The sequence below is a fragment of the Struthio camelus genome, chromosome 1 (assembly GCF_040807025.1).
Source record: "Struthio camelus isolate bStrCam1 chromosome 1, bStrCam1.hap1, whole genome shotgun sequence".
NCBI classification, from domain to species: domain Eukaryota; kingdom Metazoa; phylum Chordata; class Aves; order Struthioniformes; family Struthionidae; genus Struthio; species Struthio camelus.
The window spans coordinates 209,012,716-209,080,499 of NC_090942.1; the positions used below are offsets into that span (position 1 = coordinate 209,012,716).

General features: G+C 53.7%; 3 protein-coding genes and 1 pseudogene across 9 annotated transcripts; all 4 read left to right on the top strand.

Annotated features, from left to right (window-relative positions):
• Positions 1-2,246: 2,246 nt before the first annotated feature.
• Positions 2,247-8,451, top strand: LOC138066131 (PHD finger protein 7-like; annotated as a pseudogene).
• A 2,436-nt stretch (positions 8,452-10,887) lies between these two features.
• On the top strand, positions 10,888-15,007 carry LOC138065834 (PHD finger protein 7-like). 3 transcript variants are annotated; one of them, XM_068931242.1, is made up of 9 exons: positions 10,888-11,123; positions 11,593-11,684; positions 12,213-12,314; positions 12,605-12,729; positions 13,294-13,456; positions 13,545-13,651; positions 13,755-13,868; positions 14,287-14,405; positions 14,599-15,007. In XM_068931242.1, exons 1-9 carry the CDS (start codon positions 11,090-11,092, stop codon positions 14,772-14,774), a joined length of 1,032 nt encoding a protein of 343 aa, XP_068787343.1. In that variant the 5' UTR covers positions 10,888-11,089; the 3' UTR covers positions 14,775-15,007. The 3 variants fall into 3 exon arrangements, with proteins under 3 accessions (XP_068787343.1, XP_068787344.1, XP_068787345.1); XM_068931243.1 differs by having other exon boundaries at positions 13,581-13,651; XM_068931244.1 differs by having other exon boundaries at positions 10,916-11,123; positions 13,294-13,408; positions 13,581-13,651; positions 14,599-15,006.
• Positions 15,008-20,505: 5,498 nt separating this feature from the next.
• On the top strand, positions 20,506-24,625 carry LOC138065835 (PHD finger protein 7-like). Of its 3 annotated transcripts, none has more exons than XM_068931245.1 (9): positions 20,506-20,741; positions 21,211-21,302; positions 21,831-21,932; positions 22,223-22,347; positions 22,912-23,074; positions 23,163-23,269; positions 23,373-23,486; positions 23,905-24,023; positions 24,217-24,625. In XM_068931245.1, the coding sequence occupies exons 1-9, from the start codon at positions 20,708-20,710 to the stop codon at positions 24,390-24,392; spliced, it is 1,032 nt and encodes a 343-aa protein (XP_068787346.1). In that variant the 5' UTR covers positions 20,506-20,707; the 3' UTR covers positions 24,393-24,625. The 3 variants fall into 3 exon arrangements, with proteins under 3 accessions (XP_068787346.1, XP_068787347.1, XP_068787348.1); XM_068931246.1 differs by having other exon boundaries at positions 23,199-23,269; XM_068931247.1 differs by having other exon boundaries at positions 20,534-20,741; positions 22,912-23,026; positions 23,199-23,269; positions 24,217-24,624.
• A 4,765-nt stretch (positions 24,626-29,390) lies between these two features.
• On the top strand, positions 29,391-33,510 carry LOC138065836 (PHD finger protein 7-like). Of its 3 annotated transcripts, none has more exons than XM_068931248.1 (9): positions 29,391-29,626; positions 30,096-30,187; positions 30,716-30,817; positions 31,108-31,232; positions 31,797-31,959; positions 32,048-32,154; positions 32,258-32,371; positions 32,790-32,908; positions 33,102-33,510. In XM_068931248.1, exons 1-9 carry the CDS (start codon positions 29,593-29,595, stop codon positions 33,275-33,277), a joined length of 1,032 nt encoding a protein of 343 aa, XP_068787349.1. In that variant the 5' UTR covers positions 29,391-29,592; the 3' UTR covers positions 33,278-33,510. The 3 variants fall into 3 exon arrangements, with proteins under 3 accessions (XP_068787349.1, XP_068787350.1, XP_068787351.1); XM_068931249.1 differs by having other exon boundaries at positions 32,084-32,154; XM_068931250.1 differs by having other exon boundaries at positions 29,419-29,626; positions 31,797-31,911; positions 32,084-32,154; positions 33,102-33,509.
• Positions 33,511-67,784: the final 34,274 nt, after the last annotated feature.

A 67,784-nucleotide genomic window follows, 5' to 3' on the forward strand; every position in this document is an offset into this window, starting at 1 on the left:
TCACCCCAGCGGTGGTGGTGCGTGACAGTGGGGGAGTGTGTCACCCCGGCAGTGGTGGCAGGTCACAGTGGGGGATCTCTGTCACCCCAGCGGTGGTGGCAGGTCACAGTGGGGGAAGTGTGTCACCACAGCGGTGGTGGCAGGTCACAGTGGGTGAAGTGTGTCACCCCAGCGGTGGTGGCGGGTCACAGTGGGGATCTGTGTCACCCCAGCGGTGGTGGCGCGTCACAGTGGGGGAAGTGTGTCACCCCAGTGGTGGTGGCAGGTCACAGTGGGGGAAGTGTGTCACCCCAGCAGTGGTGGCGGGTCACAGTGGGGATCTGTGTCACCCCAGCAGTGGTGGCAGGCCACAGTGGGGGAAGTGTGTCACCCCAGTGGTGGTGGCAGGTCACAGTGGGGAATCTGTGTCACCCCTTTGCATGAAGGACACTATACTGAATGAAGCTGCGGTTCTGTATAATTTTCCATCTGGAAGTAATAGTCAATTTCAGTCTGATCTAACCCTCTGTCAGATAGGTTTAAATAGTAAAAAAAGACTAGGTTCAATTTTTAAGGATCTACACTAAAAAACTAAACTAAAAACAGGTAGAGAAACTCTGGGAATGAGGCAAATGTTAGTCAAGCAAATTCCTCTGCTGAAACAAAAAAAAATAGCAACTAACGAAAAATTAGGACAAGCAGACCAATTAGTATCAGATTTCATGAAAGAAATAAATTATGCCCTGATTTTAGAGGAATTATCAACCTTTCATAAGAACGTTTAAAGTGAAACAGGTAAGTTCTATTTAACTAAAACTGGGTCCTATATTCATTTGATTTTAAATTCAAGAATTTGGAATATCAAAAACATTTTGTCTAGCTGTGAATGGGGTGCAGCAAAAGGGAACCACCCTGTGTCTCACTATTAGTAAAGAGTTGGGTTGCCCCAAGGGAAGAAGTGACGTCCCACCAGGTAGCCAAGGGCTTTGCTTGGGCCTTTTCTCCTCCCCGGCAGCACTGGCCTGTCACAGTGGGGGAAGTGTGTCACCCCAGCGGTGGTGGTGCGTGACAGTGGGGGTCTGTGTCACCCCAGTGGTGGTCCCAGGTCACAGTGGGTGAAGTGTGTCACCCCAGCAGTGGTGGCGCGTCACAGTGGGGAAAGTATGTCACCCCAGCAGTGGTGGCGGGTCACAGTGGGGATCTGTGTCACCCCAGCGGTGGTGGCAGGTCACAGTGGGGGAAGTGTGTCACCCCAGCGGTGGTGGCGGGTCATAGTGGGGGAAGTGTGTCACCCCGGTGGCGGTGGTGGGTCACAGTGGGGGAAGTGTGTCACCCCGGCAGTGGTGGTGCGTGACAGTGGGGGTCTGTGTCACCCCAGTGGTGGTCCCAGGTCACAGTGGGTGAAGTGTGTCACCCCGGTGGCGGTGTTGGGTCACAGTGGGGGAAGTGTGTCACCCCAGCAGTGGTGGCGGGTCACAGTGGGGGAAGTGTGTCACCCCAGCGGTGGTGGCGGGTCACAGTGGGGGATCTCTGTCACCCCAGTGGTGGTGGCGGGTCACAGTGGGGGATCTCTGTCACCCCAGCGGTGGTGGCGTGTCACAGTGGGTGAAGTGTGTCACCCCAGCAGTGGTGGCGGGTCACAGTGGGGATCTGTGTCACCCCAGTGGTGGTGGCGGGTCACAGTGGGTGAAGTGTGTCACCCCAGCAGTGGTGGCGGGTCACAGTGGGGATCTGTGTCACCCCAGTGGTGGTGGCAGGTCACAGTGGGGGATCTGTGTCACCCCGGTGGCGGTGGTGGGTCACAATGAGGCAGGTGAGGCGGGCGGCCCAGGCGGTACTAAAAGGGCCGCGGGGCGCGGGCAGCCCCAGGCGGGAGGCAGCGCCTCCGAGCACGGGACAGGTGAGGGCAGGGGAGGTGCCGCTGCCCCGCGCAGGGCCGGGCCCGGGGCGCTGCTGCAGCCCCGCTGGGCTCAAGGGCCGCGGCCGCGCTGCCCTGGGGCCTGGCCCGCTCCTGGCCCTGCGGCAGAGGCGGAGACCCACCGCCCCGGCCCGGCGGGAGGCGGGAGAGCCCAGGCAGGGGCTAGCGCGGGGCTGCCGCGGGAGCAGCAGCGGGGCCCCTCGCCCCGGGGGCTGGCGCTGGGCTGGAAAGTCACCCTGGTGCCGCTGCCCCGCCAGGGTCGGCGCAGGAGCGTGGGGAGCGGAGAGCCCGGCGCGGCTGGGCCAGGGCTTTTCCGCAGCACTCGCCGTCGACCCGCGTGGAGCGCGCCATGAAGCGCAAGGCCCCCGACTCGAGGGAGGAGGGTGAGAGCGAAGGGAGCGCCGAGGTGCCCGCAGCCCGCGGCCGGGCCAAGGGCTCGGGGGGCGGCTGGCGGGCGGCGGCGGGGAGGCCGGAGCGGCGCAGCGTGCCCGCGGCAGGACCCGTGCTCTCGCGCGTGCGAGGCCTGGGGCGCGGGGAGGGCCGTGCGGGGAGAAGGGCTGTGCCGGGGGGAGGAAAGGCCGGTGCTGCCCAGGGCTGGCCGGGAGCGAGAGGGGCCGGGAGAGGCGAGGGGAAGGCGAGGGCAGGTCGTGCCTGGGAGCCCCTGCGCCCGGGGCGGGAGCCTCCTCTGGGTCAGCGTGGGGCTGCCGGGGAGCCGTGGGGCGGCAGCCAGCACGTGGAGGGCGTCTGGGCAGCGGGGTGAGGGCAGGCCCTTGCGGGGGAAGCCCTCCAGGACCCTTTCGCAGGCCCCCGCGAGGCGCTCAGTGCTTGTGGCGTTTGCTCTCCCCTCCGCAGCGTGCGTGCTGTGTCGCCGGGCCGATTCCGACCCAGATAAGTATGGGGAGAAACGGCGGCAGGACGGTCTCTGCGCCCATGAGAACTGCCTGGTGAGTGTCCCTGGGGCTGCCTCCAGCTTCCCGCGGTGGCCCAGCCCAGCAGCCTGCCATCTCCACGCCCAGCCGGGCAGCTTTGGGGCGTGGGGGTGCGCCTGGCTCTGGGGCTGTGGAAATCCCATCCCAAGAGCTCTGCGAGTGCCGACTCCTCCTCGACGCCTCCGGGAGTCCCTTTGCTGCCCTCTGCTCGGGCTCTCGTCGTCCGCCCCAGCACGGCGTGTGCTCCGCTCAGCAGGGCCCAGCAGGCCAGCGCTGCCTGCAGGAGTGTCCGCCAGCCCCTCGCCCGGGCTCTCTGCGCCGCTGCCTTCCCAGCGCTCAGCACAGCCTGGCTGCCCACCTCTCCCACTCTTTGTGCTACTTGTTGTGGAGCAGCTCAAAGGCCCAGGAGCATTGCAGCTCGCTCAGTGCCAGGGAACTGAGCGTGGTGTGCCCCGGCCCTCTCGCCAGTGCCTCAGCACCGGCTGGCAGCAGTGGGCCGTGCCTGCCTGACCTACTGAGCTCTGGGACTTTTCTGTTTTTCAGTATCTTGCCAGCGGGCTCCCTGTGAGAGGCACCAACGAGCTGGGAGCCAACAAGTTCCTTCCGGCGGATATCAGGCGGGCAGTGAAGCGGGCAACTCGGAAGGTGAAGAGCTCGTCGGGGTGTGGGGAGGTCTGTGCCAGCATGGGTTTGTGCAAGCTCAGCCTGTGCCCTGGGGAGGAAACCTCGGGCTTTTCCGTCAGCTCCGGGCAACGCTCCCGCAAGCGGCAGGAGCTGCAGAGAGGCTCCAGCAGAAGCAGGAATGCCAGTGCCTGAGGTGGCTCTGCAGGACGGGACCCAGCAGTGCCCACGTGCCTGCAGCCTTCCCAGAGGTGTGGGGCAGGCCTTGGGGGCCCTGAGCGTGTCTCTGATGGGGCCTGCTGTGCTCTTTGCAGCGCTGCTACGTCTGTGGTGAGCGGGGAGCCACCATTAGCTGCCGGCAGAAGGGCTGCAAGCGCAGCTTCCACTTCCCCTGCGGCTGCGAAGATGGCTGCGTCTCGCAGTTCTTTGGGCAGCGCAGGTAAGAGCTGACGAGCCTCGTGCTGGGCCGCCTTTGCCTCCTTTGCCCTGCTGGCAGCACTGGCCAAGAGGGCGAAGCAGCTGCTTGCTCTGCTCTGCGGTGACCCTGCAGGAGCCCTGCCAGGGCCAGAGTCAGGGCATGGAGGGCTCCTTTATGCACCCCTTTTGCCTCCTCTGGGTGCAGGAGCAGAGTGGGAGGGTCTGTCCTCAGCCATGCCCTGGCAATCCCTTGTTCTCGGCTCCCGGGGGAGCTGGGGAAGCAGCAGCTGTGGCTGGGGGCTGGAGAGCCAGTGTGTTGGTCAGGCCTTCTGTCTGCAGGCAAGGTCCCTGAGCTTGGCGTGAGTGCGCCAGAGCCCACCTCAGAGGGGTGATGGCGGGGCCTCAGCTAGAATGTGCCGGGACCCTTGGGTGGGAGATGCATGGGCAGGAAGGGGATGGGAAGAGAGACATGCACACATTGCGCAGGCAGCAGCCAGCCTCTACAGCCTGTGGGGTCGTCTTGTCCAGAAAGGCGGGAGGACTCCATGCGTCCTGACCTCGCCCACCCCTTCTGTGTTGCACCCAGGTCCTTCTGCCGGGAACATCGCCCAGAACAAACAGTGCAGGTGCAGCAGGATGGGGAGACCTCCTGCGTCATTTGTCTGGAGCCCGTGGAGGAACAGCTCTCCCACCACACTCTGGTGTGCCCTGCGTGTAGGCACGCGTGGTTCCATCGGGGCTGCATCCAGGTAGGAGGCCCTTCCAGCGCCCCTTGGGCATGGCGGGTGCCCAGCAGTGGGCAGTGCCCCACTCACGTGGCTTGTGCCTCTCTTGCAGCAACAGGCTCTCAGCGCTGGCTTCTTCTGCTTGCAGTGCCCACAGTGTAACGACAGGGAGACCTTCCTGTGGGAAATGTCTGCCATGGGGATCCGAGTGCCCCTCCGGTTGGTTCTCTTCTGCCCTTGCCCCGTGCCCACGAGACAGAAGGAGGGCACGAGCACGAGGGGCAGGGGAGGCTCATGCCCTTGCTTTGCTTCAACCTGTCAGACAACCCACCTGGGAGGCAGAGGGGGCCTTTGCTGAGCTCAATGAGAGGCACAGCCGCTGTGACGCCAGCCGGTGCCTTTCTGCGCGAGGCAGAGAAGAGGCAGCAGAAGAGGGGTAAGTCAGCAAAGCAGCAATTTCCCCACTGCCCATGTGGTGGCAGGTGCCCTAGTGGCAGTCTCGCGGCATCTCTGAGGGTCTTTGGAAGGTGGATGGACGCCCTCCAGGGGTGGAAGAAGAGGCAAAGGGACAGCCCTTTTCCATGGGGAGGCTGTGCTGCCAGGGCAGGAGGGATGGCCCTGCTAGCGCTGGCCAAGCAGTGCGCCAAGGAGTGGAGGGTTCGCCTGGGGCTGTGCCCAGGCTCTTCACCTCCCCAAGAGCTCTGGGAGCAAGGCCTCTCGGCACTGAGGTGGCACCAAGCCGGGGAGCTCTGCCAGGCACCCTCTTGCTCGAGTCTCTTTGTCCTTGGCCGCCTCCCTGGTGTCACCGCCAGCACTGGCTGCCACTTTGGCCACCAATCCGTTTGCTCTCCCAGGCCGTGGGAGCTGCTCCTGTGCTGCTCCTGTGCTGCCAGAGGCACGCACCGACGCTGCTCCGCCTTGAGGCCCACCACAGCCACGTGGGAGTGTGACGACTGTGCGGGTCTGGGCACTGGTAAGCGGAGAAGCTGTGTCCCCCTGGGTGCCCCCGGGCCACAGCCAGGGCCAGGCAGAGCCTTAGCATGGGTGCTCAGGGCGGGCTTGGCAGAGCGGTCTCTACTGCCAGGGGGCCACCGCTCTGGCCTCCCCTGCCCTGGGAGTGTGGGGGCGTGGGGCCGTGCTGCTGACCTTCCTGCCTCTCCTTGCAGCCTCCAGCGCGCAGTCGGGGCCGGCCACCTCCAGCAGCAGCAGCAGCCAAGCGGCATCATCCCCCAGCTCCCAGGCTCCTGCGAGCAGCAGCCGGGCAGGCCGGACTGGGCCAGAGCGAAGGCCAGGCCGCTCGCGGTTAAGGCGCCGCTCACAACATCCCTACAGCCGGCCCTGAAACGTCAGCGCTGCCCCAGCCCACACGGGCTCCTTCTTGGCAGCTCTGCGGGCCAGGCCTTGTGGCAGCCCCAAGGGATGCCACTGCTCCCCAGCCGTGGCACCTGCTGCCTGCGCCCGGCCTGCGTCCACAGTCCAGATGCGCTGCCTCACCCAAGAGGGGCGCTCCCTTGCAGCCACAGGGAACCACCCTGTGTCTCACTGTCAGTAAAGAGAATTGTATTTGAGTACCGTAGCAAGAGCTGTGGCCTTCTTTAAGTGCCGAGTGAGATCCAGGGATGCAAGTCACCTTTGTTGCAGAGTTAGAATTGCTGTAGAGCTGCGGTATACACCCCGCGTGCCCAGGGCCCTGAAGTCCTGAGTAGCCAGGGTGGCCCAGGAACTCGCCCACTGGTCTCTGTACTGAGGAGACTGTGGGTCAATTTGGGACAACGGATCAAGTGGAGACAAGGTCACTGCCTGCAGAGACTGAGAGAGGTGGGACTGTTTAGCTTGGAGAAGGGCAGGCTCCCAGGGGGAGCCCGTCAATGTTGAGAAGTACCTGATGGGCGGGTGTAAAGCAGACGGAGCCAGACTCTTCTCGGGGCACTCCGTGAGTGGATGAGAGGCAGTGGGCACAAACTGGCACGCAGGCAATTCTCTCTGACCCTAAGAAAACCCTTCTTCCTTGCGAGGGTGGTGGAACATTGGAACAGGCTGCCCCAAGAGGTTGTGGAGTCTCCATCCTTGGAGATGCTGGAAAGCTGACCAGCCACGGTCCCCAGCAACCTGCTCCAGCAGACCCTGCTTGAGCAGGGGGCTGGCACCAGAGGATCTCCAGGTGTCCCTTCCAACCCTTCCAACTCTTCTGTGCTTTTGGGAACTCCGAGCCACTGGCACAATGCCTTTGACTGATTGTCACAAGAGCTCTCCAAGTGGCACTTTCTCTCGGGCTTCTCCTGCTTTGCCTGGCTTCCTCCATAGGTGCAAGCTGGGTGCTTGTGTGTGTTGATCAGCACCTTGCGTGGAGGCTGTGGCCATCCCAGAAACTGCGTGTTCGGCCATTCTGTCGGCCGGGGCTCAGCTGCGGGGGCCGGTCTGTCTAGCTCACAGGGTGGGTCTCTTCTTTACATGAGACAGGGTGTGCCCGGGGGCCCCTTGGTGGCCTCCTTGGACAGGTCCGGAGCCCTGAGGCATGTTCCAAGTTCTTCTTTGTCCCGCGCATCCACCACCTCCGTGGGTGTGGTGTAGTCCTCCTGCAGACTTGAGGTTGCTCATTGCAAAGGTTATAGCCTTATGAGTGGTCCCCTGCCAAGTCATCTGGCTTAGCATCCAACCCCTTGGTCCCCCTCAGGGCTCCCTGTAGTTTTTGTTTCCTTCCTTCAGCTGTGACCGCAGTTCTTCTCACTGACCACGTGGCTGCGGCTGATCTGTTTTATTTTAAGGGGTGCAGCCACATTTCCCCCTCGAGCCTAATGGCATAGCAGAGGCCTGCTATGGCAGGAGAGAACCTGAGAGGTGGAGACATAGGATGCAACAGAGGAGTACAGGCATGGGGGGATAAGGCATGGGGCACAGGCCGTCCTTGGAGACGCCACCCCTACCCACAAGTCCCCACTGGGCAGCTAAAGAAGGGGCGACCTGGCGCTGGAAAAGAAAAACATTGTCAGGGTTAACCGAGAGAGCAAAGAACAAGTGTCTGACCTGAGTAAAATGCACCCCATGTGGTAAGTGTTAAAGGTGGAGCTCATGTGGAGCTGCAGGGCAGCGAAGGAAGGGCAAGGTGCAAAAGGATGTTGGCAAGCGTCTCCAAATGGCCCACAGTGGGTGCTAGCATGAGGAAGAAACCATCAGCGTGAACATGAGCCTCCTGCCAAAGGCCCAAGGACTCCAGGGGCTGCCAACTCGCTGCAACGCCCTTCCCTCCACCTCCTCCAGACTGGAAGCCCCGACCTTGGGCGCCAGAGGAGTAGGGGAAGGGTGAGACAGAAAAGAGGCAGAGCCTGAGCACTGTGTGCAGACAGTTTTGAACTGTATTATTATTCTAAGAGGATCATTACTGACGCTTGGGTCTAGGTGGACCAATGCTCGGCCACAGAAGGGCTTCGTACTGCACTGTGGGCAGAGCCCACTTGACCTGGGCCCACTTGTCTTCCGCTTTCCAGATGGGCCAGCCTCAGCTTGAAATTGCCAATGTAACAAGGCAAAGTTCAAGTAACACAGCAGTTGATTCATGAAACCAGAGGAATTCATGTAACCGGACCAAGGAGGACTTTCATGCCTGAACTGCCTAGGCAGGATATTTTCGGAAAACATCCACCCGAAAAGCAAGCAAGCAAGCAAGCAAGCATGTGAGGCGTGCAGGCAAAAAACTGTGTGGTCCTTTGGGCAGGCATAATTACTTTGTTCTCTGTTTCTTCAAGGGTTCGCCCTCAGTTTGGGACAAGATTTGATGGAAAAGCAGATGTTCAGCTGCCTACTTCTCATCAGGACTGTCTTGACTGGCAAGGCATGGGCATTCGGCTTGTCAAGCAGCCCCTAGCTGTGTGTTGGATTTCTCAGGAAGAGGGCCCAAAAGGATTCTCTGTCAAACTTCCGTGTTAGCAGGACAAGGACAAGGTTGCCCCAAAGGAAGAAGTGGCACGTACCTCCTCCTTGGGTAGCCAAGGGCTTTGCTTGGGGCTTTTCTCCTCCCCGGCAGCACTGGCCTGTCACAGTGGGGGAAGTGTGTCACCCCAGCGGTGGTGGTGCGTGACAGTGGGGGTCTGTGTCACCCCAGTGGTGGTGGCGGGTCACAGTGGGTGAACTATGTCACCCCAGCGGTGGTGGCGCGTCACAGTGGGGGAAGTGTGTCACCCCAGCAGTGGTGGCGCGTCACAGTGGGGATCTGTGTCACCCCAGCGGTGGTGGCAGGTCACAGTGGGGGAAGTGTGTCACCCCAGTGATGGTGGCAGGTCACAGTGGGGGATCTGTGTCACCCCGGTGGCGGTGTTGGGTCACAGTGGGGGAAGTGTGTCACCCCAGCGGTGGTGGTGCATGACAGTGGGGGAAGTGTGTCACCCTGGCAGTGGTGGTGGGTCACAGTGGGGGAAGTGTGTCACCCCGGCAGTGGTGGCAGGTCACAGTGGGGGAAGTGTGTCACCCCAGCGGTGGTGGCAGGTCACAGTGGGGGATCTGTGTCACCCCAGCGGTGGTGGTGCGTGACAGTGGGGGAAGTGTGTCACCCCAGCGGTGGTGGCGGGTCACAGTGGGGATCTGTGTCACCCCAGCAGTGGTGGCAGGTCACAGTGGGGGAAGTGTGTCACCCCAGTGGTGGTGGCAGGTCACAGTGGGGGAAGTGTGTCACCCCGGCAGTGGTGGCGGGTCACAGTGGGGATCTGTGTCACCCCGGCAGTGGTGGCAGGTCACAGTGGGGGAAGTGTGTCACCCCAGTGGTGGTGGCAGGTCACAGTGGGGAATCTGTGTCACCCCTTTGCATGAAGGACACTATACTGAATGAAGCTGCGGTTCTGTATAATTTTCCATCTGGAAGTAATAGTCAATTTCAGTCTGATCTAACCCTCTGTCAGATAGGTTTAAATAGTAAAAAAAGACTAGGTTCAATTTTTAAGGATCTACACTAAAAAACTAAACTAAAAACAGGTAGAGAAACTCTGGGAATGAGGCAAATGTTAGTCAAGCAAATTCCTCTGCTGAAACAAAAAAAAATAGCAACTAACGAAAAATAAGGACAAGCAGACCAATTAGTATCAGATTTCATGAAAGAAATAAATTATGCCCTGATTTTAGAGGAATTATCAACCTTTCATAAGAACGTTTAAAGTGAAACAGGTAAGTTCTATTTAACTAAAACTGGGTCCTATATTCATTTGATTTTAAATTCAAGAATTTGGAATATCAAAAACATTTTGTCTAGCTATGAATGGGGTGCAGCAAAAGGGAACCACCCTGTGTCTCACTATTAGTAAAGAGTTGGGTTGCCCCAAGGGAAGAAGTGACGTCCCACCAGGTAGCCAAGGGCTTTGCTTGGGCCTTTTCTCCTCCCCGGCAGCACTGGCCTGTCACAGTGGGGGAAGTGTGTCACCCCTGCGGTGGTGGTGCGTGACAGTGGGGGTCTGTGTCACCCCAGTGGTGGTCCCAGGTCACAGTGGGTGAAGTGTGTCACCCCAGCAGTGGTGGCGCGTCACAGTGGGGAAAGTATGTCACCCCAGCAGTGGTGGCGGGTCACAGTGGGGATCTGTGTCACCCCAGCGGTGGTGGCAGGTCACAGTGGGGGAAGTGTGTCACCCCAGCGGTGGTGGCGGGTCATAGTGGGGGAAGTGTGTCACCCCGGTGGCGGTGGTGGGTCACAGTGGGGGAAGTGTGTCACCCCGGCAGTGGTGGTGCGTGACAGTGGGGGTCTGTGTCACCCCAGTGGTGGTCCCAGGTCACAGTGGGTGAAGTGTGTCACCCCGGTGGCGGTGTTGGGTCACAGTGGGGGAAGTGTGTCACCCCAGCAGTGGTGGCGGGTCACAGTGGGGGAAGTGTGTCACCCCAGCGGTGGTGGCGGGTCACAGTGGGGATCTGTGTCACCCCAGCGGTGGTGGCGTGTCACAGTGGGTGAAGTGTGTCACCCCAGCAGTGGTGGCGGGTCACAGTGGGGATCTGTGTCACCCCAGTGGTGGTGGCAGGTCACAGTGGGGGATCTGTGTCACCCCGGTGGCGGTGGTGGGTCACAATGAGGCAGGTGAGGCGGGCGGCCCAGGCGGTACTAAAAGGGCCGCGGGGCGCGGGCAGCCCCAGGCGGGAGGCAGCGCCTCCGAGCACGGGACAGGTGAGGGCAGGGGAGGTGCCGCTGCCCCGCGCAGGGCCGGGCCCGGGGCGCTGCTGCAGCCCCGCTGGGCTCAAGGGCCGCGGCCGCGCTGCCCTGGGGCCTGGCCCGCTCCTGGCCCTGCGGCAGAGGCGGAGACCCACCGCCCCGGCCCGGCGGGAGGCGGGAGAGCCCAGGCAGGGGCTAGCGCGGGGCTGCCGCGGGAGCAGCAGCGGGGCCCCTCGCCCCGGGGGCTGGCGCTGGGCTGGAAAGTCACCCTGGTGCCGCTGCCCCGCCAGGGTCGGCGCAGGAGCGTGGGGAGCGGAGAGCCCGGCGCGGCTGGGCCAGGGCTTTTCCGCAGCACTCGCCGTCGACCCGCGTGGAGCGCGCCATGAAGCGCAAGGCCCCCGACTCGAGGGAGGAGGGTGAGAGCGAAGGGAGCGCCGAGGTGCCCGCAGCCCGCGGCCGGGCCAAGGGCTCGGGGGGCGGCTGGCGGGTGGCGGCGGGGTGGCCGGAGCGGCGCAGCGTGCCCGCGGCAGGACCCGTGCTCTCGCGCGCGCGAGGCCTGGGGCGCGGGGAGGGCCGTGCGGGGAGGAGGGCTGTGCCGGGGGGAGGAAAGGCCGGTGCTGCCCAGGGCTGGCCGGGAGCGAGAGGGGCCGGGAGAGGCGAGGGGAAGGCGAGGGCAGGTCGTGCCTGGGAGCCCCTGCGCCCGGGGCGGGAGCCTCCTCTGGGTCAGCGTGGGGCTGCCGGGGAGCCGTGGGGTGGCAGCCAGCACGTGGAGGGCGTCTGGGCAGCGGGGTGAGGGCAGGCCCTTGCGGGGGAAGCCCTCCAGGACCCTTTCGCAGGCCCCCGCGAGGCGCTCAGTGCTTGTGGCGTTTGCTCTCCCCTCCGCAGCGTGCGTGCTGTGTCGCCGGGCCGATTCCGACCCAGATAAGTATGGGGAGAAACGGCGGCAGGACGGTCTCTGCGCCCATGAGAACTGCCTGGTGAGTGTCCCTGGGGCTGCCTCCAGCTTCCCGCGGTGGCCCAGCCCAGCAGCCTGCCATCTCCACGCCCAGCCGGGCAGCTTTGGGGCGTGGGGGTGCGCCTGGCTCTGGGGCTGTGGAAATCCCATCCCAAGAGCTCTGCGAGTGCCAACTCCTCCTCGACGCCTCCGGGAGTCCCTTTGCTGCCCTCTGCTCGGGCTCTCGTCGTCCGCCCCAGCACGGCGTGTGCTCCGCTCAGCAGGGCCCAGCAGGCCAGCGCTGCCTGCAGGAGTGTCCGCCAGCCCCTCGCCCGGGCTCTCTGCGCCGCTGCCTTCCCAGCGCTCAGCACAGCCTGGCTGCCCACCTCTCCCACTCTTTGTGCTACTTGTTGTGGAGCAGCTCAAAGGCCCAGGAGCATTGCAGCTCGCTCAGTGCCAGGGAACTGAGCGTGGTGTGCCCCGGCCCTCTCGCCAGTGCCTCAGCACCGGCCGGCAGCAGTGGGCCGTGCCTGCCTGACCTACTGAGCTCTGGGACTTTTCTGTTTTTCAGTATCTTGCCAGCGGGCTCCCTGTGAGAGGCACCAACGAGCTGGGAGCCAACAAGTTCCTTCCGGCGGATATCAGGCGGGCAGTGAAGCGGGCAACTCGGAAGGTGAAGAGCTCGTCGGGGTGTGGGGAGGTCTGTGCCAGCATGGGTTTGTGCAAGCTCAGCCTGTGCCCTGGGGAGGAAACCTCGGGCTTTTCCGTCAGCTCCGGGCAACGCTCCCGCAAGCGGCAGGAGCTGCAGAGAGGCTCCAGCAGAAGCAGGAATGCCAGTGCCTGAGGTGGCTCTGCAGGACGGGACCCAGCAGTGCCCACGTGCCTGCAGCCTTCCCAGAAGTGTGGGGCAGGCCTTGGGGGCCCTGAGCGTGTCTCTGATGGGGCCTGCTGTGCTCTTTGCAGCGCTGCTACGTCTGTGGTGAGCGGGGAGCCACCATTAGCTGCCGGCAGAAGGGCTGCAAGCGCAGCTTCCACTTCCCCTGCGGCTGCGAAGATGGCTGCGTCTCGCAGTTCTTTGGGCAGCGCAGGTAAGAGCTGACGAGCCTCGTGCTGGGCCGCCTTTGCCTCCTTTGCCCTGCTGGCAGCACTGGCCAAGAGGGCGAAGCAGCTGCTTGCTCTGCTCTGCGGTGACCCTGCAGGAGCCCTGCCAGGGCCAGAGTCAGGGCATGGAGGGCTCCTTTATGCACCCCTTTTGCCTCCTCTGGGTGCAGGAGCAGAGTGGGAGGGTCTGTCCTCAGCCATGCCCTGGCAATCCCTTGTTCTCGGCTCCCGGGGGAGCTGGGGAAGCAGCAGCTGTGGCTGGGGGCTGGAGAGCCAGTGTGTTGGTCAGGCCTTCTGTCTGCAGGCAAGGTCCCTGAGCTTGGCGTGAGTGCGCCAGAGCCCACCTCAGAGGGGTGATGGCGGGGCCTCAGCTAGAATGTGCCGGGACCCTTGGGTGGGAGATGCATGGGCAGGAAGGGGATGGGAAGAGAGACATGCACACATTGCGCAGGCAGCAGCCAGCCTCTACAGCCTGTGGGGTCGTCTTGTCCAGAAAGGCGGGAGGACTCCATGCGTCCTGACCTCGCCCACCCCTTCTGTGTTGCACCCAGGTCCTTCTGCCGGGAACATCGCCCAGAACAAACAGTGCAGGTGCAGCAGGATGGGGAGACCTCCTGCGTCATTTGTCTGGAGCCCGTGGAGGAACAGCTCTCCCACCACACTCTGGTGTGCCCTGCGTGTAGGCACGCGTGGTTCCATCGGGGCTGCATCCAGGTAGGAGGCCCTTCCAGCGCCCCTTGGGCATGGCGGGTGCCCAGCAGTGGGCAGTGCCCCACTCACGTGGCTTGTGCCTCTCTTGCAGCAACAGGCTCTCAGCGCTGGCTTCTTCTGCTTGCAGTGCCCACAGTGTAACGACAGGGAGACCTTCCTGTGGGAAATGTCTGCCATGGGGATCCGAGTGCCCCTCCGGTTGGTTCTCTTCTGCCCTTGCCCCGTGCCCACGAGACAGAAGGAGGGCACGAGCACGAGGGGCAGGGGAGGCTCATGCCCTTGCTTTGCTTCAACCTGTCAGACAACCCACCTGGGAGGCAGAGGGGGCCTTTGCTGAGCTCAATGAGAGGCACAGCCGCTGTGACGCCAGCCGGTGCCTTTCTGCGCGAGGCAGAGAAGAGGCAGCAGAAGAGGGGTAAGTCAGCAAAGCAGCAATTTCCCCACTGCCCATGTGGTGGCAGGTGCCCTAGTGGCAGTCTCGCGGCATCTCTGAGGGTCTTTGGAAGGTGGATGGACGCCCTCCAGGGGCGGAAGAAGAGGCAAAGGGACAGCCCTTTTCCATGGGGAGGCTGTGCTGCCAGGGCAGGAGGGATGGCCCTGCTAGCGCTGGCCAAGCAGTGCGCCAAGGAGTGGAGGGTTCGCCTGGGGCTGTGCCCAGGCTCTTCACCTCCCCAAGAGCTCTGGGAGCAAGGCCTCTCGGCACTGAGGTGGCACCAAGCCGGGGAGCTCTGCCAGGCACCCTCTTGCTCGAGTCTCTTTGTCCTTGGCCGCCTCCCTGGTGTCACCGCCAGCACTGGCTGCCACTTTGGCCACCAATCCGTTTGCTCTCCCAGGCCGTGGGAGCTGCTCCTGTGCTGCTCCTGTGCTGCCAGAGGCACGCACCGACGCTGCTCCGCCTTGAGGCCCACCACAGCCACGTGGGAGTGTGACGACTGTGCGGGTCTGGGCACTGGTAAGCGGAGAAGCTGTGTCCCCCTGGGTGCCCCCGGGCCACAGCCAGGGCCAGGCAGAGCCTTAGCATGGGTGCTCAGGGCGGGCTTGGCAGAGCGGTCTCTACTGCCAGGGGGCCACCGCTCTGGCCTCCCCTGCCCTGGGAGTGTGGGGGCGTGGGGCCGTGCTGCTGACCTTCCTGCCTCTCCTTGCAGCCTCCAGCGCGCAGTCGGGGCCGGCCACCTCCAGCAGCAGCAGCAGCCAAGCGGCATCATCCCCCAGCTCCCAGGCTCCTGCGAGCAGCAGCCGGGCAGGCCGGACTGGGCCAGAGCGAAGGCCAGGCCGCTCGCGGTTAAGGCGCCGCTCACAACATCCCTACAGCCGGCCCTGAAACGCCAGCGCTGCCCCAGCCCACACGGGCTCCTTCTTGGCAGCTCTGCGGGCCAGGCCTTGTGGCAGCCCCAAGGGATGCCACTGCTCCCCAGCCGTGGCACCTGCTGCCTGCGCCCGGCCTGCGTCCACAGTCCAGATGCGCTGCCTCACCCAAGAGGGGCGCTCCCTTGCAGCCACAGGGAACCACCCTGTGTCTCACTGTCAGTAAAGAGAATTGTATTTGAGTACCGTAGCAAGAGCTGTGGCCTTCTTTAAGTGCCGAGTGAGATCCAGGGATGCAAGTCACCTTTGTTGCAGAGTTAGAATTGCTGTAGAGCTGCGGTATACACCCCGCGTGCCCAGGGCCCTGAAGTCCTGAGTAGCCAGGGTGGCCCAGGAACTCGCCCACTGGTCTCTGTACTGAGGAGACTGTGGGTCAATTTGGGACAACGGATCAAGTGGAGACAAGGTCACTGCCTGCAGAGACTGAGAGAGGTGGGACTGTTTAGCTTGGAGAAGGGCAGGCTCCCAGGGGGAGCCCGTCAATGTTGAGAAGTACCTGATGGGCGGGTGTAAAGCAGACGGAGCCAGACTCTTCTCGGGGCACTCCGTGAGTGGATGAGAGGCAGTGGGCACAAACTGGCACGCAGGCAATTCTCTCTGACCCTAAGAAAACCCTTCTTCCTTGCGAGGGTGGTGGAACATTGGAACAGGCTGCCCCAAGAGGTTGTGGAGTCTCCATCCTTGGAGATGCTGGAAAGCTGACCAGCCACGGTCCCCAGCAACCTGCTCCAGCAGACCCTGCTTGAGCAGGGGGCTGGCACCAGAGGATCTCCAGGTGTCCCTTCCAACCCTTCCAACTCTTCTGTGCTTTTGGGAACTCCGAGCCACTGGCACAATGCCTTTGACTGATTGTCACAAGAGCTCTCCAAGTGGCACTTTCTCTCGGGCTTCTCCTGCTTTGCCTGGCTTCCTCCATAGGTGCAAGCTGGGTGCTTGTGTGTGTTGATCAGCACCTTGCGTGGAGGCTGTGGCCATCCCAGAAACTGCGTGTTCGGCCATTCTGTCGGCCGGGGCTCAGCTGCGGGGGCCGGTCTGTCTAGCTCACAGGGTGGGTCTCTTCTTTACATGAGACAGGGTGTGCCCGGGGGCCCCTTGGTGGCCTCCTTGGACAGGTCCGGAGCCCTGAGGCATGTTCCAAGTTCTTCTTTGTCCCGCGCATCCACCACCTCCGTGGGTGTGGTGTAGTCCTCCTGCAGACTTGAGGTTGCTCATTGCAAAGGTTATAGCCTTATGAGTGGTCCCCTGCCAAGTCATCTGGCTTAGCATCCAACCCCTTGGTCCCCCTCAGGGCTCCCTGTAGTTTTTGTTTCCTTCCTTCAGCTGTGACCGCAGTTCTTCTCACTGACCACGTGGCTGCGGCTGATCTGTTTTATTTTAAGGGGTGCAGCCACATTTCCCCCTCAAGCCTAATGGCATAGCAGAGGCCTGCTATGGCAGGAGAGAACCTGAGAGGTGGAGACATAGGATGCAACAGAGGAGTACAGGCATGGGGGGATAAGGCATGGGGCACAGGCCGTCCTTGGAGACGCCACCCCTACCCACAAGTCCCCACTGGGCAGCTAAAGAAGGGGCGACCTGGCGCTGGAAAAGAAAAACATTGTCAGGGTTAACCGAGAGAGCAAAGAACAAGTGTCTGACCTGAGTAAAATGCACCCCATGTGGTAAGTGTTAAAGGTGGAGCTCATGTGGAGCTGCAGGGCAGCGAAGGAAGGGCAAGGTGCAAAAGGATGTTGGCAAGCGTCTCCAAATGGCCCACAGTGGGTGCTAGCATGAGGAAGAAACCATCAGCGTGAACATGAGCCTCCTGCCAAAGGCCCAAGGACTCCAGGGGCTGCCAACTCGCTGCAACGCCCTTCCCTCCACCTCCTCCAGACTGGAAGCCCCGACCTTGGGCGCCAGAGGAGTAGGGGAAGGGTGAGACAGAAAAGAGGCAGAGCCTGAGCACTGTGTGCAGACAGTTTTGAACTGTATTATTATTCTAAGAGGATCATTACTGACGCTTGGGTCTAGGTGGACCAATGCTCGGCCACAGAAGGGCTTCGTACTGCACTGTGGGCAGAGCCCACTTGACCTGGGCCCACTTGTCTTCCGCTTTCCAGATGGGCCAGCCTCAGCTTGAAATTGCCAATGTAACAAGGCAAAGTTCAAGTAACACAGCAGTTGATTCATGAAACCAGAGGAATTCATGTAACCGGACCAAGGAGGACTTTCATGCCTGAACTGCCTAGGCAGGATATTTTCGGAAAACATCCACCCGAAAAGCAAGCAAGCAAGCAAGCAAGCATGTGAGGCGTGCAGGCAAAAAACTGTGTGGTCCTTTGGGCAGGCATAATTACTTTGTTCTCTGTTTCTTCAAGGGTTCGCCCTCAGTTTGGGACAAGATTTGATGGAAAAGCAGATGTTCAGCTGCCTACTTCTCATCAGGACTGTCTTGACTGGCAAGGCATGGGCATTCGGCTTGTCAAGCAGCCCCTAGCTGTGTGTTGGATTTCTCAGGAAGAGGGCCCAAAAGGATTCTCTGTCAAACTTCCGTGTTAGCAGGACAAGGACAAGGTTGCCCCAAAGGAAGAAGTGGCACGTACCTCCTCCTTGGGTAGCCAAGAGCTTTGCTTGGGGCTTTTCTCCTCCCCGGCAGCACTGGCCTGTCACAGTGGGGGAAGTGTGTCACCCCAGCGGTGGTGGTGCGTGACAGTGGGGGTCTGTGTCACCCCAGTGGTGGTGGCGGGTCACAGTGGGTGAACTATGTCACCCCAGTGGTGGTGGCGCGTCACAGTGGGGGAAGTGTGTCACCCCAGCAGTGGTGGCGCGTCACAGTGGGGATCTGTGTCACCCCAGCGGTGGTGGCAGGTCACAGTGGGGGAAGTGTGTCACCCCAGTGATGGTGGCAGGTCACAGTGGGGGATCTGTGTCACCCCGGTGGCGGTGGTGGGTCACAGTGGGGGAAGTGTGTCACCCCAGCGGTGGTGGTGCGTGACAGTGGGGGAAGTGTGTCACCCCAGCAGTGGTGGTGGGTCACAGTGGGGGAAGTGTGTCACCCCGGCAGTGGTGGCAGGTCACAGTGGGGGAAGTGTGTCACCCCAGTGGTGGTGGCAGGTCACAGTGGGGGATCTGTGTCACCCCAGCGGTGGTGGTGCGTGACAGTGGGGGAAGTGTGTCACCCCAGCAGTGGTGGCGGGTCACAGTGGGGGAAGTGTGTCACCCCAGTGATGGTGGCAGGTCACAGTGGGGGATCTGTGTCACCCCGGTGGCGGTGGTGGGTCACAGTGGGGGAAGTGTGTCACCCCAGCGGTGGTGGTGCGTGACAGTGGGGGAAGTGTGTCACCCCAGCAGTGGTGGTGGGTCACAGTGGGGGAAGTGTGTCACCCCGGCAGTGGTGGCAGGTCACAGTGGGGGAAGTGTGTCACCCCAGTGGTGGTGGCAGGTCACAGTGGGGGATCTGTGTCACCCCAGCGGTGGTGGTGCGTGACAGTGGGGGAAGTGTGTCACCCCAGCAGTGGTGGCGGGTCACAGTGGGGATCTGTGTCACCCCAGCAGTGGTGGCAGGTCACAGTGGGGGAAGTGTGTCACCCCAGTGGTGGTGGCAGGTCACAGTGGGGGAAGTGTGTCACCCTGGCAGTGGTGGCGGGTCACAGTGGGGATCTGTGTCACCCCGGCAGTGGTGGCAGGTCACAGTGGGGGAAGTGTGTCACCCCAGTGGTGGTGGCAGGTCACAGTGGGGAATCTGTGTCACCCCTTTGCATGAAGGACACTATACTGAATGAAGCTGCGGTTCTGTATAATTTTCCATCTGGAAGTAATAGTCAATTTCAGTCTGATCTAACCCTCTGTCAGATAGGTTTAAATAGTAAAAAAAGACTAGGTTCAATTTTTAAGGATCTACACTAAAAAACTAAACTAAAAACAGGTAGAGAAACTCTGGGAATGAGGCAAATGTTAGTCAAGCAAATTCCTCTGCTGAAACAAAAAAAAATAGCAACTAACGAAAAATTAGGACAAGCAGACCAATTAGTATCAGATTTCATGAAAGAAATAAATTATGCCCTGATTTTAGAGGAATTATCAACCTTTCATAAGAACGTTTAAAGTGAAACAGGTAAGTTCTATTTAACTAAAACTGGGTCCTATATTCATTTGATTTTAAATTCAAGAATTTGGAATATCAAAACCATTTTGTCTAGCTGTGAATGGGGTGCAGCAAAAGGGAACCACCCTGTGTCTCACTATTAGTAAAGAGTTGGGTTGCCCCAAGGGAAGAAGTGACGTCCCACCAGGTAGCCAAGGGCTTTGCTTCGGCCTTTTCTCCTCCCCGGCAGCACTGGCCTGTCACAGTGGGGGAAGTGTGTCACCCCTGCGGTGGTGGTGCGTGACAGTGGGGGTCTGTGTCACCCCAGTGGTGGTCCCAGGTCACAGTGGGTGAAGTGTGTCACCCCAGCAGTGGTGGCGCGTCACAGTGGGGAAAGTGTGTCACCCCAGCAGTGGTGGCGGGTCACAGTGGGGATCTGTGTCACCCCAGCGGTGGTGGCAGGTCACAGTGGGGGAAGTGTGTCACCCCAGCGGTGGTGGCGGGTCATAGTGGGGGAAGTGTGTCACCCCGGTGGCGGTGGTGGGTCACAGTGGGGGAAGTGTGTCACCCCAGCAGTGGTGGTGGGTCACAGTGGGGATCTGTGTCACCCCAGTGGTGGTGGCAGGTCACAGTGGGGGATCTGTGTCACCCCGGTGGCGGTGTTGGGTCACAGTGGGGGAAGTGTGTCACCCCAGCGGTGGTGGCGGGTCACAGTGGGGGAAGTGTGTCACCCCAGTGGTGGTGGCAGGTCACAGTGGGGATCTGTGTCACCCCAGCGGTGGTGGCAGGTCACAGTGGGGGAAGTGTGTCACCCCAGCGGTGGTGGCAGGTCACAGTGGGGGAAGTGTGTCACCCCAGCAGTGGTGGTGGGTCACAGTGGGGATCTGTGTCACCCCGGTGGCGGTGTTGGGTCACAGTGGGGGAAGTCTGTCACCCCAGCGGTGGTGGCAGGTCACAGTGGGGGAAGTGTGTCACCCCGGTGGTGGTGGCGCGTCACAGTGGGGATCTGTGTCACCCCAGCGGTGGTGGCGTGTCACAGTGGGTGAAGTGTGTCACCCCAGCAGTGGTGGCGGGTCACAGTGGGGATCTGTGTCACCCCAGTGGTGGTGGCAGGTCACAGTGGGGATCTGTGTCACCCCAGCGGTGGTGGCAGGTCACAGTGGGGGAAGTGTGTCACCCCAGCGGTGGTGGCAGGTCACAGTGGGGGAAGTGTGTCACCCCGGCGGCGGTGGTGGGTCACAGTGGGGGGAGTGTGTCACCCCAGCAGTGGTGGTGGGTCACAGTGGGGATCTGTGTCACCCCAGTGGTGGTGGCAGGTCACAGTGGGGGATCTGTGTCACCCCGGTGGCGGTGGTGGGTCACAATGAGGCAGGTGAGGCGGGCGGTCCAGGCGGTACTAAAAGGGCCGCGGGGCGCGGGCAGCCCCAGGCGGGAGGCAGCGCCTCCGAGCACGGGACAGGTGAGGGCAGGGGAGGTGCCGCTGCCCCGCGCAGGGCCGGGCCCGGGGCGCTGCTGCAGCCCCGCTGGGCTCAAGGGCCGCGGCCGCGCTGCCCTGGGGCCTGGCCCGCTCCTGGCCCTGCGGCAGAGGCGGAGACCCACCGCCCCGGCCCGGCGGGAGGCGGGAGAGCCCAGGCAGGGGCTAGCGCGGGGCTGCCGCGGGAGCAGCAGCGGGGCCCCTCGCCCCGGGGGCTGGCGCTGGGCTGGAAAGTCACCCTGGTGCCGCTGCCCCGCCAGGGTCGGCGCAGGAGCGTGGGGAGCGGAGAGCCCGGCGCGGCTGGGCCAGGGCTTTTCCGCAGCACTCGCCGTCGACCCGCGTGGAGCGCGCCATGAAGCGCAAGGCCCCCGACTCGAGGGAGGAGGGTGAGAGCGAAGGGAGCGCCGAGGTGCCCGCAGCCCGCGGCCGGGCCAAGGGCTCGGGGGGCGGCTGGCGGGCGGCGGCGGGGTGGCCGGAGCGGCGCAGCGTGCCCGCGGCAGGACCCGTGCTCTCGCGCGCGCGAGGCCTGGGGCGCGGGGAGGGCCGTGCGGGGAGGAGGGCTGTGCCGGGGGGAGGAAAGGCCGGTGCTGCCCAGGGCTGGCCGGGAGCGAGAGGGGCCGGGAGAGGCGAGGGGAAGGCGAGGGCAGGTCGTGCCTGGGAGCCCCTGCGCCCGGGGCGGGAGCCTCCTCTGGGTCAGCGTGGGGCTGCCGGGGAGCCGTGGGGCGGCAGCCAGCACGTGGAGGGCGTCTGGGCAGCGGGGTGAGGGCAGGCCCTTGCGGGGGAAGCCCTCCAGGACCCTTTCGCAGGCCCCCGCGAGGCGCTCAGTGCTTGTGGCGTTTGCTCTCCCCTCCGCAGCGTGCGTGCTGTGTCGCCGGGCCGATTCCGACCCAGATAAGTATGGGGAGAAACGGCGGCAGGACGGTCTCTGCGCCCATGAGAACTGCCTGGTGAGTGTCCCTGGGGCTGCCTCCAGCTTCCCGCGGTGGCCCAGCCCAGCAGCCTGCCATCTCCACGCCCAGCCGGGCAGCTTTGGGGCGTGGGGGTGCGCCTGGCTCTGGGGCTGTGGAAATCCCATCCCAAGAGCTCTGCGAGTGCCGACTCCTCCTCGACGCCTCCGGGAGTCCCTTTGCTGCCCTCTGCTCGGGCTCTCGTCGTCCGCCCCAGCACGGCGTGTGCTCCGCTCAGCAGGGCCCAGCAGGCCAGCGCTGCCTGCAGGAGTGTCCGCCAGCCCCTCGCCCGGGCTCTCTGCGCCGCTGCCTTCCCAGCGCTCAGCACAGCCTGGCTGCCCACCTCTCCCACTCTTTGTGCTACTTGTTGTGGAGCAGCTCAAAGGCCCAGGAGCATTGCAGCTCGCTCAGTGCCAGGGAACTGAGCGTGGTGTGCCCCGGCCCTCTCGCCAGTGCCTCAGCACCGGCCGGCAGCAGTGGGCCGTGCCTGCCTGACCTACTGAGCTCTGGGACTTTTCTGTTTTTCAGTATCTTGCCAGCGGGCTCCCTGTGAGAGGCACCAACGAGCTGGGAGCCAACAAGTTCCTTCCGGCGGATATCAGGCGGGCAGTGAAGCGGGCAACTCGGAAGGTGAAGAGCTCGTCGGGGTGTGGGGAGGTCTGTGCCAGCATGGGTTTGTGCAAGCTCAGCCTGTGCCCTGGGGAGGAAACCTTGGGCTTTTCCGTCAGCTCCGGGCAACGCTCCCGCAAGCGGCAGGAGCTGCAGAGAGGCTCCAGCAGAAGCAGGAATGCCAGTGCCTGAGGTGGCTCTGCAGGACGGGACCCAGCAGTGCCCACGTGCCTGCAGCCTTCCCAGAGGTGTGGGGCAGGCCTTGGGGGCCCTGAGCGTGTCTCTGATGGGGCCTGCTGTGCTCTTTGCAGCGCTGCTACGTCTGTGGTGAGCGGGGAGCCACCATTAGCTGCCGGCAGAAGGGCTGCAAGCGCAGCTTCCACTTCCCCTGCGGCTGCGAAGATGGCTGCGTCTCGCAGTTCTTTGGGCAGCGCAGGTAAGAGCTGACGAGCCTCGTGCTGGGCCGCCTTTGCCTCCTTTGCCCTGCTGGCAGCACTGGCCAAGAGGGCGAAGCAGCTGCTTGCTCTGCTCTGCGGTGACCCTGCAGGAGCCCTGCCAGGGCCAGAGTCAGGGCATGGAGGGCTCCTTTATGCACCCCTTTTGCCTCCTCTGGGTGCAGGAGCAGAGTGGGAGGGTCTGTCCTCAGCCATGCCCTGGCAATCCCTTGTTCTCGGCTCCCGGGGGAGCTGGGGAAGCAGCAGCTGTGGCTGGGGGCTGGAGAGCCAGTGTGTTGGTCAGGCCTTCTGTCTGCAGGCAAGGTCCCTGAGCTTGGCGTGAGTGCGCCAGAGCCCACCTCAGAGGGGTGATGGCGGGGCCTCAGCTAGAATGTGCCGGGACCCTTGGGTGGGAGATGCATGGGCAGGAAGGGGATGGGAAGAGAGACATGCACACATTGCGCAGGCAGCAGCCAGCCTCTACAGCCTGTGGGGTCGTCTTGTCCAGAAAGGCGGGAGGACTCCATGCGTCCTGACCTCGCCCACCCCTTCTGTGTTGCACCCAGGTCCTTCTGCCGGGAACATCGCCCAGAACAAACAGTGCAGGTGCAGCAGGATGGGGAGACCTCCTGCGTCATTTGTCTGGAGCCCGTGGAGGAACAGCTCTCCCACCACACTCTGGTGTGCCCTGCGTGTAGGCACGCGTGGTTCCATCGGGGCTGCATCCAGGTAGGAGGCCCTTCCAGCGCCCCTTGGGCATGGCGGGTGCCCAGCAGTGGGCAGTGCCCCACTCACGTGGCTTGTGCCTCTCTTGCAGCAACAGGCTCTCAGCGCTGGCTTCTTCTGCTTGCAGTGCCCGCAGTGTAATGACAGGGAGACCTTCCTGTGGGAAATGTCTGCCATGGGGATCCGAGTGCCCCTCCGGTTGGTTCTCTTCTGCCCTTGCCCCGTGCCCACGAGACAGAAGGAGGGCACGAGCACGAGGGGCAGGGGAGGCTCATGCCCTTGCTTTGCTTCAACCTGTCAGACAACCCACCTGGGAGGCAGAGGGGGCCTTTGCTGAGCTCAATGAGAGGCACAGCCGCTGTGACGCCAGCCGGTGCCTTTCTGCGCGAGGCAGAGAAGAGGCAGCAGAAGAGGGGTAAGTCAGCAAAGCAGCAATTTCCCCACTGCCCATGTGGTGGCAGGTGCCCTAGTGGCAGTCTCGCGGCATCTCTGAGGGTCTTTGGAAGGTGGATGGACGCCCTCCAGGGGCGGAAGAAGAGGCAAAGGGACAGCCCTTTTCCATGGGGAGGCTGTGCTGCCAGGGCAGGAGGGATGGCCCTGCTAGCGCTGGCCAAGCAGTGCGCCAAGGAGTGGAGGGTTCGCCTGGGGCTGTGCCCAGGCTCTTCACCTCCCCAAGAGCTCTGGGAGCAAGGCCTCTCGGCACTGAGGTGGCACCAAGCCGGGGAGCTCTGCCAGGCACCCTCTTGCTCGAGTCTCTTTGTCCTTGGCCGCCTCCCTGGTGTCACCGCCAGCACTGGCTGCCACTTTGGCCACCAATCCGTTTGCTCTCCCAGGCCGTGGGAGCTGCTCCTGTGCTGCTCCTGTGCTGCCAGAGGCACGCACCGACGCTGCTCCGCCTTGAGGCCCACCACAGCCACGTGGGAGTGTGACGACTGTGCGGGTCTGGGCACTGGTAAGCGGAGAAGCTGTGTCCCCCTGGGTGCCCCCGGGCCACAGCCAGGGCCAGGCAGAGCCTTAGCATGGGTGCTCAGGGCGGGCTTGGCAGAGCGGTCTCTACTGCCAGGGGGCCACCGCTCTGGCCTCCCCTGCCCTGGGAGTGTGGGGGCGTGGGGCCGTGCTGCTGACCTTCCTGCCTCTCCTTGCAGCCTCCAGCGCGCAGTCGGGGCCGGCCACCTCCAGCAGCAGCAGCAGCCAAGCGGCATCATCCCCCAGCTCCCAGGCTCCTGCGAGCAGCAGCCGGGCAGGCCGGACTGGGCCAGAGCGAAGGCCAGGCCGCTCGCGGTTAAGGCGCCGCTCACAACATCCCTACAGCCGGCCCTGAAACGCCAGCGCTGCCCCAGCCCACACGGGCTCCTTCTTGGCAGCTCTGCGGGCCAGGCCTTGTGGCAGCCCCAAGGGATGCCACTGCTCCCCAGCCGTGGCACCTGCTGCCTGCGCCCGGCCTGCGTCCACAGTCCAGATGCGCTGCCTCACCCAAGAGGGGCGCTCCCTTGCAGCCACAGGGAACCACCCTGTGTCTCACTGTCAGTAAAGAGAATTGTATTTGAGTACCGTAGCAAGAGCTGTGGCCTTCTTTAAGTGCCGAGTGAGATCCAGGGATGCAAGTCACCTTTGTTGCAGAGTTAGAATTGCTGTAGAGCTGCGGTATACACCCCGCGTGCCCAGGGCCCTGAAGTCCTGAGTAGCCAGGGTGGCCCAGGAACTCGCCCACTGGTCTCTGTACTGAGGAGACTGTGGGTCAATTTGGGACAACGGATCAAGTGGAGACAAGGTCACTGCCTGCAGAGACTGAGAGAGGTGGGACTGTTTAGCTTGGAGAAGGGCAGGCTCCCAGGGGGAGCCCGTCAATGTTGAGAAGTACCTGATGGGCGGGTGTAAAGCAGACGGAGCCAGACTCTTCTCGGGGCACTCCGTGAGTGGATGAGAGGCAGTGGGCACAAACTGGCACGCAGGCAATTCTCTCTGACCCTAAGAAAACCCTTCTTCCTTGCGAGGGTGGTGGAACATTGGAACAGGCTGCCCCAAGAGGTTGTGGAGTCTCCATCCTTGGAGATGCTGGAAAGCTGACCAGCCACGGTCCCCAGCAACCTGCTCCAGCAGACCCTGCTTGAGCAGGGGGCTGGCACCAGAGGATCTCCAGGTGTCCCTTCCAACCCTTCCAACTCTTCTGTGCTTTTGGGAACTCCGAGCCACTGGCACAATGCCTTTGACTGATTGTCACAAGAGCTCTCCAAGTGGCACTTTCTCTCGGGCTTCTCCTGCTTTGCCTGGCTTCCTCCATAGGTGCAAGCTGGGTGCTTGTGTGTGTTGATCAGCACCTTGCGTGGAGGCTGTGGCCATCCCAGAAACTGCGTGTTCGGCCATTCTGTCGGCCGGGGCTCAGCTGCGGGGGCCGGTCTGTCTAGCTCACAGGGTGGGTCTCTTCTTTACATGAGACAGGGTGTGCCCGGGGGCCCCTTGGTGGCCTCCTTGGACAGGTCCGGAGCCCTGAGGCATGTTCCAAGTTCTTCTTTGTCCCGCGCATCCACCACCTCCGTGGGTGTGGTGTAGTCCTCCTGCAGACTTGAGGTTGCTCATTGCAAAGTTTATAGCCTTATGAGTGGTCCCCTGCCAAGTCATCTGGCTTAGCATCCAACCCCTTGGTCCCCCTCAGGGCTCCCTGTAGTTTTTGTTTCCTTCCTTCAGCTGTGACCGCAGTTCTTCTCACTGACCACGTGGCTGCGGCTGATCTGTTTTATTTTAAGGGGTGCAGCCACATTTCCCCCTCGAGCCTAATGGCATAGCAGAGGCCTGCTATGGCAGGAGAGAACCTGAGAGGTGGAGACATAGGATGCAACAGAGGAGTACAGGCATGGGGGGATAAGGCATGGGGCACAGGCCGTCCTTGGAGACGCCACCCCTACCCACAAGTCCCCACTGGGCAGCTAAAGAAGGGGCGACCTGGCGCTGGAAAAGAAAAACATTGTCAGGGTTAACCGAGAGAGCAAAGAACAAGTGTCTGACCTGAGTAAAATGCACCCCATGTGGTAAGTGTTAAAGGTGGAGCTCATGTGGAGCTGCAGGGCAGCGAAGGAAGGGCAAGGTGCAAAAGGATGTTGGCAAGCGTCTCCAAATGGCCCACAGTGGGTGCTAGCATGAGGAAGAAACCATCAGCGTGAACATGAGCCTCCTGCCAAAGGCCCAAGGACTCCAGGGGCTGCCAACTCGCTGCAACGCCCTTCCCTCCACCTCCTCCAGACTGGAAGCCCCGACCTTGGGCGCCAGAGGAGTAGGGGAAGGGTGAGACAGAAAAGAGGCAGAGCCTGAGCACTGTGTGCAGACAGTTTTGAACTGTATTATTATTCTAAGAGGATCATTACTGACGCTTGGGTCTAGGTGGACCAATGCTCGGCCACAGAAGGGCTTCGTACTGCACTGTGGGCAGAGCCCACTTGACCTGGGCCCACTTGTCTTCCGCTTTCCAGATGGGCCAGCCTCAGCTTGAAATTGCCAATGTAACAAGGCAAAGTTCAAGTAACACAGCAGTTGATTCATGAAACCAGAGGAATTCATGTAACCGGACCAAGGAGGACTTTCATGCCTGAACTGCCTAGGCAGGATATTTTCGGAAAACATCCACCCGAAAAGCAAGCAAGCAAGCAAGCAAGCATGTGAGGCGTGCAGGCAAAAAACTGTGTGGTCCTTTGGGCAGGCATAATTACTTTGTTCTCTGTTTCTTCAAGGGTTCGCCCTCAGTTTGGGACAAGATTTGATGGAAAAGCAGATGTTCAGCTGCCTACTTCTCATCAGGACTGTCTTGACTGGCAAGGCATGGGCATTCGGCTTGTCAAGCAGCCCCTAGCTGTGTGTTGGATTTCTCAGGAAGAGGGCCCAAAAGGATTCTCTGTCAAACTTCCGTGTTAGCAGGACAAGGACAAGGTTGCCCCAAAGGAAGAAGTGGCACGTACCTCCTCCTTGGGTAGCCAAGGGCTTTGCTTGGGGCTTTTCTCCTCCCCGGCAGCACTGGCCTGTCACAGTGGGGGAAGTGTGTCACCCCAGCGGTGGTGGTGCGTGACAGTGGGGGTCTGTGTCACCCCAGTGGTGGTGGCGGGTCACAGTGGGTGAACTATGTCACCCCAGCGGTGGTGGTGCGTCACAGTGGGGGAAGTGTGTCACCCCAGCAGTGGTGGCGCGTCACAGTGGGGATCTGTGTCACCCCAGCGGTGGTGGCAGGTCACAGTGGGGGAAGTGTGTCACCCCAGTGATGGTGGCAGGTCACAGTGGGGGATCTGTGTCACCCCGGTGGCGGTGGTGGGTCACAGTGGGGGAAGTGTGTCACCCCAGCGGTGGTGGTGCGTGACAGTGGGGGAAGTGTGTCACCCCGGCAGTGGTGGTGGGTCACAGTGGGGGAAGTGTGTCACCCCAGCAGTGGTGGCAGGTCACAGTGGGGATCTGTGTCACCCCAGCGGTGGTGGCAGGTCACAGTGGGGGAAGTGTGTCACCCCAGTGGTGGTGGCAGGTCACAGTGGGGGATCTGTGTCACCCCAGCGGTGGTGGCGCGTCACAGTGGGGGAAGTGTGTCACCCCAGTGGTGGTGGCAGGTCACAGTGGGGGAAGTGTGTCACCCCGGCAGTGGTGGCAGGTCACAGTGGGGGAAGTGTGTCACCCCGGCAGTGGTGGCGGGTCACAGTGGGGATCTGTGTCACCCCGGCAGTGGTGGCAGGTCACAGTGGGGGAAGTGTGTCACCCCAGTGGTGGTGGCAGGTCACAGTGGGGAATCTGTGTCACCCCTTTGCATGAAGGACACTATACTGAATGAAGCTGCGGTTCTGTATAATTTTCCATCTGGAAGTAATAGTCAATTTCAGTCTGATCTAACCCTCTGTCAGATAGGTTTAAATAGTAAAAAAAGACTAGGTTCAATTTTTAAGGATCTACACTAAAAAACTAAACTAAAAACAGGTAGAGAAACTCTGGGAATGAGGCAAATGTTAGTCAAGCAAATTCCTCTGCTGAAACAAAAAAAAATAGCAACTAACGAAAAATTAGGACAAGCAGACCAATTAGTATCAGATTTCATGAAAGAAATAAATTATGCCCTGATTTTAGAGGAATTATCAACCTTTCATAAGAACGTTTAAAGTGAAACAGGTAAGTTCTATTTAACTAAAACTGGGTCCTATATTCATTTGATTTTAAATTCAAGAATTTGGAATATCAAAACCATTTTGTCTAGCTGTGAATGGGGTGCAGCAAAAGGGAACCACCCTGTGTCTCACTATTAGTAAAGAGTTGGGTTGCCCCAAGGGAAGAAGTGACGTCCCACCAGGTAGCCAAGGGCTTTGCTTCGGCCTTTTCTCCTCCCCGGCAGCACTGGCCTGTCACAGTGGGGGAAGTGTGTCACCCCAGCGGTGGTGGCGGGTCACAGTGGGGATCTGTGTCACCCCAGCGGTGGTGGCAGGTCACAGTGGGTGAAGTGTGTCACCCCAGCGGTGGTGGCGGGTCATAGTGGGGGAAGTGTGTCACCCCGGTGGCAGTGGTGGGTCACAGTGGGGGAAGTGTGTCACCCCAGCGGTGGTGGCAGGTCACAGTGGGGGAAGTGTGTCACCCCAGCAGTGGTGGCGGGTCACAGTGGGGATCTGTGTCACCCCAGTGGTGGTGGCGGGTCACAGTGGGGGATCTCTGTCACCCCAGCGGTGGTGGCAGGTCACAGTGGGGGAAGTGTGTCACCACAGCGGTGGTGGCGGGTCACAGTGGGGGAAGTGTGTCACCCCAGCGGTGGTGGCGTGTCACAGTGGGGATCTGTGTCACCCCAGCGGTGGTGGCGTGTCACAGTGGGTGAAGTGTGTCACCCCAGCAGTGGTGGCGGGTCACAGTGGGGGATCTGTGTCACCCCAGCGGTGGTGGCAGGTCACAGTGGGGGAAGTGTGTCACCCCGGCGGCGGTGGTGGGTCACAGTGGGGGAAGTGTGTCACCCCAGCAGTGGTGGTGGGTCACAGTGGGGATCTGTGTCACCCCAGTGGTGGTGGCAGGTCACAGTGGGGGATCTGTGTCACCCCGGTGGCGGTGGTGGGTCACAATGAGGCAGGTGAGGCGGGCGGCCCAGGCGGTACTAAAAGGGCCGCGGGGCGCGGGCAGCCCCAGGCGGGAGGCAGCGCCTCCGAGCACGGGACAGGTGAGGGCAGGGGAGGTGCCGCTGCCCCGCGCAGGGCCGGGCCCGGGGCGCTGCTGCAGCCCCGCTGGGCTCAAGGGCCGCGGCCGCGCTGCCCTGGGGCCTGGCCCGCTCCTGGCCCTGCGGCAGAGGCGGAGACCCACCGCCCCGGCCCGGCGGGAGGCGGGAGAGCCCAGGCAGGGGCTAGCGCGGGGCTGCCGCGGGAGCAGCAGCGGGGCCCCTCGCCCCGGGGGCTGGCGCTGGGCTGGAAAGTCACCCTGGTGCCGCTGCCCCGCCAGGGTCGGCGCAGGAGCGTGGGGAGCGGAGAGCCCGGCGCGGCTGGGCCAGGGCTTTTCCGCAGCACTCGCCGTCGACCCGCGTGGAGCGCGCCATGAAGCGCAAGGCCCCCGACTCGAGGGAGGAGGGTGAGAGCGAAGGGAGCGCCGAGGTGCCCGCAGCCCGCGGCCGGGCCAAGGGCTCGGGGGGCGGCTGGCGGGTGGCGGCGGGGTGGCCGGAGCGGCGCAGCGTGCCCGCGGCAGGACCCGTGCTCTCGCGCGCGCGAGGCCTGGGGCGCGGGGAGGGCCGTGCGGGGAGGAGGGCTGTGCCGGGGGGAGGAAAGGCCGGTGCTGCCCAGGGCTGGCCGGGAGCGAGAGGGGCCGGGAGAGGCGAGGGGAAGGCGAGGGCAGGTCGTGCCTGGGAGCCCCTGCGCCCGGGGCGGGAGCCTCCTCTGGGTCAGCGTGGGGCTGCCGGGGAGCCGTGGGGTGGCAGCCAGCACGTGGAGGGCGTCTGGGCAGCGGGGTGAGGGCAGGCCCTTGCGGGGGAAGCCCTCCAGGACCCTTTCGCAGGCCCCCGCGAGGCGCTCAGTGCTTGTGGCGTTTGCTCTCCCCTCCGCAGCGTGCGTGCTGTGTCGCCGGGCCGATTCCGACCCAGATAAGTATGGGGAGAAACGGCGGCAGGACGGTCTCTGCGCCCATGAGAACTGCCTGGTGAGTGTCCCTGGGGCTGCCTCCAGCTTCCCGCGGTGGCCCAGCCCAGCAGCCTGCCATCTCCACGCCCAGCCGGGCAGCTTTGGGGCGTGGGGGTGCGCCTGGCTCTGGGGCTGTGGAAATCCCATCCCAAGAGCTCTGCGAGTGCCAACTCCTCCTCGACGCCTCCGGGAGTCCCTTTGCTGCCCTCTGCTCGGGCTCTCGTCGTCCGCCCCAGCACGGCGTGTGCTCCGCTCAGCAGGGCCCAGCAGGCCAGCGCTGCCTGCAGGAGTGTCCGCCAGCCCCTCGCCCGGGCTCTCTGCGCCGCTGCCTTCCCAGCGCTCAGCACAGCCTGGCTGCCCACCTCTCCCACTCTTTGTGCTACTTGTTGTGGAGCAGCTCAAAGGCCCAGGAGCATTGCAGCTCGCTCAGTGCCAGGGAACTGAGCGTGGTGTGCCCCGGCCCTCTCGCCAGTGCCTCAGCACCGGCCGGCAGCAGTGGGCCGTGCCTGCCTGACCTACTGAGCTCTGGGACTTTTCTGTTTTTCAGTATCTTGCCAGCGGGCTCCCTGTGAGAGGCACCAACGAGCTGGGAGCCAACAAGTTCCTTCCGGCGGATATCAGGCGGGCAGTGAAGCGGGCAACTCGGAAGGTGAAGAGCTCGTCGGGGTGTGGGGAGGTCTGTGCCAGCATGGGTTTGTGCAAGCTCAGCCTGTGCCCTGGGGAGGAAACCTCGGGCTTTTCCGTCAGCTCCGGGCAACGCTCCCGCAAGCGGCAGGAGCTGCAGAGAGGCTCCAGCAGAAGCAGGAATGCCAGTGCCTGAGGTGGCTCTGCAGGACGGGACCCAGCAGTGCCCACGTGCCTGCAGCCTTCCCAGAGGTGTGGGGCAGGCCTTGGGGGCCCTGAGCGTGTCTCTGATGGGGCCTGCTGTGCTCTTTGCAGCGCTGCTACGTCTGTGGTGAGCGGGGAGCCACCATTAGCTGCCGGCAGAAGGGCTGCAAGCGCAGCTTCCACTTCCCCTGCGGCTGCGAAGATGGCTGCGTCTCGCAGTTCTTTGGGCAGCGCAGGTAAGAGCTGACGAGCCTCGTGCTGGGCCGCCTTTGCCTCCTTTGCCCTGCTGGCAGCACTGGCCAAGAGGGCGAAGCAGCTGCTTGCTCTGCTCTGCGGTGACCCTGCAGGAGCCCTGCCAGGGCCAGAGTCAGGGCATGGAGGGCTCCTTTATGCACCCCTTTTGCCTCCTCTGGGTGCAGGAGCAGAGTGGGAGGGTCTGTCCTCAGCCATGCCCTGGCAATCCCTTGTTCTCGGCTCCCGGGGGAGCTGGGGAAGCAGCAGCTGTGGCTGGGGGCTGGAGAGCCAGTGTGTTGGTCAGGCCTTCTGTCTGCAGGCAAGGTCCCTGAGCTTGGCGTGAGTGCGCCAGAGCCCACCTCAGAGGGGTGATGGCGGGGCCTCAGCTAGAATGTGCCGGGACCCTTGGGTGGGAGATGCATGGGCAGGAAGGGGATGGGAAGAGAGACATGCACACATTGCGCAGGCAGCAGCCAGCCTCTACAGCCTGTGGGGTCGTCTTGTCCAGAAAGGCGGGAGGACTCCATGCGTCCTGACCTCGCCCACCCCTTCTGTGTTGCACCCAGGTCCTTCTGCCGGGAACATCGCCCAGAACAAACAGTGCAGGTGCAGCAGGATGGGGAGACCTCCTGCGTCATTTGTCTGGAGCCCGTGGAGGAACAGCTCTCCCACCACACTCTGGTGTGCCCTGCGTGTAGGCACGCGTGGTTCCATCGGGGCTGCATCCAGGTAGGAGGCCCTTCCAGCGCCCCTTGGGCATGGCGGGTGCCCAGCAGTGGGCAGTGCCCCACTCACGTGGCTTGTGCCTCTCTTGCAGCAACAGGCTCTCAGCGCTGGCTTCTTCTGCTTGCAGTGCCCACAGTGTAACGACAGGGAGACCTTCCTGTGGGAAATGTCTGCCATGGGGATCCGAGTGCCCCTCCGGTTGGTTCTCTTCTGCCCTTGCCCCGTGCCCACGAGACAGAAGGAGGGCACGAGCACGAGGGGCAGGGGAGGCTCATGCCCTTGCTTTGCTTCAACCTGTCAGACAACCCACCTGGGAGGCAGAGGGGGCCTTTGCTGAGCTCAATGAGAGGCACAGCCGCTGTGACGCCAGCCGGTGCCTTTCTGCGCGAGGCAGAGAAGAGGCAGCAGAAGAGGGGTAAGTCAGCAAAGCAGCAATTTCCCCACTGCCCATGTGGTGGCAGGTGCCCTAGTGGCAGTCTCGCGGCATCTCTGAGGGTCTTTGGAAGGTGGATGGACGCCCTCCAGGGGCGGAAGAAGAGGCAAAGGGACAGCCCTTTTCCATGGGGAGGCTGTGCTGCCAGGGCAGGAGGGATGGCCCTGCTAGCGCTGGCCAAGCAGTGCGCCAAGGAGTGGAGGGTTCGCCTGGGGCTGTGCCCAGGCTCTTCACCTCCCCAAGAGCTCTGGGAGCAAGGCCTCTCGGCACTGAGGTGGCACCAAGCCGGGGAGCTCTGCCAGGCACCCTCTTGCTCGAGTCTCTTTGTCCTTGGCCGCCTCCCTGGTGTCACCGCCAGCACTGGCTGCCACTTTGGCCACCAATCCGTTTGCTCTCCCAGGCCGTGGGAGCTGCTCCTGTGCTGCTCCTGTGCTGCCAGAGGCACGCACCGACGCTGCTCCGCCTTGAGGCCCACCACAGCCACGTGGGAGTGTGACGACTGTGCGGGTCTGGGCACTGGTAAGCGGAGAAGCTGTGTCCCCCTGGGTGCCCCCGGGCCACAGCCAGGGCCAGGCAGAGCCTTAGCATGGGTGCTCAGGGCGGGCTTGGCAGAGCGGTCTCTACTGCCAGGGGGCCACCGCTCTGGCCTCCCCTGCCCTGGGAGTGTGGGGGCGTGGGGCCGTGCTGCTGACCTTCCTGCCTCTCCTTGCAGCCTCCAGCGCGCAGTCGGGGCCGGCCACCTCCAGCAGCAGCAGCAGCCAAGCGGCATCATCCCCCAGCTCCCAGGCTCCTGCGAGCAGCAGCCGGGCAGGCCGGACTGGGCCAGAGCGAAGGCCAGGCCGCTCGCGGTTAAGGCGCCGCTCACAACATCCCTACAGCCGGCCCTGAAACGCCAGCGCTGCCCCAGCCCACACGGGCTCCTTCTTGGCAGCTCTGCGGGCCAGGCCTTGTGGCAGCCCCAAGGGATGCCACTGCTCCCCAGCCGTGGCACCTGCTGCCTGCGCCCGGCCTGCGTCCACAGTCCAGATGCGCTGCCTCACCCAAGAGGGGCGCTCCCTTGCAGCCACAGGGAACCACCCTGTGTCTCACTGTCAGTAAAGAGAATTGTATTTGAGTACCGTAGCAAGAGCTGTGGCCTTCTTTAAGTGCCGAGTGAGATCCAGGGATGCAAGTCACCTTTGTTGCAGAGTTAGAATTGCTGTAGAGCTGCGGTATACACCCCGCGTGCCCAGGGCCCTGAAGTCCTGAGTAGCCAGGGTGGCCCAGGAACTCGCCCACTGGTCTCTGTACTGAGGAGACTGTGGGTCAATTTGGGACAACGGATCAAGTGGAGACAAGGTCACTGCCTGCAGAGACTGAGAGAGGTGGGACTGTTTAGCTTGGAGAAGGGCAGGCTCCCAGGGGGAGCCCGTCAATGTTGAGAAGTACCTGATGGGCGGGTGTAAAGCAGACGGAGCCAGACTCTTCTCGGGGCACTCCGTGAGTGGATGAGAGGCAGTGGGCACAAACTGGCACGCAGGCAATTCTCTCTGACCCTAAGAAAACCCTTCTTCCTTGCGAGGGTGGTGGAACATTGGAACAGGCTGCCCCAAGAGGTTGTGGAGTCTCCATCCTTGGAGATGCTGGAAAGCTGACCAGCCACGGTCCCCAGCAACCTGCTCCAGCAGACCCTGCTTGAGCAGGGGGCTGGCACCAGAGGATCTCCAGGTGTCCCTTCCAACCCTTCCAACTCTTCTGTGCTTTTGGGAACTCCGAGCCACTGGCACAATGCCTTTGACTGATTGTCACAAGAGCTCTCCAAGTGGCACTTTCTCTCGGGCTTCTCCTGCTTTGCCTGGCTTCCTCCATAGGTGCAAGCTGGGTGCTTGTGTGTGTTGATCAGCACCTTGCGTGGAGGCTGTGGCCATCCCAGAAACTGCGTGTTCGGCCATTCTGTCGGCCGGGGCTCAGCTGCGGGGGCCGGTCTGTCTAGCTCACAGGGTGGGTCTCTTCTTTACATGAGACAGGGTGTGCCCGGGGGCCCCTTGGTGGCCTCCTTGGACAGGTCCGGAGCCCTGAGGCATGTTCCAAGTTCTTCTTTGTCCCGCGCATCCACCACCTCCGTGGGTGTGGTGTAGTCCTCCTGCAGACTTGAGGTTGCTCATTGCAAAGTTTATAGCCTTATGAGTGGTCCCCTGCCAAGTCATCTGGCTTAGCATCCAACCCCTTGGTCCCCCTCAGGGCTCCCTGTAGTTTTTGTTTCCTTCCTTCAGCTGTGACCGCAGTTCTTCTCACTGACCACGTGGCTGCGGCTGATCTGTTTTATTTTAAGGGGTGCAGCCACATTTCCCCCTCGAGCCTAATGGCATAGCAGAGGCCTGCTATGGCAGGAGAGAACCTGAGAGGTGGAGACATAGGATGCAACAGAGGAGTACAGGCATGGGGGGATAAGGCATGGGGCACAGGCCGTCCTTGGAGACGCCACCCCTACCCACAAGTCCCCACTGGGCAGCTAAAGAAGGGGCGACCTGGCGCTGGAAAAGAAAAACATTGTCAGGGTTAACCGAGAGAGCAAAGAACAAGTGTCTGACTTGAGTAAAATGCACCCCATGTGGTAAGTGTTAAAGGTGGAGCTCATGTGGAGCTGCAGGGCAGCGAAGGAAGGGCAAGGTGCAAAAGGATGTTGGCAAGCGTCTCCAAATGGCCCACAGTGGGTGCTAGCATGAGGAAGAAACCATCAGCGTGAACATGAGCCTCCTGCCAAAGGCCCAAGGACTCCAGGGGCTGCCAACTCACTGCAACGCCCTTCCCTCCACCTCCTCCAGACTGGAAGCCCTGACCTTGGGCGCCAGAGGAGTAGGGGAAGGGTGAGACAGAAAAGAGGCAGAGCCTGAGCACTGTGTGCAGACAGTTTTGAACTGTATTATTATTCTAAGAGGATCATTACTGACGCTTGGGTCTAGGTGGACCAATGCTCGGCCACAGAAGGGCTTCGTACTGCACTGTGGGCAGAGCCCACTTGACCTGGGCCCACTTGTCTTCCGCTTTCCAGATGGGCCAGCCTCAGCTTGAAATTGCCAATGTAACAAGGCAAAGTTCAAGTAACACAGCAGTTGATTCATGAAACCAGAGGAATTCATGTAACCGGACCAAGGAGGACTTTCATGCCTGAACTGCCTAGGCAGGATATTTTCGGAAAACATCCACCCGAAAAGCAAGCAAGCAAGCAAGCAAGCATGTGAGGCGTGCAGGCAAAAAACTGTGTGGTCCTTTGGGCAGGCATAATTACTTTGTTCTCTGTTTCTTCAAGGGTTCGCCCTCAGTTTGGGACAAGATTTGATGGAAAAGCAGATGTTCAGCTGCCTACTTCTCATCAGGACTGTCTTGACTGGCAAGGCATGGGCATTCGGCTTGTCAAGCAGCCCCTAGCTGTGTGTTGGATTTCTCAGGAAGAGGGCCCAAAAGGATTCTCTGTCAAACTTCCGTGTTAGCAGGACAAGGACAAGGTTGCCCCAAAGGAAGAAGTGGCACGTACCTCCTCCTTGGGTAGCCAAGAGCTTTGCTTGGGGCTTTTCTCCTCCCCGGCAGCACTGGCCTGTCACAGTGGGGGAAGTGTGTCACCCCAGCGGTGGTGGTGCGTGACAGTGGGGGTCTGTGTCACCCCAGTGGTGGTGGCGGGTCACAGTGGGTGAACTATGTCACCCCAGTGGTGGTGGCGCGTCACAGTGGGGGAAGTGTGTCACCCCAGCAGTGGTGGCGCGTCACAGTGGGGATCTGTGTCACCCCAGCGGTGGTGGCAGGTCACAGTGGGGGAAGTGTGTCACCCCAGTGATGGTGGCAGGTCACAGTGGGGGATCTGTGTCACCCCGGTGGCGGTGGTGGGTCACAGTGGGGGAAGTGTGTCACCCCAGCGGTGGTGGTGCGTGACAGTGGGGGAAGTGTGTCACCCCGGCAGTGGTGGTGGGTCACAGTGGGGGAAGTGTGTCACCCCAGCAGTGGTGGCAGGTCACAGTGGGGATCTGTGTCACCCCAGCGGTGGTGGCAGGTCACAGTGGGGGAAGTGTGTCACCCCAGTGGTGGTGGCAGGTCACAGTGGGGGATCTGTGTCACCCCAGCGGTGGTGGCGCGTCACAGTGGGGATCTGTGTCACCCCAGTGGTGGTGGCAGGTCACAGTGGGGGATCTGTGTCACCCCAGCGGTGGTGGTGCGTGACAGTGGGGGAAGTGTGTCACCCCAGCAGTGGTGGCGGGTCACAGTGGGGATCTGTGTCACCCCAGCAGTGGTGGCAGGTCACAGTGGGGGAAGTGTGTCACCCCAGTGGTGGTGGCAGGTCACAGTGGGGAATCTGTGTCACCCCTTTGCATGAAGGACACTATACTGAATGAAGCTGCGGTTCTGTATAATTTTCCATCTGGAAGTAATAGTCAATTTCAGTCTGATCTAACCCTCTGTCAGATAGGTTTAAATAGTAAAAAAAGACTAGGTTCAATTTTTAAGGATCTACACTAAAAAACTAAACTAAAAACAGGTAGAGAAACTCTGGGAATGAGGCAAATGTTAGTCAAGCAAATTCCTCTGCTGAAACAAAAAAAAATAGCAACTAACGAAAAATTAGGACAAGCAGACCAATTAGTATCAGATTTCATGAAAGAAATAAATTATGCCCTGATTTTAGAGGAATTATCAACCTTTCATAAGAACGTTTAAAGTGAAACAGGTAAGTTCTATTTAACTAAAACTGGGTCCTATATTCATTTGATTTTAAATTCAAGAATTTGGAATATCAAAACCATTTTGTCTAGCTGTGAATGGGGTGCAGCAAAAGGGAACCACCCTGTGTCTCACTATTAGTAAAGAGTTGGGTTGCCCCAAGGGAAGAAGTGACGTCCCACCAGGTAGCCAAGGGCTTTGCTTCGGCCTTTTCTCCTCCCCGGCAGCACTGGCCTGTCACAGTGGGGGAAGTGTGTCACCCCTGCGGTGGTGGTGCGTGACAGTGGGGGTCTGTGTCACCCCAGTGGTGGTCCCAGGTCACAGTGGGTGAAGTGTGTCACCCCAGCAGTGGTGGCGCGTCACAGTGGGGAAAGTGTGTCACCCCAGCAGTGGTGGCGGGTCACAGTGGGGATCTGTGTCACCCCAGCGGTGGTGGCAGGTCACAGTGGGGGAAGTGTGTCACCCCAGCGGTGGTGGCGGGTCATAGTGGGGGAAGTGTGTCACCCCGGTGGCGGTGGTGGGTCACAGTGGGGGAAGTGTGTCACCCCAGCAGTGGTGGTGGGTCACAGTGGGGATCTGTGTCACCCCAGTGGTGGTGGCAGGTCACAGTGGGGGATCTGTGTCACCCCGGTGGCGGTGTTGGGTCACAGTGGGGGAAGTGTGTCACCCCAGCGGTGGTGGCGGGTCACAGTGGGGGAAGTGTGTCACCCCAGTGGTGGTGGCAGGTCACAGTGGGGATCTGTGTCACCCCAGCGGTGGTGGCAGGTCACAGTGGGGGAAGTGTGTCACCCCAGCAGTGGTGGCAGGTCACAGTGGGGGAAGTGTGTCACCCCGGCAGTGGTGGCGGGTCACAGTGGGGATCTGTGTCACCCCGGCAGTGGTGGCAGGTCACAGTGGGGGAAGTGTGTCACCCCAGTGGTGGTGGCAGGTCACAGTGGGGAATCTGTGTCACCCCTTTGCATGAAGGACACTATACTGAATGAAGCTGCGGTTCTGTATAATTTTCCATCTGGAAGTAATAGTCAATTTCAGTCTGATCTAACCCTCTGTCAGATAGGTTTAAATAGTAAAAAAAGACTAGGTTCAATTTTTAAGGATCTACACTAAAAAACTAAACTAAAAACAGGTAGAGAAACTCTGGGAATGAGGCAAATGTTAGTCAAGCAAATTCCTCTGCTGAAACAAAAAAAAATAGCAACTAACGAAAAATTAGGACAAGCAGACCAATTAGTATCAGATTTCATGAAAGAAATAAATTATGCCCTGATTTTAGAGGAATTATCAACCTTTCATAAGAACGTTTAAAGTGAAACAGGTAAGTTCTATTTAACTAAAACTGGGTCCTATATTCATTTGATTTTAAATTCAAGAATTTGGAATATCAAAACCATTTTGTCTAGCTGTGAATGGGGTGCAGCAAAAGGGAACCACCCTGTGTCTCACTATTAGTAAAGAGTTGGGTTGCCCCAAGGGAAGAAGTGACGTCCCACCAGGTAGCCAAGGGCTTTGCTTCGGCCTTTTCTCCTCCCCGGCAGCACTGGCCTGTCACAGTGGGGGAAGTGTGTCACCCCTGCGGTGGTGGTGCGTGACAGTGGGGGTCTGTGTCACCCCAGTGGTGGTCCCAGGTCACAGTGGGTGAAGTGTGTCACCCCAGCAGTGGTGGCGCGTCACAGTGGGGAAAGTGTGTCACCCCAGCAGTGGTGGCGGGTCACAGTGGGGATCTGTGTCACCCCAGCGGTGGTGGCAGGTCACAGTGGGGGAAGTGTGTCACCCCAGCGGTGGTGGCGGGTCATAGTGGGGGAAGTGTGTCACCCCGGTGGCGGTGGTGGGTCACAGTGGGGGAAGTGTGTCACCCCGGCAGTGGTGGTGCGTGACAGTGGGGGTCTGTGTCACCCCAGTGGTGGTCCCAGGTCACAGTGGGTGAAGTGTGTCACCCCGGTGGCGGTGTTGGGTCACAGTGGGGGAAGTGTGTCACCCCAGCAGTGGTGGTGGGTCACAGTGGGGATCTGTGTCACCCCAGTGGTGGTGGCAGGTCACAGTGGGGGATCTGTGTCACCCCGGTGGCGGTGTTGGGTCACAGTGGGGGAAGTGTGTCACCCCAGCGGTGGTGGCGGGTCACAGTGGGGGAAGTGTGTCACCCCAGTGGTGGTGGCGGGTCACAGTGGGGATCTGTGTCACCCCAGTGGTGGTGGCGGGTCACAGTGGGGGATCTCTGTCACCCCAGCGGTGGTGGCAGGTCACAGTGGGGGAAGTGTGTCACCACAGCGGTGGTGGCGGGTCACAGTGGGTGAAGTGTGTCACCCCAGCGGTGGTGGCGCGTCACAGTGGGGATCTGTGTCACCCCAGCGGTGGTGGCGTGTCACAGTGGGTGAAGTGTGTAACCCCTGTGATGGTGGCAGGTCACAGTGGGGGATCTGTGTCACCCCGGTGGCGGTGGTGGGTCACAGTGGGGGAAGTGTGTCACCCCAGCGGTGGTGGTGCGTGACAGTGGGGGAAGTGTGTCACCCCAGCAGTGGTGGCAGGTCACAGTGGGGGAAGTGTGTCACCCCAGCGGTGGTGGTGCGTGACAGTGGGGGAAGTGTGTCACCCCAGCAGTGGTGGTGGGTCACAGTGGGGGAAGTGTGTCACCCCAGCAGTGGTGGCGGGTCACAGTGGGGATCTGTGTCACCCCAGTGGTGGTGGCAGGTCACAGTGGGGGATCTGTGTCACCCCAGCGGTGGTGGTGCGTGACAGTGGGGGAAGTGTGTCACCCCAGCAGTGGTGGCGGGTCACAGTGGGGATCTGTGTCACCCCAGCAGTGGTGGCAGGTCACAGTGGGGGAAGTGTGTCACCCCAGTGGTGGTGGCAGGTCACAGTGGGGAATCTGTGTCACCCCTTTGCATGAAGGACACTATACTGAATGAAGCTGCGGTTCTGTATAATTTTCCATCTGGAAGTAATAGTCAATTTCAGTCTGATCTAACCCTCTGTCAGATAGGTTTAAATAGTAAAAAAAGACTAGGTTCAATTTTTAAGGATCTACACTAAAAAACTAAACTAAAAACAGGTAGAGAAACTCTGGGAATGAGGCAAATGTTAGTCAAGCAAATTCCTCTGCTGAAACAAAAAAAAATAGCAACTAACGAAAAATTAGGACAAGCAGACCAATTAGTATCAGATTTCATGAAAGAAATAAATTATGCCCTGATTTTAGAGGAATTATCAACCTTTCATAAGAACGTTTAAAGTGAAACAGGTAAGTTCTATTTAACTAAAACTGGGTCCTATATTCATTTGATTTTAAATTCAAGAATTTGGAATATCAAAACCATTTTGTCTAGCTGTGAATGGGGTGCAGCAAAAGGGAACCACCCTGTGTCTCACTATTAGTAAAGAGTTGGGTTGCCCCAAGGGAAGAAGTGACGTCCCACCAGGTAGCCAAGGGCTTTGCTTGGGCCTTTTCTCCTCCCCGGCAGCACTGGCCTGTCACAGTGGGGGAAGTGTGTCACCCCTGCGGTGGTGGTGCGTGACAGTGGGGGTCTGTGTCACCCCAGTGGTGGTCCCAGGTCACAGTGGGTGAAGTGTGTCACCCCAGCAGTGGTGGCGCGTCACAGTGGGGAAAGTGTGTCACCCCAGCAGTGGTGGCGGGTCACAGTGGGGATCTGTGTCACCCCAGCGGTGGTGGCAGGTCACAGTGGGGGAAGTGTGTCACCCCAGCGGTGGTGGCGGGTCATAGTGGGGGAAGTGTGTCACCCCGGTGGCGGTGGTGGGTCACAGTGGGGGAAGTGTGTCACCCCGGCAGTGGTGGTGGGTCACAGTGGGGGTCTGTGTCACCCCAGTGGTGGTGGTGGGTCACAGTGGGGATCTGTGTCACCCCGGTGGCGGTGTTGGGTCACAGTGGGGGAAGTGTGTCACCCCAGCAGTGGTGGTGGGTCACAGTGGGGATCTGTGTCACCCCAGTGGTGGTGGCAGGTCACAGTGGGGGATCTGTGTCACCCCGGTGGCGGTGTTGGGTCACAGTGGGGGAAGTGTGTCACCCCAGCGGTGGTGGCGGGTCACAGTGGGGGAAGTGTGTCACCCCAGTGGTGGTGGCAGGTCACAGTGGGGATCTGTGTCACCCCAGCGGTGGTGGCAGGTCACAGTGGGGGAAGTGTGTCACCCCAGCGGTGGTGGCAGGTCACAGTGGGGGAAGTGTGTCACCCCGGCGGCGGTGGTGGGTTACAGTGGGGGAAGTGTGTCACCCCAGCAGTGGTGGTGGGTCACAGTGGGTGAAGTGTGTCACCCCAGTGATGGTGGCAGGTCACAGTGGGGGATCTGTGTCACCCCGGTGGCGGTGGTGGGTCACAATGAGGCAGGTGAGGCGGGCGGCCCAGGCGGTACTAAAAGGGCCGCGGGGCGCGGGCAGCCCCAGGCGGGAGGCAGCGCCTCCGAGCACGGGACAGGTGAGGGCAGGGGAGGTGCCGCTGCCCCGCGCAGGGCCGGGCCCGGGGCGCTGCTGCAGCCCCGCTGGGCTCAAGGGCCGCGGCCGCGCTGCCCTGGGGCCTGGCCCGCTCCTGGCCCTGCGGCAGAGGCGGAGACCCACCGCCCCGGCCCGGCGGGAGGCGGGAGAGCCCAGGCAGGGGCTAGCGCGGGGCTGCCGCGGGAGCAGCAGCGGGGCCCCTCGCCCCGGGGGCTGGCGCTGGGCTGGAAAGTCACCCTGGTGCCGCTGCCCCGCCAGGGTCGGCGCAGGAGCGTGGGGAGCGGAGAGCCCGGCGCGGCTGGGCCAGGGCTTTTCCGCAGCACTCGCCGTCGACCCGCGTGGAGCGCGCCATGAAGCGCAAGGCCCCCGACTCGAGGGAGGAGGGTGAGAGCGAAGGGAGCGCCGAGGTGCCCGCAGCCCGCGGCCGGGCCAAGGGCTCGGGGGGCGGCTGGCGGGCGGCGGCGGGGTGGCCGGAGCGGCGCAGCATGCCCGCGGCAGGACCCGTGCTCTCGCGCGCGCGAGGCCTGGGGCGCGGGGAGGGCCGTGCGGGGAGGAGGGCTGTGCCGGGGGGAGGAAAGGCCGGTGCTGCCCAGGGCTGGCCGGGAGCGAGAGGGGCCGGGAGAGGCGAGGGGAAGGCGAGGGCAGGTCGTGCCTGGGAGCCCCTGCGCCCGGGGCGGGAGCCTCCTCTGGGTCAGCGTGGGGCTGCCGGGGAGCCGTGGGGCGGCAGCCAGCACGTGGAGGGCGTCTGGGCAGCGGGGTGAGGGCAGGCCCTTGCGGGGGAAGCCCTCCAGGACCCTTTCGCAGGCCCCCGCGAGGCGCTCAGTGCTTGTGGCGTTTGCTCTCCCCTCCGCAGCGTGCGTGCTGTGTCGCCATGCCTGTTCACTGATGCACAACATGGGGAGCAAACAAAAGGAATTATGAATTTGTTTACTGTTGCAGCACTACGATCTCATTGGAGTTACAGAGATGTGCAAGTCTGAATTTAGCAACTTGTAGATTGAGAACTGGTTGGATGGCCGAGCTCAGAGGGTTGTGGTGAATGGTGCAGAGTCAAGTTGGAGGCCTGTAGCTAGTGGGGTCCCCCAGGGGTCAGTGCTGGGCCCAGTCTTGTTCCTTGTATTCATCAATGACCTGGAGGAAGGCACAGAGTGCACCCTCAGCAAGTGTGCTGATGATACCAAACTGGGAGGAGTGACTGACACACCAGAAGGCTGTGCTGCCCTTCAGAGGGACCTGGACAGGCTGGAGAGGTGGGCGGAGAGGAACCTCCTGAAGTTCAACAAAGGCAAGTGCAAGGTCCTGCACCTAGGGAGGAATAACCTCATGTACCAGGAGAGGCTGGGGGTTGATATGCTGTAAAGCAGCTCTGCAGAAAAGGACCTGGGAGTGTTGGTGGACAACAAGTGAAGCACGAGCCAGCAGCGTGCCCTTGTGGCCAAGAAGGCCAATGGTCTCCTGGGGTGCATTAGGCAGAGTGTTGCCATCAGGTGGAGGGAGGTGATCCTGGCCCTCTCCTCAGCCCTGGGGAGGCCTCACCTGGAGTACTGTGTCCAGTTCTGGGCTCCCCAGTCCAGAGAGTGCCCAAGAGAGACAGCACTAATGGAGAATGTCCAGCAGAGGGCTACAAAGCTGATGAGGGGACTGGAGCATCTCTCCTCTGAAGAAAGGCTGAGAGAGCTGGGCCTGTTTAGGGTGGAGAAGGGAAGATTGATTGAGAGGTGATCTCATCAATGTGTACAAGTATCTGAAGGGAGGGTGTTGAGAGGATGGGGCCAGACTCTTCTCTGTGAGGCACAGAGACGAGAGGCAGTGGGCAGAAACTGAACCACAGGAAGTTCCATCTGAACCTGAGGAAAAACTTCTTTCCTGTGAGGGTGAGAGAGCAATGGAAGAGGTTGCCCAGAGAGGTTGTGGAGTCTCCCTCTGTGAAGATATTCAATACCCACCTGGGTAATGTGCTCTAGGTGACCCTGCTTGAGCAGGGGGTTTGAACTAGATGATCTCCAGAGGTCCCTTGCAACCTCAACCATTCTGTGATTCTGTGATTCTGTAACTAGGGTGCTGCTATGGGTGGATTCAGGCTCTTTAGGATGGGCAGGCCAATAAGGCGAGGAGAGAGAATTTCCCTTCATTTGAGAGAGCAGCAGGAATGCACAGAGCTCTGCCTAGGGATATGTAAGGGGTCAACTGAGAGCTTGTGGGTCAGGATTAGTGGGTAGCTCAAGTGAGTGATATTTTAGTGTGTGTCTGCTATAGACTGCTTGATCAGGAAGAAGGAGACGAGGCCTTGTTCAGACAGCTGGGAGAAGTCTGCAGGCCCTGTTCCTCATGGGGGACTTTAATCGCCCCAATATCTGCTGGAGGGACGACACAGCAGGGTATATGCAGTCCAGGAGGTTTCTGGAGTGCATTGATGAGAACTTACTAACACAGGTGATTGGGGAGCTGTTGAGGGGGATCCTCTGCTGGGCCTCATTCTTATGAAGAAATAAGAACTGGTCAGGGATGTGAAGGCTGGAGGCGGCCTTGGCTGCAGTCGCCATGAGATGGTAGACTTCAGGATCTTGAGAGGAGGGAGCAGGTACAAAAGCAGGGTTACATCCCTGAACTTTGGGAGATAAGGCTTCAGCCTGTTCAGGAACCTAGTTGGAAGAATCCCATGGGATATAGCCCTGGGGAGAAGAAGGTCCAGGAGAGCTCGTTGACTTTCAAAGATCACCTTCTCCAAGCTCAAGAGTGGTCCATCCCAGCAAGCAGGAAATCAAAGGCAGCAGGTGGTCTGCATGGATGAACAAGGATCTCCTGACTGAACTCAAACATAAAAAGGAAGAGCAGAAGAGGCTGAAGCAGGGATAAGTGACCTGGGAGGCATGTAGAGACACTGTCCAAGTGTGCAGAGATGGGGTTAGGAAAGTCACAGTCCATGTGGAGTTGAATCTGGCAGGGATGTAAAGGGCAACAGGAAAGGCTTCTATAGGTCTATCAGCAGTAAAGAGAAGATGAGGGAAAAGGTGGTCCCAGTACTAAATAGGGTAGGGGAGCTAGTGACAAAGGAGACAGGAAAGGCTGAGGCAGTCAGCACTTTCTTTGGCTCAGTCTTTTCTAGTAAGACTGGTCTTCAGAAATCCCAGGTACCTGAGACCCATGAGAAAGCCTGGAGGAAGGAAGGAAGACTTAACTCTTGGTGGAGGAGGAGCATATTAGGGAACACTTAAATAAACTGAATATACACTAGTCCATGGGACCTGATCAGATTCACCTACAAGTGAAATGATTCACCTACAAGTGAAGTGAAGTGACGCTGTCCAATGTCATTGTTAGGCCACTCTTGATTATCTTTGAAAGGTCATGGTGATTGGGGGAGTTCTGGAGGACTGCAAATGTCCCCCCATCTTTGAGAAGGGCAAGAAGAAGGATCTAGGAAACTGCAGGCCAATCAGTCTGACCTTGATCTCTGGGATGGTGATGGAGCAACTAATCCTGGGTTTCATTTCCAGACACTTCTGGAAAGAAGAGAATGCCCTGGGTGTCTTAGTGGACAACAAGTTAAATATGAGCCAGAAATGTGCTCTTGTGGCAAAGAAGGCCAGCAGTATCCTGGGCTGCATTAGGAAGACCATCACCAGCAAGTTGAGGGAGGTGACCTTTCCCCTCTCCTCAGCACTGATGAGACCACATCTGGAATGCTCTGTCCAGCACTGGCCTCCCCAGTACAATAAAGACAGGGAGCTACTGGAGTGAACCCAGCAAAGGACTGAAAAGGTTATTAAGGTCTGTCATACGAGAAGAGGCTGAGAGAGCTGGGACTGTTCAGCCTGGAGGACAGCTGGAGTTCAGCTCAGGGGGATTTTATCAACACAGGTATTTACCTGTTTGGTTTAGTAAAGAAGATGGGAGTCAGGCTCTTCTCAGTAACGCCCAGTGACAGGATAAGAGGCAAGGGGCACAAACTAAAATTCATAAAATTCCATCTGAACATAAAAAGCTTTTACTGTGAGGGTGGTCAAATACTGGAAAAGATTCCCCAGAGACATTGTGGAGTCTCCATTCTTGGAGATATTCAAAACCCAACTGGATATGGTCCTGGGAAATCTACTATTGCTGGCCCTGCTATGAGCAGGGGGGTTGGATTAGACAGTCGCCAGAGGTGTCTTCCAACCTCAGCGATTCTGTGATTTTATGAATACTGCTTTTTTCCTGCTCTAGTGTGATAGCCCCATGAACGTAGAATTAGATTTGAGGAATTTAATGATGACCATTTAAAAAAACTCAAGTCTGCTTCCATTCACTTTCAAAATCATACATTTATGAAACAGAATGAAAACTTTTAGCTTTCCTTTGTATATGGGAAGGAGTGAGAGAAAACTTGGTATTTTCTGTTTTCAGCTCTTAGAAGACTTTCATTCACTCAGGTGTTTTGAGGCATGAGACGGTTAAAAACACTGTATTTTACTGCCACAGTTTACCCTCTATTCTAAGTGATATCATAGGAAGTTTCATTCAGGTTGTAGCTGATTCCTGGATCTAAAACTCCAGCTTTTCTCTGAAATTTCCTCATTTTTTCCTACTTGTTGCCTCTTAGAAACATCAGTGCAATAGGCAGGTTTCGATAATAAGGCTGTTTCTACCTCCTTGGTTCGTCTTCTATCAAAATTCTCACATCACTAATTTCTAGTGCAGCCTCATAATAGCCATTTCAGCAGGAAGTTGTCATTTCAAATGTCTCCTTGCATCCTATAGAAAAAAATTGGCAGGAAGGTCTGTGGTAGAAAGGATCTGACTTTTAGTGTTGAACAGATTTCCAGTCATTGGGAACTTTTTTAGATTTCCCTGAAGAGATCCATTGTGGGCACTCAAAAGATCCTTCATTAAGCAAACATATTGTCATGGAAGGCTTGGTTTAGGGGAAAAAGTTTGGAAAATGTCTTTTACTGAACAATGGGTATAAGGTGCCAAGCACCCTGTCCTTTTCTGCAGTTAGCCTGCAGAAAGCCCGCACTGCCACAGTCTGAGATCATTAGCGGAGGGCTACATGTGCCCCAGCAGCCCGGACCGGTCGGTCCGCAGAATGCTCCGGAAGGAAGGCAAGTCTGCACGGCGTCCGCAAACAGGTCCGCAGTACGATGAGGGATCGAGACCAGACCGCTAAGAGCGGGGGTCTAGACAACTTTAACCAATCGCTTGCCTGCCGCCCCAAAGTGGACAAGAATAAAAGGGGCACAGGCGAGCCCAGCAGCGGCTTTTGCGGCGGCGGCGGAGAGAAGAAGAGAGCTGAAATCACAGAAGAAGCGGCGGCGGCGGCGGCGAAGGAGCCGCCGAGAGCTGAAATCACTGAAGCGGCGGGGAAGAAGCAGCAGCCTCGGCGGCCTTGTCCGAGGCTCCACGACGCCAGGCAGCCTTGTCCAAGGCCCCCCCGCCCCACCGAGGGAAGCTCTCCGCCCCGGCAGGCTGCGGGCAGCCCGCGCCGCCGTGCCCCCTGCTCCGGGACACCGGGTCGGGCAGCTGGGGATCCCCCCGCTACTGACACCGGCGGACACGTGAGCACTGCCCTCCTCCCCGCTCCGGGGAGCGGTGACCGAAGCGGCGCACCGGCTCCGCTGTGCCCTGCTCACTGCAGAGCGCCCATGGCAGTGGCACTCTGCGTCCGCTGCGGCCTGCTGAGGAGCCCTCGGGCTTGAAGCGACACCAACCCACCCTGCCCTGACGTGGCCTGCTTGTCCTTCTAGAATCTAAATCCTTCTAGAAATGAAAATGATATTCCTATTGCTCAGACCATTTGTATTTTTAAGAGTAAAAAATAAAGCAAACCTGATCCTGCTTTCACACCCAAATTCAAATGTGGTATCAGTTAACAGTAATTGGGAGTAATCTATCTTATTTGACAGGACTAATAGTTAAAACCTTGTTCAGCAAAGTATTCTGGCACATGTAAATGGACTTGGGGGCTTGTTTCATTTTCTTAGTTATACATATAGTCAGTAGTTTTCCAATCCAGATCATGAATTTTTCAATTCAGATCATGGAGTCCTACCCAGAACGAAAAAACATTCTGGGTTCCTTTCTCCAGTATGAGACCCTCTGTAGGAGAGTTTCGTTTGTGTGTCACAGCAGTACACTTCAGACATGTCTCTTTGAGAGAATCAAGAACATATTCCTGGAGATCTCCAAAATATGACTACTGTGGGTCAAGGTCACTTGAATCATATCTCCCCAGGAGACGCGTTTTGAGCATTTGTCACTAAGCACCTCACAGATGTTAAATTTATTATGCATCTCTCATTTTTTGGCATTATAATTTATTTCTTTGTAACAACTGCAAAAAAAAATCCGCCTTCATTTCTGGCAGTAGTTGGAAAGTTACGCAATGAAAGACCCATTACCAGGTTGTCCTACAATTCAGTTCATGCCCAAAGTTATCATCACATAGTTCCTCCTCACCCTATTTTGTGGCTGATCCCCAATTCTGCACCTTGGGTTTCCTGTCTCCCTGTACTCTGGTCTCGGTGAATGCCTGAGTGCTCCTCCCGTTTGGACTGCCCGCCCTGTCCTATAGGTGCCCTGGTCCTCCCCATCCAGGACTATCACCTACCTGCAGGCTTGTGAACACAAACTAAAATCTATTTTATTTCCCCTAGTTGCTAAGAGGTCTAGAAGAAAAGCCTTAGGAGCTGAATTTGCATGTATCTTTGAAAACCAATGATAATATAAAGAAGACTCTCACTGTATTTCAATAGAAGCCAGAAACTAATGAGCTTATTTACCCTTATACAGAGCTGTACACTTGGAATTAGCAGAAGTTCAAATAACTCTCCTGAATTTGGAATCAGCTCATCCTCAATCAGAAGAAGATGCCAACTGCTCAAAATGCCTTGCTGGCGTGCTTGGGTGCTAAAAAACAGTACACTTGGCTGCTGCTGGAGCCAGCAACTTCCGTTTCTAAGTGTGACAGCACAATGGTGTTCATGTGACTGTGTCTGATAAAGTGAGATCAATAGTAACATTAGTCATGAGGTAACTGAATGGTTGGTGAAGCCTGGTAATTTTTCCAGGTAACTTGATTCTTGCATTAAAAGTCAAATTTTCAAAAGAGTTCATAGCTCAGTAACACCATCTGTAGCTCCCACAACTAAGGCCAGGCTTGGAAAACCACCCACCTATGGGGACCTTCTCCCAAAGGCTTTGAAAAATTCACTAATATTGCACCCATGCTAATTAGTCTTCCTGAGGATACAAGAACACTTTTTGTGAATAGAACAATACTAACCTGGCAGACAACTGAGTTATTATCCTAGCTTTCTTATGGCTAGCTTGAGAATATCTAATACAGCACTGTCCTGAACCATGTAGAGAAACTTTAAATATTGCATAAAGCAGTTTGGCTTTTGAAGAGGTTCTAGAAGAGAAAAAAAAATTATATAATTCAAAATTGAAGTGCATTAACAGATTTATGTGGGGAAGTGTTCACAGTCCTTTTGCTCTCTGCCTATATTAAAGCAAGTCCATTAATAGAATGGAAATGTTTTGGATAAATCCCATGAACTTTCACATCAAACTCAAACTGAAACTATTTTAAGTTTGTTTTTTTTTAAAAAAAACAACCCTATCTGTGTGCTTTTTTGAGGCTTGTTTTGCTTACCTGTGTGCTTCATGTTTACTAGACAAAACAAGAAATGGAAAGTTTAAAATGCAGCTTGAGAAGCTGTTCTCATGGTGAGCTTGACCTACCTGGCAGCCAGAACCATCAGAAGTTGCCAAAGGATTTAGCTCTGCTTTGTAGAAAAAAGGGCTCAGCACATTTCTAATTAGAATTGGTAATCACAACAAATAATTAATGCGGTAAATATAGCCCTATTTTTGTTAGTAATTTTCTGAGATGTGTTGATTGCTTGAAATTCAGTGAATATTCTAGCCAAAGTATTTCAGTCCGGAGTTTGACTTCTACCAATGATTCACTGTTTATGATTGCATGTATCGCTTCAAGTATTTGACACACTGAAGTTAAATTGAATGGGAAGATTATGATAAGTGAAAATCCTCCTTGAAAACCTGTCATTTTAAATCTGAAATTTTCTTTACACTATGCTGATCCATCAGTTTTTTAGTCTGATCCATTATCATGAAAAATCTTCTGCAGATACTAAGGTATATGTCTTATGTGTAAATTTAGTGCTAAACATTTATTCAGTGAAGTTCTTCATTCACAAAGAATTCTTCACCCATCAGTTCAGCAGGTACGTTAATGCTTGAACCACATTTTGTTGGCATTTGGATCCCACTAATAGATTTATTATCTTTAGGAAGACACTAATAGATTTTCCAAAATGGGTTCATTTTCTGGGATAAAAAACTGTCTATTGCTGTGATCATTATGCCAACTAATCAGCAGAGTTAAAATAATGTTACTCAAAGGATGCGTAACTTTGCATACACCGAAAGTTCTCAAGCTTCTGTTTCAGACTGCAAACCTGTTTATTCATTCTTCCAACACATGATACCAAGTTACACTTAGAACTCTGCTTGTCCTGGTCACACACATACGTACCAACACACTTGAACATGCACACATACCTTTATAGAGGAACAGTTATCTATTGTTTGTTCCCCTTGCCTTTGCATGAGGGATGGTTAGCGTTCTGTTTGAAACACTTCTAGCTGGATATCCCTTATACTCATTAATCTCTTCCACTTATGTATTTGATTAATAAATTACTAATCATCAGTTTAAATTGTATCACTGTGAAGCAAATGCTGTTGAGAACATCTCTCACCTGCTCTGTGCGGGGAGACTGTAAGATCCTATTTACAGAGAACCTTCTGCGTGTCATGTGATGTGTATAAAGCAGTATCATTCAGATTCCCGGATCTGACCGCTGTTGCATCCTTCCTTCTCATCCACACCACTATTTTTAAGGTTGGGCTGACCTGTAAGTCCCACTTTGTCCATCCTCCTCAAGTTAATTTCTAGTACTTTTTCTCTTACATTTTATCCATTCATCCAAAGAAGGTGTTAGCATCATCCAAGAGCTTCTCCAGACATGCCAATCTTGATCTTTTTCTCTCACATTCCCATCTTTACACCTGGGTGGTCTGTCCTGTAAGCTTCACTACTGGCATATAAAAAAGATGAAAAGGCAGTCAAATAATTAGAAAAAGAAAAGGAAAATGATGGAACTGATGCTAGCAGATTGAAATAGAATGACGATTTAGAAATATTTTATTTTTATTAATGTGATTATACTTCTTACTCATTTTTTCTACCTTTCAGATGATTGTCTAGATTTGGCTTAAGATTTCTTGTGGTTATTTTTTAATTTCAGATGAAACTTGATAAAACAATTTCTCTGGATTATTTCAAAATCACCCAATTTGTTCTGTTTCCAGATAGAAATTCTAATAGAGAATACTCTAATTTAGATGGATCTTTGAAGCTAGCAAAATTGAACTGTTAGTAAGTGGCAGAATTAAGGACTAAATGTTTCATATAAAGTAGATCAAATCAAAGTGATCTTCTGTAATTCTGATTTAGATTATAATGAGAAACTGACTGCTCAGTATAGGTAATGTCACAAAAAAGGTTTGTGATGATGCTTTGTAAAAATGCAACATTATAGGAAATTAAAACATGTACAGTAAAGCAGAATTTTGAATTCTCAGGTAAACGCAAAAACCACACAGAGCCAAGAAAGACCTAAAAACCATAGCATTGATTCAAATCTTGATTCAAAAGTCTTGACTTTTTTGTTTTGGAGCATATTTCACAGCGTCGTATAATATGTCTTGAGGCATAATTGACAGGAAACACAGCACAAGGTCGTGTAATGTTTTTTTTTAAAAATACAGTAGCCTAGAACCCAGTTGTCAGCTGTGCTATAAATATAATGTTAGCTGTCCCTCCAAGAGGTGGTAAAATCTCAGAAGGAAAACTGCCTCAATTCAGTACTGTGCATAGCTTTGGCAGCTGGCATAATCATCTGTTCATCCACAGAGAATTCAGGTTACCAGATGCTTCCAAGAGAATGCCTAGAGGCCTGCAGGTCCAATTTGCCAATTCATATTCAGAGAAGATAGATAGTATTTGCATCCATGAATATAGTTGACTTCCAGAAGGTGTTTTTTCAGGGATGCTATGAATGCTTGGCATGGGTGTTATGCGTTAGCTGGCCTATTAATAATTAGGAAACAGGAAATTAATATTAGTTTTGTTAATTAAACACACTGTCCTTAGCTTAGTACCCAAACAGCAACCAGGCTACATACAGTAACTCTATGTTACTAAATTTCCTGAAATAAGGCTACGTGCTGGATGATTCTTGCCTTTGTGACAATTTCCCTATTTGTTGGCATTAAAATCCTCTTGTAGCTTCCCAGGAACATAAGTATTATGCATTTCAGAATGACATGTACTAAACAGAAATTCATGCTGACTTTTGTAGAGTCTTCAACACAGCGATGGTAGGTATCACTGCTTTCTCAGTCCTTCTAGTACGTTCATTATTCTGATGTCATAGGTACATTCTTAGTACATAGGTCATGTGAACATGACTTGCCAAGCTGTATTTTTAGCTTGAATGAATACATATTTTATGAGTTTCCTTCACAAAAAGAACTTGCAAATGATGTGAGACTTAATTTTTTCCCACAGACTGTTACACATATGTTGCAGACATCAAGAGTAACAAAAGCTTTTAATCTGGCTAGCTAGGACAGCCGCATGAGTTAAAACATAGCTCTGAGTTCATTGATACTTGTCTCAGCTACCAGATGTTCAACTTGTTTGCGCTGATACTTGCTCAGAACTCTGTAAATTAAAGAATAATCTGTGATTACATTGTACTATGTACTCTATTACACTAAAGATTGTAGAAATTCCCTCAAAAAACTGTCCAGCAGTTGAGGGACTAATCATAGCTCAACATATGCTACGTTAGTTCTGTAAATCTTCTTTTCTCATGCAGAAGATGGTTCAATTAAAGCTGGCTAAATGATATTTCTATTGTCTCACTGATTCCACATGAACATAATATCCAGCCTAAGGTTACTGCTGCACAGGTTAATGGTCTATGTGTATGTGCATTTTGACTCGCAAATAAGGGTTCACAGATCTGAAAATGCTTGTATTAACTTTACACTATACATCACTCCTTCTTCTCTCCCACAAGGGAAATATCAATCCCTCCAGACAGTCCCAAGGGAAATATAAATTAGAATTTTTTCAATATGACTTTCCAGTTTTTACTTTCCTGCTTTCTCATTTTTGTACTCTGAAGCTCCTGAAGTCCTTCTCTCCTGGAGTGGGCAAGGTTTTTAAGTGGCAGAAAAGTAGCAGAGAGTCCTGTTATGCTTCAGTCTTCTCCTAATATGGTAATGGTGCCCTAGGATCTCATTAGTGAGTTTCACAACTTTTAATGTATGAAATCCAGACAAAAGCCAGTCTCCAAATAAGCATCCTTTTAACAAAGCCTAAAACACTGAACATACCTACATAGTAATGTTAGTTTAGGCCTGACTTAACATGCTGGGCAGCAATACTTCAAACACACTAAAATACCGCAAAATATCTCATGCTTTGACCCAATATGAACCAGGGAAGTTGAATCTTAACACTCAATTTGCTATTATTTAGGTGTGACATCTGCAGATATCTAAGGAGAAGCTTCTTACATCACTTCTCAGCTCTAGCTTACAGTCTGAGAACCCCTGGTGCCTTCAGTGCCAGGGCGTGAGGGTTCGGCTCACCCACCACTGCAAGCAGGAAGCAACTGCTTAAACAACTGCTATTAAGTTCTGCAGAACAGCAATGCCGCTGGATGCACTCAAGAGGGGAAACTTTGTGCGGACTAAAGAGACATGGGGGAATTCAAAACATCTGAGAGAAAGGCTAAGCTCTGTAATTGAGTGAGCCTCTGTGATGGCATATACTTTGTTTTGCTTCAGATTAGCACCAGTCACATAGGTGGATGGCCCTATATATGTGGGCACTGTGGTCCATATGGTCACTCTGAAAAATCTCTTCATATTATAAAGTTTTGATAGTGGATTGGAGTGAATGAATCTGATGGTAGTGAGAATTATAAGGACATTGTAAAATTGATAGGATGTTTTAACTCTAAAGCATTACAGATGTGTCTTCTACAGAGAAATAGTGCATCATTCAGAAAATTACTACTCCCAGATTACAAAACATTAACGCAGACAAAGGGCCAGCAGTGGTCTCGAGGAATAGAGCATTATTAGATAGGGTGCAATTTCTCCTCACTTACCTGATATATATTACCTTTACGGCTTGCAAAAATGGATAAAGAATAAAGTCTCCATTCCTAAAAACTCGCAACATCATTTTAGGAGTGAAATGACAGTGAGACAGAATCTGGTGAAGAAGGGAAGAAGTGGGGCTGTGGCAATAAGATTAACGTTACTGTGCAGCATGTGCATTTATGGGCTTTTAAAATATTTTTATTGATCCACAAATAGTGTCAAAGAATTAAAATTTTTAGTGAGACAATAGAAGAAGAGGCAGTGGGAGAACTGATAACAAGTTTCCTGTGGGTATCCTAAAAGGAAGTAGATTTCTGGTGGGAACAGAGAAACTGCATTGATATTAGCACAACTGGTGTAGCAGGAGTTTGATTTAATAAGAGGCTGGATTTGGACAGCGAATTAGCTATATGAAACATTTAAGGCAAGGACAGATCTTTTACACCCGAAACAGCTATTTAGAGGAAATGTGAGAATAAAAGTCTAAGCTTGAGGTATGAGTCTAATGGGTCACTGTGTGCTAAGAAGCTGTCTACAATCTACGGGAATGATTGCTTCAAAAAAGGACGGAGCAGAGCTGGCTATAGAGAACATCTTTAAAAAGGAGATGGAATTGATCAGGGTTGCATTTTGTAGCAACCATGGCTATTCAGGCAAGTCCTTCACAGTCTATATTGTTGATCACATTCACATACAATAACAGGAAGATATAAGACTTCGCTCACATATTCACAACAAACTAAATCTGCCATCGCAATGATCTCCTCATTCGGAATTGACACAGCAAGGTCTCCATCAGAAGGCACATTAGTGACCTCCGCAGGTGTGTCAGAGACTTTGTGCTGAAACGGCAAGCTTAAGTTTTATGACTTAAACATAGGAAAATACTGTTCACTCATTGAGCGTTGAGTCTGCCATATTAGACAGACCTGTTTTTTAGCCTTTCTTCAGGTCTCAGCAATGACAGAGGGTTGAGAAGAAGGTATAAATCCTTATGTAATTCAGTGCAAAATGAAAAGCTACACTAGTGAAAGGAAAATAAATTCTCACATATGTCAGTGAAGAGAAAGAAATAGAGGCCAAACAACATTTAATTGAAAAGTTAAATGTTCCTCAAAATAACCAGTGACCTCCTAGTGCTGGAAATTGCAAGGTCTTCGTGAGTACTTCTAAAGAAATCACTCGTCAATGTAAGATTTGCATTGTATGATTCTGTTTCCCTCCTTCGCGCCTCTGACGGACGACTGCTGACAATCAGTTCTTACAAATGATTACCAATATCTTAGGGAGACACCTAAGGGTGCAAGCACTGTAAGCAGGCCAGAGTACTCTGAGTACAATGTTACATGGGTTAGGACCTGCTAGTGTAACATTTGATTGCTCATATTCCATACAGTATTAAAATTGCCTGAATATAATGCAATATGAAATGCTAATGTTAAATCCATTCAGAAGTGGCTAAAACTGTTCATATTGTTTGTCTTTTTAGGGCAGAGTTCGATTTTTATGCTATAATACTAAGAACAAGGAAAATAACATGGAAACACTATATTTATGGAAATATAGTATTTCTGACTTGCTCTCTATTTGCAGAATGTACTGTAACATTCATGAGTTTATAACATCAAATAATTTAAATTTTAAATTACTCTCAGGACTTTCTTTAGACCAAGTTACCTTATTAGTGTTAAGTCTGAGTGAGTGAGCAATACCAGAGGTCCTATTGACTGGTTTCTTTTCTTTATAAATGGTTTTACAGGGGAAAAAATATTAAGCTAGTAAGATACAGTTAATTTAGTTTCTTTTTGTGTCTTTTGTGTTTTTCCTTTATAACCACTGTTCTCCATCCATTCTTTTCAAACAACAAGACAAACGGGCTTTTTTGCTTCCTTGGCAAAGTCTATTTCTTTTGCTCTGGCATTCCAGAGAGAACTTAGGTGAGGGGCCTTAAATCTTCTCTATTTTTCAGATGGATTATTGAGACTCACAGGCACAAAATGGAAAATTTTGGTTTGGGCTTATCTTTATACTTTACATATTATTTAGTGTGGGAGGAAAGGGCTAGATAATATTTAGAGCTCCAAATTTTTGTTTTCTGGAAATGTTTGTTTCATGATATATGAGCACTTTTTTACTGTAAGTTACAAGTTCTAGATTAGGGACATATTGTAAATCCTGAAGAATTTCCAATTTCAGCACTAGCATTTTCTGCATGAGTTATATTCTCTGGTGAGATTATCCTAGTTGGGAGGTCATATCAGGGAAATGATTATTTTGTATTTATTCTGCTGCTTGTAGTCTTTCATTCAAAACGTGATATTTTTTGCTGTTGGAGATAGATATTATGCTTGCTCTACCTTTGGGCCCGACCTAGCGTCTTTGCAGAACTTGAACATGTGAAGCCACATGAATCCTAAAGCTTCTGGTCTTCACACATATATTTGTTATGTACCACTGTGGACATCTGTCTTTGTTGTCTTCCAGGAAGTGGTCATCAGAGGGGCAAAAGCCTTCCAGGATGTATTTTTTTTTATTACAGAAACCTTCTCTAGTGACAGCAGTAGCCTCCTTGAAAAAGGAGTAGTGGAAGGAAGAAATGTACAGATAAAGGAGTATAGTTTTTGATTTGCAGCATGACAACATTGTTTCAGATAAACATTATGACTAAAATTTTTAACCCATATTTGAAAGTTAGTACTTTTTTGGAAGTACAGCTATTGGGCTTGATTTTTCAGAAATTCAAAAAGCATATCGTTAATGTCACTAACAAATACAATTGTCTAAAATTTTATAATGCAATAATTGCAATTATGAGTATTATATTACAGTCATATATTTATTATACAAACATGTTATATTTAAACATTTATATTTAAATATAGTTACTTTTATAACTATAGGTTAGGCTAAAGGTCCATCCAAAGCTGAGGACTCCACATTCCAGCTAAAAGGCCTCATTTAAAAAAACAATTAGCAATTAAACAATTAACAACTGCATGCAAAGAAAAGTCTTCATTGTGTTGTGGTATTATACAACTTGGTATATAATCGGAATCTTAGTCTTCTGTCAGAAGTGCTTTGGCCAGTTAGGTTACATAAGGTAATATCTATTGTGACTTAGCATCTGTTGGGATGTTGGATCATTTTCTCTGTATCATTGCAAGACAATGAAATTTGCAAAGTCTGGTAGAATCTTCTGTAAAATGTATTTTTCAGGATATGGTATATTGTCTTTATGTATTCTTAATTTGACTTAACCAGAACGGCTCACTCTTCTTTAGCCAGTTCTCTGGAGTCAATTGTTTCTGTTGTCTCTACTAATTCTATGGTTTTCAACCGTTTTTCATTTCTGAATATAAATATAAATATTTTCCAGGAGATCTATGGACCCTGAAGTGGTAAATTTAGATTTTAAGAAAATAGACTTATTTTCCTTAGGATGTAGTTTCACAGATATTTTTTCACCCCACAGTTTGTAGGGTGTAAACCTACACATCCCCCAAAACTGCTCCTTATTTCTGTGTTATGCCACAGTTTACTATGCTCCTCAGCTTTGCCTGTATAACAGATTGTTGAGTTACAAAAATGACAGGGTTGAAAAGTAAACCTAGCAGTAGAAAAGGGGTTTTGTTTGATTTCTATTTATTTGCCCTTGTTATCTCCCTGAAACTGTCTTTCCTTCCAGGATGTACCATCTTAGTAACCTTAACAGAGCCTTCTAGAGATATGCCATGGAAACCAAAAGCTTTATGATCACCTCCTGATTAAATTATCTCCCATGATCTAGCTTTGCGCAATGTCATATCATTATTAGCAAGAGATTGCTAGCAAGACTGTAGCCTGTATTAGTAAGAATTTAGCCAGCAGATCCAGGGCAGTGGTCCTTCCCCTCTATTCAGCCCCTGTGACAAAACACTTGAAGTGCTGTGTCTAGCCCCAGGCTCTGCAGTACAAGAGACGTACAGAGGCTCTGCAGACATGGACATACTGGAGCGAGTCCAACAGAGGCCACCAAGCTGTCTTGGTCTTGCACTGAAGCGCAGGACATGCAAGCAGATGCTGAGAGATATGGGCTTGTTCAGCCTGGAGAAGAGAAGGCAAAGGCAAAGACCTTAGTGCTATCTACAACTACAAGGTCAAAGGGTACAGAGAGGAGAGAACCAGAGTCTTCTTGCAGGTGCATGACAGTAGGATGAGAGGCAATGGACACAAACTGGAATTTGGGAAATTCTGATTAGATATTAGGATTTTGTTTGTTTGTTTGTTTGTTTTACCATAAGGGTGGCCAAATACTGGAACAGAAGCCTAGAGAAGTTGTGGTATCTCCATTCTTTGAGGTTTTCAAAACTCAGCTGGACATGGCCTTGAGCAAGCTGATCTAATTAGACCTGCTTTGAGCAGAGGCTTGGACTAGATGACCTCCAGAGGCCCCTCCCAACCTAAGTTATTCTATGATTCTGTTAAAAAGCTATTAAGAAAATATTTCCCTTAATGAAAAAGGTCACATTTGAAAGCCAGTTCAAAGGGTGAGACTTGTTTCACCTGACACGAGTTGTCTAAACCTAAGCCATCTGGTCGAAGCCAAATGCCTAGACTCCTCCATGGTTCCTAATGGTAAAAAGCATCTCTGTGTGGTGATTAATCTTATCCTAATTTAGAAGTCTAAAATACTTGAGGTTGGATAACTTTTGGGAGTGCCTGTGTCCCTCCACTATGACTGAGGAATCTAAAAGTCTAGCTTAAACTAAACTCTTAATTTTCCTATGGCTCAGAAGGATCCTACCTAAAAATGAAAAGACACTAGGTCTTGGCCAGATCTGGAGAGCAGTTGTTTGACTGGGATTAGAGATCTTGCAGAATACGGGAAGAGCGCTTTTAGTAATATGAGACTTTTTATTTGCACTGCCACATCTCTGCAACTGTCCTAGATACCCACTGGTATCATGTGTCTACGATGATATTTGAGATGACCTGAAGACTTATGGCCTTCCACATGAGGTGTTCAGAAATTCTTTCAATATTGTCTAGTACCGATGTAGCTTCACTGATAAAAATGATGTTGTGAATCACAAGCTCCAAGTATTATCATCCACATTGCTTTATAACCTTCCCAGGACATAGCATGGTTGGAAAACACACTTGGGAAAGACCACATCTCTTAAATATGAGCACTCTATCACTTATATTCTAAGAAATTAAACATAAACTTGCATCCACAGTGACTACAAGAACACTATTGCAGGCAGCCCTCTAGGAAGATTTTGTAGAATGAGGGATGAAGTGAAATCAGCCTAAGCTGCCAGTGAGGGGACAGTGCCTGTTACTGCTTACTGTGGATGCTGGACATCTAAAAGATATTAGATGAGCAAATTTGATTCCATCATTCCTTGCAATAGCTGGTGTCTGATTAAGTGTGCAATTTTTGTTGACTTCTGGAAAAAAATTATTTTATACTCCTGATTCTACTCTCAGAAAGAATCTTTCTACAGTTGTGAGAAAAATACTAGGAATTCCTATTAAGTAGAAGTTATAAGCAACCACAACAATAAGCAGTTACTGAAAAATGGGCTGACTCTTTACCTTCTACCATCAGTCAGAGGAATACTAGATAAGGCCAGATACCAACGTTAGATTGTTACCTGTAGGAAACTGAGAGATCCCTGGCTGTGTCAGAGTTGTCTGAATCTACTTTAAACAATGAAGTTTAAAATGAAAATTGGATTTGTCTTAGTGCAGATTCTTGATTGCAGCATTAAAAACAATGTTACTGAAAGAGAAGTAAAGCAAGAAAACAGTTGAAAATACCCTTGTCATCTGTGTCTCCTCACAGCCATCTCCCCAGGTTACTCCAAGGTCTGTTGGCCATAGAAGCTTAAGTGTTGATTTCGTTGCACTCAGACTCCTATATGTGGACTTTCAGTTGTTTTTGCCACAGTTAAGATTTTTGCTTAATGTCAGAAGCAAATGAAACTCCAAACTATGTCTCAAGAACATAACAATTTTCTTTAAAATTTTTGTGCTATGTCTTTGTTTTGCTACTTGGCATCTGGGAGAATGTAGAACCAGAGGAGTTGAGCTTAGCTAAGAATATCTTCCCTTTTATGTTCTAGGCGCTGATTTGTCAATTAGTATTTGATGTCTTTTTTCTCCTAGGAAAATGAGAATTGAATTACAAGTATAAACTTTTATTGTAATATTTTGTAAATTCAGCATTATAAGATTTTTCTTGGGCAATAGGCGTGACTGTCTTTTTAAAGAGACCCAAGGTGATGTATTAGTAAAGCAGGTAAGGGAGCTCCCTCCACTTCATTCTCCTATCTATCTTCTGCAAGCACACACAGACATGCTATTAAATTTAGAGGTGATGCAAAAAACTTTTGATTTTTCTCTTTACTTCCTGCATTACTGTGATCACAAAACAGTTTCCCTAATAGCAGATCTTCAAAGGTAAATTATACTGAAAAGAATGGTGAATCTCTTGTGAAATGTTTTGAATTAATTAGTATAACTCCAACCTGAAACACCAGTTCATCACTAGACAAATATCCCTAGTTTTCCAAGGTTTTCTTTAAAGCATAGGGTGATAACGAGCAGCCAAGAGGAAGAGAGGAATATGGGCTTATCTTATAGCATTATCTCTCTCAGAGACATGGTAGCTTTAATCCATAGCCTAAGTATGGACTACAAAGCACCGAGAAAATTAACATAGAAAACAGGGAGAATGAAGTTACTTAAAGGAAAGTAGTCCACACTTGCGTTAGGTTAGACAGGACAGAGGTCTGGAATTTTAATATTTAAAATGCTAATTAGATTAGAGTTTAAAACTCTAAATTCTGATTCTGGCAAAAATGAATGCATCCAGACCTGTTTGTTACATTTCTTCCTATTCAGCTTTCACTGAAAAACATCAGTTTCTTCCAGACTACCCAGTCCTGTGTTACAACTTCCCAGGCTGAAAAAGCAACATTAGTAAACTAAGGAGCCTTGCAGAAAAGTTGGAATGAGAAATGGAAAGAAAAAACATATGCCTAGTTCAGAGAAACAGGATTGTTTCTGGTTCCATTCTTCCCATTTGGGAAAGTGGCTAAGTGCAGAAGTTATTTACAAATAAAAATACTGATCTGGCAGTTGCAGATATTTTTACTGCTATAAAGAGCAGCCAGAATATACAAGAGTTGCTTTTATATATAATTTGTCATTTGGCTTCCCTTTGAGAATGTGCAGAGGAATCCTGAGACTTTTGAATTACTAATATTTCAGAAAGAATCTATGCAGCCTCAAGAATTGGGCTCATTTAATACTTCAGACGCCAAATTCAGAGAAAACTTGCTTGTATTGAGCATTTACCACTTCAGCTTTTCAGATACTGTGAAAGTTAAATTTGATTGAACAGATAAAAGTCCATGGTGTATATATATAAACTATACATAGAGAGAGTGAGACTAAAAAAATTAGTAGATATTTATAAAAAATAAATTCTCATATAGGAAAGATTTTTTTTTATTTAATCAGAAAAGGGAGAAATAACGTCTCATAGGGGTTTTTTTTTGTTAAAGAACAGTGCAACATGTGCTCTCAAGGTAGTAAACTTTTTCTTTTGAGGGAGATCAGAAGACAGCTGTTAAGGGGCAGGTTAAAAATTTGATGACCTGCCCAACTATTTGGGTCTTTTTCTGTCTTTACAGATAAATAACATTCCTAGCATTTACAAGAATTGGTAAGGATATCAGCAATTTTTGGGAAGATGGATATGACCATATTAAAATACTGGATTTACTGAGCTATCTCTGTACGGTGCCACCTGTTTTTATTCTGCTACAGCTTTCATTACTCACTGTCTTATTATTCACTTGACACATCTGCATAAGTTCCATTAACATTAATGAAAATTACATGTCAGATGGAGTCTAAATCTCAAAGACTGGATATAATAGCTTTAATATTTCCTGCAAAGATGTCTGGGGAGAAGACAGGTTTCGTTCTACTAGCTGATTCTTCCCTCGCTGTTCATTATATCAATATGACTACCTCTCAATATAAATTGTTGCTTTCAGAGCCGCTATATCCTTACTCAGAGGGGAAATTCATTAGATTTAACCTGCAGTAGTGTTCATAAAGTTTGTAAAATATGAAACAATTTATATGCTGTTTTGGGAAGTCTTACAAATATAGTTTAGGGCGGAGAGATCCAGAATAATTCTCTAAGTACTTACAGATGCCGATTTCTCAGAAGGAATTACAAGGCCTGACCTATGATAGGGCAAGTCCAAATCTTCTGGAGTAGTCATGGGTCTCATGGCTCCTTAATTATTCATGGCTGCAACTGGTCCTGACTCTTTAGGTGCCAAAAATCAAGGACTATTAAGGAACTATACTGCAATTCATTTATCATTTACCTACCTATTCTTGTTTATCATTTTAGGCTTAAATAAAAACATAGGAAAGTTTACTTGTAATCTGTCGCAGGAAGTGTGTATTGACAAAATTTTTCATACAGACGGCAAAAATATTTTTCACATTCACTCTGGGTAGCAACCAGGCTGCCAAAATCTTATTTAATTTGGTATCAAATCAAAGCTGTGTGCATTCCTGCTAGACAGCAACCTACACTTGCTGCTTTGAAATGCCACCTAAGTAGGCACTTGCATACTTAGCCTGAAAGCCCTCTGGGTATCCAGCTTTCACCATTCAAACATGCTTGCTGTGGGAAGATGAGCACGTATCTCCTGTCTAGATTTCCATCATAATCCAGGTTTAGGTAGATAGCCAGCTACAATCTGTGCACCTCCTGGAAGAAGTACTACTACCTGTTTTTTTGCACTAAACTGCTGGTGGATAAAGCACTCACTGGCACTTTAAACTTTCCTCAGTCTTTGGAGGTTTCATTCCTTCTCCCACCTCTGAGAAACATGCCCTAACCACAGCACTGTGGGATGCTCAGAGTGGGAATGCTTCCTGCAGCTCGTCACAGAGCTGAGCCTGGGAACCAGGGACATGAGTCACGGGGCCAAGGGAGGAACAGGATGAGGGATCCTGTTTGTAGCCTGAGTCTGGGCATTCCTGAGGGGTAATATTGGGAGGCTGGACTTAGTTCCCAAAACCATTTTGTCTGTAATCTGTAATGATCTAAGGTTAAATGCATGAGCATCCTGAGAAGCAAAGATTATATTTTCTTTGCGTTTATTTTTTTATGTTCAGTGACAGATTCAAAGCGGAGTAGATGCAGCACTACAATCTACTGGTGAAAAACATGTGCATGCTCAGCCTCCCAGTGCTTAAGGGTTTGAGCCACAAAGTCTGATTCCACTCAAATATTGCCAAAGGGCCTCACAAAGCTCAGGCTTTGTTTTTAAATATTATTGTGATTGTGATGTTTCTTTAAAGAGAAACTGAAGGGTTTTGTTTTTGTCAGGAAGCTTCAGAGTTCATATGTTACATACAGTGGTATGTTTAAAGACAATTTGCTCTGATAGCTCACCTGCCTGGATTTCACTATATGATAAAGTTCTAACTTTTGCAAATGTAGAACGTAATACTCTGAAAAAAAAATTAGGACAGCAATTAGAGAAAACAGATTAAAATAAGCTCCACTGTAAGATGAGTTTTCTGATGCTTACATTCTTGTATTTTATCTTTTTTTCTGTTTCTTTTCTTTCCCGAATTGTAGGGATTTGTATTAGTTAGAAACCACTTTCCCAACATAACTCATCGCTCCTAACATTACTTGTCTTTTAGTAGCAAATTCTCTGGCATAGCCTTCCGTTCTCTCACATTTTTTAAATCCTAATTTCACAACCCAAAGAAAAAAAAGAAAAAGAGAAAAATCAAACAAATTAACCAAGCAGCCAAGCTCATTGGCTGAGCAAAGCAGAAGGTAACTATGATGGCTTTCTTTCTTTTTTTGTTTTTTATAGGAGAAAAAGTATTTTTGAACAATGGAAAAAAGTGAGAAATCCCAAAAGCATCTGACGTAGCCAACAGCAGCCCTCTTCTTCAAGATTATGGATCTGGAGGCATGTAAATCCTCATGCTGACGGGGGCCTAAAACTCAAAGCTCCCCCTTCCCTGAGCACACTGATCATTAGGCTATTATAAAACCTATGACTACATTTTAAAAATAAAGCAACAATGACTAGATTTTGTGAGGAACCAAGCCAGATAGGGTGTCTCAGAGGATATAGAGTCACTTCGCCTAGCTTTTGACTAATGATCAGCTGTAGGCAGGAGTTCAGACCCCAGAAAGCTAGTTCAAAGTGTGAGCGGGCGTGACATGAAAGTGCAGGATCTCAAAAGTTAAGCAAAAGGTACCCAGCAAATTTTGGTGCTTCCAGGGTTGATGGGACACTAAGCAAAGGCTTTCTGGATCACAGTTCTGGCCTTCGGATCCAAAAGTTCGTCTAATTGCTCTTCTATAGCACTTCAGTCCTTCTCTTGCTTCTCCCCTACCTAACACCTTCTTAGACAGTGCTCCAGACGCAGGAGTCCAAAGTACATTGGTCTAGCGTTATGTTCACGCTGAGTTATTAATACTCACCCTCTGCTCACTCCACAGCTGTAGCATATTAATCCTGACTTGGAAGATTTTCAGCTTTCTACGAGAGTACTGCAAAGCAGTTTGAAGAAATGAGACCTGTTTAGAAGCTGTGATCTGATCTACTTTGGGGAAATCATTCCAGCTAGCCACAGGGTGGCTATTATCTTCCACTGTTCAAGCAAGAAGAAACAATTAAAAAAAAAAAAACTAGTAACACTGGGGAGGAAAATTAAGTAGCTGTAGCAACACTTTAAAGAAAAGCAGCTCAGCAGAGATTAAAAGAGAATTAAAAGCATCAGGCCCTACCCGCTGCCTGATTTTAAATCAAAGATATGTGTGGTACTTGCTGCTGAGATTTGTGGGTTTAAAAGCTAAATTCTGGAAGCAAAATATCTGCCAAGTCAAGTGAAGGTAATATGTCACACCTTTGAAATTAAAGACATGCCCAGCCCCAAACCCTACATTCATGAGTGGTGCCAGGGCTGGGGATGTTTCAGTGTAAATTGCAAGAAAATCACTTTTCTTTCCCTGAAACGAACCACAGATTTTGCTAGGGATTGTCCTGTGCTACACATTTCAAGTGAACACTAGAACAGAGTGTTTAAAAGTTCCAGCTTCTTGGATCACTGAAGAATATTACATCCTCTTTAATTTTTACAGATAAACAGGATTTACAAAACACTCAGCTTTGGCCTATGCACTGTTCCTTCTTATCGCAGATGAAGCCTCACCACTCCTATAAACACAGCGGAAAGTCAGACAAATGTCAATTGTAAAACCTCCACAGACTTCAGCAGGGAAACATCTGGGCCAAACACGACTGCTACTGAAAAAAGAGATCTTTTAGACATTAAAGAAAAACACAACAACAAAACCAAAAGCAACCCTGCACCCCATGCAAAAAGCATATATGATGAGCCTGAGGATGCACCCCAGGTGAGAAAGCCAGCCCATAACCAGAGATGTAGGAGTAAGAAACTTAAAAGTTACCTACAAATCCATTGCAATGTCTTTACTCACATCAATTGTCTTTTCAGATCTTTGACAAAATTAACTGCAGGCCCCTAGTTTGGAGTGTGTCACTTCTGGGCTATCGCCATGGCTGCAAAATCCAGGTACTCTGTTCTGCCATGGCTGCTCACCAGATGGGACAGGTCAGCACGGTATTTTACTCAGTAAAAGTGCACAGGATCTTAGATGTCCTTTTCCATCCATGCCACATTTGTTATTTACAGTTGCCTTGTATTTAACTGGATGGAACTGGATTGATTTTATCATTTGATTTCCTTATTGTACCGGCATTCGGAAATTAATAACTCGATAGAAAAGAGCTATAATTACGGCTCTCTTTTTTGGCTGCCACCCATTTATCATTTTCATTCCAAGCTGATACATTGTCTTCAAATTATATGGTAGAAATTGTTTGGTCATCACCATTTGAGGCTAATTAAACTGAGTAAACAGTTTAGACTTAAATAGTATTTAAGCTAAGTGTAATGGTGCCGTGCAGGCCAGTGGTTCCTGGGGCCACTGTTGGTGGGGGCTCCCGGTGGGGCAGGGCCTGTCCCACCACCCTGAAGGAGCAGGGCACTGGGGGCACTGGGGTCAGTGCCCGGTTGCACCGCTGCAGGGATGTGGACGGGGATGGGATGAGGCCGGGCCATGCGGGTGCCCGCGGGTCAAGACGAACCTAGACACAGCCTCCCCCACCGTTGGGAGCCTCCTGCGAGCGCCACGGGATGGGGCCACTCTCGGTGCTGAGCTTATCCTGAGCCAGGTGGCCAAATGCCCTGACAGTAAGTCTGGTAGGACTTGGGTTTTCTCCTATTTTTTTCATTCTGCAGCCTTTTTTTTGTGTGTGTGTATGCTCTCAAAAGCAAAAGGGGTTACTTGAAGATTTCCTAAATCACTGCCTAGATTTTAAACATTTCGGCCTAACCGTCTGTGGTATTTGATTTTAGAGATAATGGGAAATTTGTGTTCCTGAGATTAGAGGAACTTGACCTTCATCACACAAGCACAGAGTTTAGTTTGTCTCCTCTTTTTTTTCCAGTTTGTCCTTCTGTTAGGCACAATCAATAAATAAAGACTCAGGCTAAAACAAACAAAATTACCGGCAGCATAAAAGAGAAGATGACAAGAATATAGACAAATAGCTTTCTAGCTACGTTGCTTTATGGATCCTTTTGTTTAATCTCATGTGAAAATATTTCTTTAACTAAACTATTTACTCGAGATCACTGAAAATTGATTCCTAATCATTTAAATTTTCTATTATTAAATTTTATTGAAACTAACAAAGTAATTTCAGTCATTTACTTCTCCACTTGAAGAATAGCTCGAAAGTGTACTTTTACAAAATGTTGGTGAATATTGTTTATATTCTCCATTTAACCTGTTTCAATTGTTATTTCAGAATTAACTCACAAGGTATAATGAAAGCCTTCTAACTTCTGCCTAATGACCTCAACAAGAACTGATTCCAAATGGATTCTCAAAGAAGTCTTGAATCTGTTGTTTTATAGCATGGAGCTGACGACTGAATAAAATCAAGTTATCTGCAAAATAATTACATTTCTCTTCTGGACTAATGGATCTTTAAAAAGTGCACAAATAACATCTTTGTCAAACATGGGTTCAGTTAAAACCACTTAGTGATTTAACAACATATAAAACAAAAACAAAATAGTCTTAGTTTATACAAACTATCATTGCTTAGCTTGTCCCCCCCACATTTTTTGGAGTGACAGTTTATAGATAACTCCTTCCTAAGTTTCCATAACTCCTGATCATCAAATGAAACATGTCTATACATGGTCACTGACTTTCCTAATTGAAAAGTTGTTATTAAAAAGCCTGGTAGGAATAAGCAAGAAAGTAATCTGATCTCTCAAAAGTTAAATGCATTTGGATTCTGATAACTAATATTTGATTGCAAAATTGTTACATCAGGAGATTACAAAAATTCACCACCAAAAACCTGAACCTCGTATCAGCAGAGGTTCTTATTCCATGTGACTATAAGTAGCCCTTAAAGTCTGCTGTGGGACGTAGTGAGATTCTGCATTTTTCCGGTTTTCTGCCTGACGTGCAAGCAGCGAAGCTGTTGCTGAGCAGCTGTTTGTGCCAGTGTTCCTTATTGAAGCTCACAATTTAGGCATTCAGGTGGATTCCCTGATGTCACTAAATAAATGAGGGGAGAGTCCTTTTTTTTTTTCATTTGCACTATAGACATTTCATTTCATAATGCTGACCTTGCAATTGCCATCTGACTGTCACTGCCTCTCAGGAAGCCCCAGGACTGAAATGTCTAGAAACCTAAGTGCAGTTTCACTAGCTTCTAACAACATATCATGGTTTGCTGTCAGCAGAACTTAGTTCAAAAATGAGGAATATTGCACTCGTTTTAGACAAAATATAGAAGAAGTCAACCAATTTGTGCTATGACTGTAGTCCAATAACCTTTGTCATCACCAGCC

Excerpts from the sequence above, each read along its gene's own strand:
- LOC138065834 (XM_068931242.1), top strand. The coding sequence starts at position 11,090 with ATGAAGCGCAAGGCCCCCGACTCGAGGGAGGAGG. Across the intron at positions 12,730-13,293 it reads CAGTTCTTTGGGCAGCGCAG|GTCCTTCTGCCGGGAACATC; the intron begins GTAAGAGCTGAC and ends TGTTGCACCCAG. Across the intron at positions 13,457-13,544 it reads TCCATCGGGGCTGCATCCAG|CAACAGGCTCTCAGCGCTGG; the intron begins GTAGGAGGCCCT and ends CCTCTCTTGCAG.
- LOC138065836 (XM_068931248.1), top strand. The coding sequence starts at position 29,593 with ATGAAGCGCAAGGCCCCCGACTCGAGGGAGGAGG. Across the intron at positions 30,188-30,715 it reads GCGCCCATGAGAACTGCCTG|TATCTTGCCAGCGGGCTCCC; the intron begins GTGAGTGTCCCT and ends TCTGTTTTTCAG. Across the intron at positions 31,233-31,796 it reads CAGTTCTTTGGGCAGCGCAG|GTCCTTCTGCCGGGAACATC; the intron begins GTAAGAGCTGAC and ends TGTTGCACCCAG.
- LOC138065835 (XM_068931245.1), top strand. The coding sequence starts at position 20,708 with ATGAAGCGCAAGGCCCCCGACTCGAGGGAGGAGG. Across the intron at positions 21,303-21,830 it reads GCGCCCATGAGAACTGCCTG|TATCTTGCCAGCGGGCTCCC; the intron begins GTGAGTGTCCCT and ends TCTGTTTTTCAG. Across the intron at positions 21,933-22,222 it reads TGAAGCGGGCAACTCGGAAG|CGCTGCTACGTCTGTGGTGA; the intron begins GTGAAGAGCTCG and ends TGCTCTTTGCAG.